Raw genomic sequence first — 72089 nt, 5'->3', positions numbered from 1 at the left:
TCAGTTAATATATTTTTAACCATTAATGCGAGCGCAAATTGCAAGCTAAAATTTTTGATAAACTGTCATGAAAAGGGGATTTTAAGTAGTTTGTTGTATAATCAATATTGAAACATTTATATAACTCGTCAATCAAAATGCGAACGTGCAGCGCACTAGCTGATACGTCTTGACAATCAGACCTGAAAAGGGATATTTTGAAAACTTTATGGAATACACGAAAAAAATAGGTACCTGATAAATCAAAATTTGAGAGCGCGCAGCGCAAGCAGCAAATGTTAACATTCAGACCATAAAACTGACATTTTTACAGAGCACTTTAAAAAAACTAATTTGTAAATTACACAAAATAATGAAAGTTCGATTTCCGAGGTGAAATATGTTTTGTATTTTGACTTCCAAACTTGATATTCGAACTCCATATTGAACAAGATATGTAAATCATCTAACAGACAATGCGAGCGCGAAGCGCGAGCGAAAATTTTATAGTGGCACGAAAGATTCTTTTTATTGTCCAAGTCTTCCCCTCATCTTATTTTATGCACTCATCGTCCTCTTCTTTTTTTCCTCTCTTTTCCCTTCTTTTTCCTTCATTCTTTCCCTTTTTTTCTTTTTTTGCTCCGCCAAGAGGGGGGGGGGGGGCGGGAGGGAAGACGGGCCCCTCGGCCCCCTGGATCTGCCTATGGGGACAAGGGGCGGGAACATTTGACAAGCAAAAGAAAAGGTTATCATCGCCAAAGTAAGGTCATCTCGTCCCAAAATGCATGTTTTATTTCGATTTAGAATGATGTATTTCTTACCATCATAAAATACCAAAAATAGTAGGGGGGACATTTGATATTGTGTCCCCCCTACTATTTTGAGTAGGGGGGACACGTCCCCTCTGTCCCCCCTGGGATTTCCGCCCATGCTCTTAATGCCTATGGACCCTGATCAATACGAAATGTTATTTATATCTCGCATACGCTCGGTAATTTTATCCCATCATAAGCCGGAAGATAAAAGAGAAAGTGTTGGGAATTCCCGTTAGGCGATGGTTTGACAACGTGTTATGATGATACTCAACGATGCGCCATCTTGTTTTGAAGGAGACTCAAATGATATATCTAGGTCATTTGATTTAAAAAAAATAAATAAAGATCCATAGATACAAACAGACGAGTAAATTGTATTAAAGGAGAATGAAACTCTTGGAGCAAGTTAGCTTTTGTGAAAGCAGAAAAATCAAAGAATAAGATCAATAAAAGTTTGAGTAAAATAGGACTAGCAATAGAAGAGTTATCAGCATTTGAATGTCGAGATCACTAATGCTATGGAGATCCTCCCATTGGCAATGCGACCAAGATCTATGATGTCACAGATGAACAACTCTCCCCTTTTGGACACTGAAAATATACCCCAAAACATCTCTTTTTGCTCATTCTAATCATATGACAAACGATTCATCAATGAAATAATGTTGTGGAACCTCTGTACTTGTCCTCTCATAAAGAGAACACCTCACCTTGTGATAGACTCTATAAAAGTGAGAATATAAGTGAAATAAGTACTAAAGTAATGAGGGAGTTGTACGTGTGTGACATCACAGATCTTGGTCGCATTGCCAATTGGAGGATCTACATGGCATTAGTGATCTCGACATTCAAATGCTCATAACTTTCTTATTATTCATTCAATCTTCCTCAAACTTTCAACAATATGTTTCTTTAATTTTTCTCTTTGATATGGATTCAGCTGATTTCAAGGGTTTCATTCTCCTTTAAGGGTTTCTATCAATCCGCATAGGGCAAAAAGGAACCAATAGTAAGGTGAGTGGATGTTTTGCTTCGTCCTATTACTTAGTCCGAATTTACAGCGAAATCGTATAGATCTATACAATTGTAATCTATGCCAGTATGGGCGGAAACATTTGGTATGTAACACACGTCATGCAGGGCGCTGGGAACAATTTCAAAAGGAAGTGCTGGTTTAAATTTGACGTGTCAAAAAGGGTATTAAAGGGAGGGGTGTTCACTATACCTTTCAGATTTCCAGGGGGTAATGGCTATGGTAAAAGGTTCACGCAGCACCCCCAGGTAACTTTGCAGCACCCCGCTTCCCATGGCCATGACATTACTGGTAGATATACAGCTCATATTTGCAATTCCTTATTCCTGTTCGAGTTTGATTTATAAAAAAAAAAAAGGCTCGAGCAGGGACAATGGTGGCGCTGGGGCATGTAGGATACCAAGGTTTCACACTAAAATGAAAATCTCAATTAGTAAGCTACTTCCATGGGCGGAAATCCCAGGGGGGACAGGGGGATGTGTCCCCCCCTACCAAAAATAGTAGGGGGACACTTGCCAAATTGTCCAGGCCCTGGTCCCCCTACCTTTGGGGACAGATTTCCGCCCACGGCTACTTCAGTGAAATTCTTATTAAAGGTCTGATCTTAAAAATCAGGACAAAACAATACCGAATCTTTCACGACTATTGGACCACGAATAAGAAATGAATGACACTTCAAAGTATTATTTCATTCTGGTGCATGAATTTATTTGTCCTCGTGAATATAAAATGTGCGATTTGATGATGCAGTTTTTTGGATTTTTTATTTGAATTTGTCTCCAAGAGTGTGATAATATACATTTGACTGTTGTTTTTACTGGTTATTAGGCCTATATGTGTTGGGTGATGTCTAAAGGTTTGCATAGTGGTATATGACCAATCACGATAGTGGTTTACGGTACACCATGTGTAACGTTCTGAAAATGAACTAGAAAAGATAACTGAGATACAAGTGAAACAGAAAGGTGAGAAAGTGAAGGTTAGAAAGTAGAGTATCTTCACTGTAAACATATTGGGTAAAATTTTTACCACCGCGAGGGTAATTATGTGTCCAACCAATTTTGGGCATTATTTTACCAAATGCGGGAAGCATATTGTCCAGTATAAGGTAAAAAATAAGCTGCAATTACTTTAGAATGGGCGAAATTTTCATCACACTGGATAAATAAAAGTGCCAAAAACATTCAGACCATAAAACTTACATTTTTACAGAGCACTTTTAAAAAACTAATTTGTAAATTACACAAAACAATGAAAGTTCGATTTCCGAGGTGAAATATGTTTTGTATTTTGACTTCCAAACTTGATATTCGAACTCCATATTGAACAAGATATGTAAATCATCTAACAGGCAATGCGAGCGCGAAGCGCGAGTGAAAATTTTATATAGTGGCACGAAAGATTCTTTTTATTGTCCAAGTCTTCCCCTCATCTTATTTTATGCATTCATCGTCCTCTTCTTTTTCTCCTCTCTTTTCCCTTCTTTTTCCTTCTTTCTTTCCCTTTTTTTCTTTTTTTGCTCCGCAAAGAGTGGGGGGGGGGAGGGTGGGCCCCTCGGCCCCCTAGATCTGCCTATGGGGACAAGGGGCGGGGAAATTTGACATGCAAAAAAGAAAGGTTATCATCGCCAAAGTAAGGTCATCTCGTCCCGAAATGCATGTTTTATTTCGATTTAGAATGATGTATTTCTTACCATCATAAAATACCAAAAATAATGCCTATGGACCCTGATCAATACGAAATGTTATTTATATCTCGCATACGCTCGGTAATTTTATCCCATCATAAGCCGGAAGATAAAAGAAAAAGTGTTGGGAATTCCCGTTAGGCGATGGTTTGACAACGTGTTATGATGATACTCAACGATGCACCATCTTGTTTTGAAGGAGACTCATATGATATCTCTAGGTCATTTGATAAAAAAAATAAAATAAAGATCCATAGATACAAACAGACGAGTAAGGGTTTCTATCAATCCGTATAGGACAAAAAGGAACCAATAATAAGGTGAGTGGATTGTTTTGCTTCGTCCTATTACTTAGTCCGAATTTACAGCGAAATCGTATAGATCTATACAATTGTAATCTATGCCTGTATGGGCGGAAACATTTGGTATGTAACACACGTCATGCAGGGCACTGGGAACAATTTCAAAAGGAAGTGCTGGTTTAAATTTGACGTGTCAAAAAGGGTATTAAAGGGAGGGGTGTTCACTATACCTTTCAGATTTCCAGGGGGTAATGGTTATGGTAAAAAGCTCACGCAGCACCCCCAGGTAACTTTGCAGCACCCCGCTTCCCATGGCCATGACATTACTAGTAGATATACAACTCATATTTGCAATTCCTTATTCCTGTTCGAGTTTGATTTATAAAAAAAAAGGCTCGAGCAGGGACATTGGTGCCGCTGGGGCATGTAGGATACCAAGGTTTCACACTAAAATGAAAATCTCAATTAGTAAGCTACTTCCATGGGCGGAAATCCCAGGGGGGACAGGGGGATGTGCCCCCCCCCCTACCAAAAATAGTAGGGGGACACTTGCCAAATTGTCCAGGCCCTGGTCCCCCTACCTTTGGGGGCAGATTTCCGCCCACGGCTACTTCAGTGACATTTTTATTAAAAGTCTGATCTTAAAAATCACGACAAAACAATAGCGAAACTCTCACGACTATTGGACCACGAATAAGTAATTAATGGCACTTCAAAGTATTATTTCATTCTGGTGCATGAATTTATTTGTCCTCGTGAATATAAAATGTGCGATTTGATGATGCAGTTTTTTGGATTTTTTATTTGAATTTGTCTCCAAGAGTGTGATAATATACATTTGACTGTTGTTTTTACTGGTTATTAGGCCTATATGTGTTGGGTGATGTCTAAAGGTTTGCATAGTGGTATATGACCAATCACGATAGTGGTTTACGTACACCATGTGTAACGTTCTGAAAATGAACTAGAAAAGATAACTGAGATACAAGTGAAACAGAAAGGTGAGAAAGTGAAGGTTAGAAAGTAGAGTATCTTCACTGTAAAACATATTGGGTAAAATTTTTACCACCGCGAGGGTAATTATGTGTCCAACCAATTTTGGGCATTATTTTACCAAATGCGGGAAGCATATTGTCCAGTATAAGGTAAAAAATAAGCTGCAATTACTTTAGAATGGGCGAAATTTTCATCACACTGGATAAATAAAAGTGCCAAAAAGAAATGCCCAATGTTGGTTGGACACATAATTACCCTCATGGAGCACTTTTATCCAATATATTTTTTTAAGTGTTTGGGAAATGTGTGTAAACCTTGATTGATTGATTGATTGAATTTATTCTTCATTTCAAAAAAATTTACAAAGTAAGTAAGAACAAATAAGAACCTTAAAAGGATTGTAGACCAGAAAAAAAAGGTACACAAGCTTGAGTAGTAGGCACAGGTGTGAGCAAATGAGAAAAGCTGGCTTGAGTCTACGAGTGAAGTTGTAAAGAAAGAGAGAAACACTCCTGAAGACGGACAGTACACCTACCCAAAACGTCGAATCTTCTTTTCCGTTGATGATTTACTATTGTGTTAAGTAGAATCATGGATCCCAGTACTATTTCTGAGGGGTCTAAGTAGGGTGACACGACATCTTCCCCTGCGACAATTGATCCGGATTTAATATCTCGGAACTCGTAATAAGTGTTTTTGATTCATAATATGTAAAGCTGAGGATTAGGTTTATTTACTTTTGGAGGATAGGTTTAAGGTTTGGCTTAGCGTTAGAATTTTATATCAGAGCAATTGTGTCCGGAGCAAATGTCATGGAACCCTTAGTAGTCTATACCGGCCAGGTGACATTGTAGTTTAACTGCGCTTTCTACAATATCGCAAACTGATGGGACATACAGAGTGAGTCAAAGAAATGACCAATCGGTTTGAATTTTTATTGTCTGAAGTATAACTTATAATTATTACTGTATTGATAGATCATGGTAGGGCTATCATTTCATGCGGTCCTTTGCTTGCATGACTGATTATGAGACAATATCGAGAAGATCGAGAAGTAATTGTGTGATCCCAGAAACACACCTAATCATTATTCCACACTTACACAACCCCCCACACTCACGCCCATAGCATCTCAACTTTCACACACGCACACACATACACACACACACCCAACGAACTTTCTCAACATATCCCAAAAGCATTATTTACCCATGATACCCATGATCTCACTTTTTAAAATGTTTTTTTATGGACAACTCTCCAGTTGTTAAACCTGACTTAGAAGTGGTTACTTAAAGGGATGGTCCGTGCTGAAAATATTTATAAATGATTAAATACAGTAAAAATTCACTTAGCAAAATTCTGCAAATTTCATCAAAATCGGACAACAAATAACGAAGTTATTGAATTCTAAAGTTTATCAATATTTTTTAATACAGTTATATGCACATTGTCATGAATATTCATTAGGTGGGCTGATGATGTCCTATCCCCACTTTCCTTTTTCTTATGTTATTACATGAAATAAAAAATGAATCATTTTTTTCATAAATGTGTAAATGACGTGTCTCCATTATGATGAAATAAGTTGCGGCAATATATAACTAATGCACTCAATCAGTTGTCAATCTAATTGGTTTAGTTCTTGGTAGAAATTTTTTAAATAAACCTAATTTCAATACAGCCTGGACCTTCCCTTTAAATATTGGACCCTTTGTGACTGTACTTGGGTATTAGTGGGTTTGTGGATGGAGGTTGTGTATTTGGGATTCGTTGTCTCTGTGTGGGTATGTACAATGTATGTTTGTGTGTGGATGCGTGTGAGGGTGTCGGGGTGTGTGTGTGCGAGGATTTTCAGAAGTACGTAGATAGGCATATGGTTGCTAATAGGTGTCTGTGTGTGTGTTATCTAGAGAACGTGTGTATATAATAGGATACTTTAGCAATCACTACGCAGACGTTTTCTACAACACAGAAATTCATTTAAAATTACAAGTTAAATAACAAAGGACAACTGAGGGGTTTTTGTCGAAAGAGATGGGATGAAGAAGAGACAGATGAATGATTCAGTAGAGAGAGAGAGAGAGTGTGTGTGGTGTGTGTGTGTGGGTGAGGGTGTGTGTGTCTGTGTGTGTGTGTGAATGGAGGATGGAGTACAAAAGAAGGAGTGATATAGATGGAGGACAGAGATGAGGGGTAGAGAATGGAAGAGAGTTAGTACGATAGAGAGATAAAAGAGTTTAATTGGATGTGTTCGCGCGTGCATGTGTGTGTATGATCGGGAGGGAGGGTGGTTGATGTCAAATTTCAATTTTGAAACAAATCGAGTCAACCTAAAACAAGATTGGCAATTAGTTCAAGAGGACAACGTTCTAAAGAGTAAAGGCTCGCTTACGGTCAAAATGTCCGCTATCCTTATCTTAATACATTTAATTCATTATGTCATTTGTTAGCCATAGAGAAGGTCAGAATTGAATTCTTATGAAAGTATTAAGCCTGGATAAAGGGTCTTACCATGATATGGTGAAATTCAACACTAAAGAATGTCACTTGAACAAGTGCAGGTCAACAGCAATTCAAAAGTTTTTGTTTTGGTCGCTGCTTCTTTACCCCAGTTAATTAATACAGATGCAATCAATAATTTTCCAACATGATGGGAAAGGGATCTTAGTTAAGATGAAGTCATCAATGTGGTTTTATTTTTTATCACCACGTAGCTCATGGATCACATCAATTTTCATTGCCATCAATTCTTAACCAGTTTAAACTGTAATCCGAAACGGTTATTCAGCACTGGTTATCGTATAAATGCACCTACATACATGCCATATGTGTTCATTATACACTCACTGTTCCTTTCTTACTTTATAGAGTTCCAAACGTTTCAAATGTTGTCTCACCTTCCTTATGTCTCTTGTTTCCCCCTTTAGATAAACATTAATTTGCTTTAAATCGTACTCTTATTGATATATACACAACAAAAAATTACCCCCCCCCCCCTTAAATCAAATTGCTGTAACGTTTGAACGGAATTATTTTGAGATATGATATTCCGTAGGTGGTTTGCTACACTCATTAAACAACTCCTGGTGAAAAATGATATTGATCAGTGAAGTCACGCATGAGTAATCAATGATTGAATTTAAAATAAAACATTTTTGAAAGTCACAAGAGTCGTTTTTCAGATTATGTAAATACAAAGTTTGGCAAATGTTCTTTTTAGGTGAATTTTATGGTGTTACCGCTGTTTTTCTATCCATCATTTAGCCACTCCACACACGATTTTGATAACGTATGTTTATGGTTGAGTGAGCACAGTTTTTTGTGACGTATCATCATAGGGGTTTAGAGTAGTATCTTCTACAACTTGTTAAACTTGTTAAAACATGTAAAAAAATGAAAATGCTGGAGGGTCCCCCAATTACTCGGCCTTCCCCTTTTTAGAATTCTGGATCCACCACTGTTTGTCCATAAATTCAATTGATCCTGAAAAATTAGTAGGAAAAGAATACATTTATGCCTAAAAAGAGTATTCTTTTCCAAGTTAATTAAGTCACATTTGAAACCGAATTTGCCCCAATCATTCACTTTATTACCCCTCAAAATGAGTCAGTAACATTAAAAATGCCCCGTTTTTCCACTTTGATGCGTGCTCACTCATCCATAAATAAACAAATCGATTTCATTTTTGCACAAAATTCTGCCCATAGGTTGATAAACATCAATGTCAAATGACATTGCTAAAGACAGCCTTGAAAAAAGTCCCACCATATTGAATAAGGGTGTAATTATTCGTAAACATATACACCCATAGTGTACACAATGTGTATGAGAGAGGAAGTCAATTTTTTAACAAAAATGAAATGAGGGTTTGTTTTTTGGACAATTTTTGTTACTTTTGCCAACAGTTTTTTCGTGAAACTTCGCACATGGCTTCAGAGTAACACTATCCAAAAGGTGCGCACACCAAAATTACCATTTGATACGGCACAGAGTGGGGCCAAGGCCTTGAATTTTAATCTCATTTGCAAAATTTTCGAATACTCACTGAAACATTAGACATCGGGATTTTCATAAAAATCGAATTAAATGAACTATGCAAGGAGTTTTGTGATATATATCCATGGTTGCCTATGATTTAGAAAATCGTAATTTTGTTTTCATTAAATGTTCATTGAACCGTTAAAATGATGAGAATTGTTGAAGATACTCTTTGCCAAAATAACCGTCATGATATTTGATCATTTTTATCGATAGCAATATGTAAAAATCAAATTATGGAAAATTTTAAACTGTGTTTATTCAACCGTAAAATTGAGCCAAAAAGTTGTATCGTCTTTAGAAAGCACATCTTACAAGCCTTCTGACTATTTTTTATGATGAGAATGTGGAATTCGTTCCAATAAAGTAAAATCAAAGTCATGATACTTGTGCCTTTTGAAAAGTGACAATTTTGCCCTCTAGCGGTGCTCACTGAAGCATGACATAAAATACGCCCATAACATTTACTCAGAGGGTAGCTTATAAAATTACCTACACACTCATGTAAAAATATATAAAAACTCCAATTGGTTTGGAATCTATGGATGTTTGTTTAAGGGGGACTTACTTTTTTTTATTGTGTATATTTTTTTTTAAATATATATTTGAATAAATATGTGAATATATTCACAAGAAGCACTAAAGCACGCCCTCATCGATACTCTCATTGTGAAGCTCATACCAGCTCCGATTATATGACCAGTGAAAAGGGTGTGATTGTGATGTTTCTCAAGGGGCCTTGAAACGATTGTTAAAGAATTTTTTTTTTTTATTTAACGAGCAAAAACTTATACAAAATTTAGGTCTTCGCTTTAAAAGAGATGATTTGGGTTAAATTTCTATATTTCGGCATGCCCGCCTGAATCCCAGTTGATGCTTGCTGCCAATAGGTAATAACACACACAACACACCCTGGAAAATCCTGAGGGAAGGGGGCACTAGCGTACCCACGGGGGGGGGGGGCGGCAGAGGGGCAGTCTGCCCCCCCCCCTGACGAGCCACCACCCATGCATGTATCCCCGCCCCCCTGACGAGCTTGAAAGACCTTTTTGCCACCCCCCCCCCTGACGAAAATCCTGGAAAATCCTAGGTACGCCACTAGAAGGGGGCGCTACAGAACCACCAGCGCCCCAGTTTTCCAGATTTAAATGCCCCTTATTGTCGTCCAAATAAGATAATAATAGTGATAGTAAATAATAATAATAGTGATATCTTATTGAGCGCACACACCATCCAGAGACGCTCATGGCGCCAGCGCAGCAACAGTTCCTTTGGATACAAAATTTTATACACGTACATTACAAACAGCTACTTAGATAAAAATAGAAATCTTAAATCACTACAAGATATTGCCATGTACCGATTTTACAACCATTTTCAGTTCCTACTTTGTTTGTAAAATTCCAAATATTTCATGAGTCTATTCTCTCACTCTCTGTCTCTCTTTCTTTGTTTCCCCCTCTGCTCCTGATTTTGTCAAATGTCTGTTTTCTGCAAGTTCCTTCTGTCTCCTATCTCTCTTTTTATAAACATTCCTATGCTTTGATTCAATTACTTACCATTTTATCTATGCCTCTCTTATTATGATACTGTTATGTAAATGACTTGTCATAATTGTTATGTTATGCTATGTACACTGTCACAGGGGACCATGGGAGACCAACAAATTGTTGAATGTGCTTCCCTGTTTTTCAAACAAATAATTACATAAAATAGAAATAAATTGTTATATTGATATATTAACAAGAAGCACCGAAGCACGTCCTTCGATCATCGATGTTCCCATCGTGGCTAACATCTGCACCACTCAGGGACGCTCCAGTCATGTGACCTCTAAAAAGAGTTAAATCGTGACGTAAGTTCCTTGCCGATTATATACGGTGTAAAAAGGACCTCGTCATAGACTAGAAATATACTTACCGTTCCTACTTTGTTTGCGAAATTGGTCCTCTCTCCCTATCTTTCATTCTCTCTTCTTCTCTCTTTCACTGCCACTGTCTCTTTCTCTCTTACCTCATCGCTTTGCTTTAATTCATATTCATATTAATCTATTCAGAAGAATCATTGAAGTTCATCACTTGTCGACGCTCCCACCATGAAGTTATTATTCTCACGTTCCATCCAATCATGTGACTACTGACAAATATTTGATTGTGACATTCCTCTTATTTCATATTTAACATTCATCCGACTCACAGTAGTACAGCCTAGCCATGTGTGAAAATTAACCCCGAAAATAAGGGAATTACCACTGCGTAATCCATAGACGTGTAACGACATTGATCATGTACATACGCCATCTTGTCTCGCAGCATAGATACTTATTATTCAACACATCGGTCTCTGAAGCTTATACAAAGTTTTAAAATAACATCAAAACGATCAATTCTTTTCAAGAGATCATCATAGAAGGTGACGTCATTATACTTCAGCGAGGATCAATAAAAACAAGGTGAGTTATAAAGGTCGATAGACCCTACAGTCTATTTCTGTCATTTGATATCGAGGAAATAAACAATATTTTATCTAAGAATTGAAAGCGATCAGTTTATCGTGGATATTTGTTTTTCCCCTACAGAAATCCAAACGTATTGCATGCTAGTAACTAGCTATAAAGCGAATAGCTGGTGGCTTGCTTTATTAGCGATTTTAAGCTAGCAAACGATACATGTTCGATAAAAGATCGATTTTTGTTTCCATGCCTATCACAAGCTTATCAAGCTATCCGCTAACAAGCTGCAAGCTAGCGACTAGCGAGCGACTAGCATGCGGCTAGCTTAAATTTGCTTGAGGGCTAGGTCCATTTCCATGTATTGTAATTTGTACTGTTTTTTATATAAATATGCAAGTTTGCATCTGATACATATAACTTCGTATTATGTTTGAATTGAAAGGAAATCAAGAATGAATATCATATCATCATGTTTGTGCCAAATTAATCAATCCCCAAATCCATGCGATAAGAATAGACGCTCCTACAATATCTACTTCGATTCTTTGTAAAATGTTAATACAGTTTTTTTCGTCTTTCACCCGCAATCAGATTTGATTGAACATCCTGAGTATTATCGAGCTGATTGGTAAATTCATTAAAACAAATTCTTTTCATAATAAATGATTTCGGACCTATACTGATGAGGACTACTATCTCCTGTAAGTAGTGGCTTCTCCACATTACGTCGTTGGCGGCGGTATGAAAATGATCATGAGAAAATGAAACTTTATAAATGCTCTTCTGAGAAACCGATATTGGCCGAGTTTCCATTCATAGTTTGTTTGAAACATTAACAGACTAAAAGTAAAGAATTTCCCATGGCATATGGGGAAACGCTCTTGTAATTTAGGTTTTCAGATGAGTATTTTGTTTCCTTTATCCATCTTGGTGATCTCTAGGAAGAATACGGCTCTTATATCATTACATTGAGTAGTTATAAGTACATGTATTGGTATAATTCCAATCTAGCTGATTTGTAAGTAATGTCTGCAGATGCATGTTTTTTTATCATTTGAAAGGGATATGACTAAGGTTTTGACTTCTTTTTCTTCTTGCTCATCTCTTCCTTTCCTCTACACTGCGTATAAAAAAGTTTGCACTTAAGAGAATTCTAAAAAAAAATATATAGGTCTATATATATTTATAATATCCTGAAGCTTTTTTTTCCACAATTAACAATTGGTACAGGTCTCTTTAATAGAATGACGATATAACTGCTAAAAAATATTTCCGCTTGAGTGAGCACCACTTACTTTTGAAAAGATCGTCGAAAACGATTTGCACAGAAATAAAAAATAGTTATATGGATAACGGTAAACATTAATCATGAAGAGTACATTGACTTTATAAAAATAGTGATTTAAAAATATATTTTACCTTTTTAATTTGTATCCTTTTCCGAAATACTGCATAGAGCGCCAATACGCCCCTGTCCCCCACACACCGAGGTCATTATGATTGCATCTTGATTTACACGGAGATGTGATTCAGATGAAATGGCTTGGTATGATTTTCTTTCTGTTAATCATTGTCATGCTCGGGAAAAGTGTCGAAAAACAAGAATTAAAATGAAAAATGAAATTAAAACTAATGCACTAAAAATGATAGCTTTGTAAAAATGCTGGAAATGTCTCAAAATATATATATTTTTTTTACATTCAGATATTTCATCATATCCAGCTGACACAAAAAGGATAATGGTTGTGCTTACCTCGGGTTAAAATGTTAGTTTGGGTTGCAAAATTGTTACAGAATGTTCAAATCTATCTTTTTATTCAAATGACTGAAAATGCAAAAAAAAATATGAGAAATGAACCGCACGGTGAATTTGTTTTCCCCGTTTTTCATTGACACAGCGTGAACAATAAACATTTCTGCGCAAACCGATTTCTGTGAGATTTACTAAAATAGACAGTGCTCACTCAAGTATAACATTCTGTTAATTTTTTTACATTCATTTGAAAGATGAGACCAAAACCCAAGAATACATGTGAACAGATTACCCCCACGCTGTTTCTTTTTCAATTCCAAGAACTTTATTAAAGTGTAAACTTTATTTGATTTTATTTTGATTGTGGAAGCGCCGTGGTGTAGCGGTTCTGACTCTCGCCTTGTAATCAGAGGGTCGTGTGTTCGAATCCAACCATGGCCTAGAGTCCTTTGGCAAAGCGTCAATCCACACTTTGCCACTCTCATCCAGGTGCTAATTGGGTACCGGTAGGAAACAACCATCATTGTGGTTGGTTTAGCAAGTGTGTGCCTAACAGGCTGCTTGAAATGCTATGAATCCAGTGACCGGAAAACAATAATTGTGAAGCATTTTGAACAGTCGTAGATTGATAAAGCGCTATATAAATGCCAATTATTATTATTTTATTTCATTCATTTTCCGTTCACAAAGCACAACTAAATCAAAGTAACAATACATAGTCCAATTCAAAGTACAATATCAATCGGAATAATGCATTAGGATTAGAAGGTATAAACAATGAAACAATGAAAGTAACTTTGACTAATAACTATATAAAACAGAACGGAGGGGCTTGCCAAGAAAAGCAAAGCTTGTATGAGAGGCAAGCCCCTGTAATTAGTTCCAAGACGTATATTGCAAAACTATAGTATAAAAGAGTGACGGAAGACAGTTTAAAAGGAGGCTATACAAAATATCTAAGGTAACAACGAAAGAGTGATACAAATTAGAATAAATGATAAGAGTAATAACAAAAAAAATATATATAATATGGTTACAATAATTGTGATAATGAGGGGGAAACAGAGAGGAAAATGAAGAGAGAGAGGAGGGGTGCAGGTACAATTGTTATCGATACGCACTGTATAAGTGAGAGAAAAACGAAGCTGCAAAACAGTTCGTGAGAACACTTCAGTTTGTGAGAACTGAAGTGAATGGAAATGAAATAAAAGAATTGAATTGAATTGAATTGAACAATGTTCGGGGAAGGGGGGGGGGGGTGTATGAAACATTCCACATCGACCCTTACGCACAGTCACATATCAAACTGATTATGCTTACTCGAAGCGTAAATAATATGATTGTATATATATATATATATATCTAAACAAAGAAAGCTTCAACGAGCACACACAAAAATCGACCAACATTATACTAGGTTAAAAAGTAACGGGGACATTGAATATTAAAATTTTACAACATTTTGTGCAAACGGGTAGGCCTATATATGTTGTTGTTGTTTTTTTTATATCCGTATATAAATTAAGAAAGCTTCAACGAGCACAACAACCAAAAAAAAGCCTCGATCAACATTATAGGTTAAAAAGTAACGGAGATATTGAATATTAAAATTTGACAATATTTTGTGAATACGGGTAGGCCTATATATATATGCAGTTGATGGTATATGCGTAAGTAATATGTCTCCCAGTAACAAATTAAGAAAATATGATCTTACATATTGAATCAAATGTCAATCCTATTTTCTCATTTTTTTTGGAAAAAAACGCCTTTAGACGGTTGGGAGATTCATATTAACAAAGCCAATATTGTATAGAAGGGTTCCTTAGAAATAGCAAAAAAAAATACCCAAAAAACATAACTTTACAATTCCCTATTTTCATTGTAATATTTGTCTGACATCATTCTGTCTATTCTTCAATTCATATCATTCATATCATGGAGTACACCTTCAACTTTCTGCACTAGAAACCACACCATCTTCGTGTAATGATCTCACCACCAGACAAGATAATTGCTTCTGATGGATATAGTATTTTCGTATTTGAAAAGCGACTCACATTCTAAACGATATGTCGGGATCAATTAATTATTGTATTCACTAGGGGTACTATGCGACCCATTGACTAGAATACCATAAATTTGTGAAAAAATAAATACCTGTTACAATCATGTAATAAAATAGTAGGCATACAGAGACCTAATAACTCTTACCCATTTTAAACATCACGGTTGAAAATGAAAATTTCTTTAAAATAACTATATACGCATCCAATAACGTATATCATTCAAATGGAAATAGATATCAATATCACCTGTTGAAGTTATTTTTTCCGAGGACATATTTCATAATGTCATATTTTCTAATTCCATATTTTCCCGTATCATTTTGAAAGTTAGATATCCATACACACCATGATATGGAGGGGGCAGATATTGATCAGATTCAACTGACCATGGTGACCGAAAAATTTAGTTCAGAATGGGCATGCGGGCTTACTTGGAAAAGTCTCCTAATATTTATCTTCACATTTAATGAAAACATATAAAACAAAATAAATTGGAATCATTTATCCTTAATTGGACTGGCAATTCGCATAAAGCGAGGAATATCCATTTTCTTCATGAAAAAAGTATAACCTACTTCCAAAAATATATCCCATGGGGCCTGTCGAACTCTTTTTCAAAATCATATGTTTCGTCTGTAATTCTAATAGCATTTATGTTTCTATCAGTGAACAAAAAAAGATGGAATTTCTCAATTTTCGGCCTTTATTCTGCAAACAATGAACGAGGTGGCTGCATGAAATATTATACTTTAACCCATATTTAATGAGCTCAACACGTTACAAAGTAAATAAAGTACTAAACATGGCAAGATAATAATAATAATAATAGCGGCATATTTACCCAGGGTAGCCACTTCAGTTTCGAAAACTGTTCTCCCAGCGGGCCCTGCTATTATTACCCCGGCTTTAGCACGGCTACCTTTATCGGGCGCTGGAGCATTCGAGGAATTTCTTCCTACCGGGTACCCATTCACCTCACCTGGGTCGAGTGCAGCACAATGTGGATAAATTTCTTGCTGAAGGAAATTACGCCATGGCTGGGATTCGAGATAAAGGGAAATTGGCGAGCCAAGTTCCAATACTTGGACAAATTGCAGTTGTCCGACGGTATGGATATTATGTAACGTAAACATTATGTGATACTAACATAATAGAGGTGGAAAACATATTGAATATTGATATTATGGTGCATGATAGGCTTAGAGGGGAGAGAGAGAAAGAGAGAAACGGAGGGTAGAAAAGTAAAGGGAGTGAGGAAGGTGAAACAGAAAGAGAGAGAGAGAGAGAGAGAGAGAGAGAAGGTAAGATATAGGGATATGACGGGCCATTGATGATGGGTAGATTCTGTTTCAGCTTGGACATCATTCCCCTTAACATAACACTGACGTAAATTCGATCCGAGCAATGGGGGAGGGGGGGGGGGGTGATAGCAATATACTGATCTGAAAAAAAAAAAAAATTGGGGACACCCACCACATGAAGAGCTATGTATACGACGTATAATGTACATAGTTCTACCATCTTTGAGTGAAAGGATGTAAAATAAGGATGTACAGTTCATATCAATATGCGAGCGAGTAATTGGAAGACAAAGTTATGTCCAAAAACGTCTTACAAGTGGTGTGTAATTATCACAACACGGGCAGTGTATACATATATTCAGTATATATATACTGTAAATGTGTATATTACTAAAGACCTATCATGAAATTGTTCGATGGCTATGTTGAAATGGATTTGTTAAGTTATAAGTACATGAAATAGAGCAAGTATCAATATGCGACCAAGCGAAGCGAAAGAGCATAATTTTTGATAGTTTAAGACAAAATGATGACCAAATCATCTTTCAAGGGGTATGTTAATATTGGAAAACGCACAGAGTGGGCGTATTTTGCCAGCCTTGACAGGTGCCAGCGTCTCGAAAATATGGGTGGTTTTAGACCGTTTACCATAGCAAGAGTTGTTAAGATATACACTTTCAAATGAACAGCGAGACGTAAATAGTGAAATGATTGCCCAATAATTGTATTAATATTTACATCAAATTAATGGTATTGGACAAAATGTTCACATTATTATCAATCTGGTGTGGGTCATTTAAAGCGTTGTGGCCCAGTGGATTAGTCTCCAGACTTTAAAACAAAGCAGAGGGTCGTTGGTTCATATCCCAACTATGGCGTAGTTTCCTTCAGCAAGCAGTTAATCCACACTGTGCTGCACTCAACCCAGGTGAGGTGAATGGGTACCTGGCAGGAATTTATTCCTTGAAATGCCGAGCGCGTTAAAGCTGCTTGACCTAACGCCAGGGTAATAATATCCAAGTCCTTTGGAAGCGCATAGAGACGTTATTCACTACGTCTTACGTGTTCTAAACAAGAACTGACTATTATCATAATTATTATTAAAATGATGGGCATATAATTACAGAGGATGATGAAGGTAAATAAGCAATAAATTACAAAACTACTGAAGGAAAGGAAAAGAGAAATAAAAAGAGCAAATAAGTATCAAACAGTCCATATTTTATTTATTCAATGAAAACTCATTTGCTGACTGGTTAAAGGTGAGATGAGAATAAAAAAATGGATCATTATTATCTGGATTAAGGGTGATTATAAAATGATTATAAGTCATCACATGACACAAAATTAACTTCCAGAAAGGTGATCAAATGAGATAATAAATATTGCAGAAAGGAAAGATTTTGAATACTCTTTAAGATTACATTGAGAGGTGATACAATTTTCAAAATTTGAAACAAAATCCATATTTGAACTATTCATCATTTTTTGGGTTGAATAAATGTGATTTAAAGTCTCATATAAACGGATGAAATTGAAGATTACAGGGAAAATATTGCTGTTCTAGCTTGCCTGTGCATTTAATTAACGGCAATGTCATTATTAACTCATGGTTCTCTTAACTCTCGAAGTGTAGAGTATACCTATGTTTTCCCCTCTTCCACAAAGATGCAAGGGTAGTATGACACCCCCCCCCCCCACACACACCCTTACCTACCAGTGTATGGTAAATGATATTTTGATTGGTTTATGATCAAAGTAATAATCATATTTAAAAGCCCATGGTATCATACACGTTAATTAAAAGGGGACGTATTACTCTTATGATGCAGGGGATATAACATTTACAATATGCTAAACGTAAGGATTTGTCATGGCCAGAATCTTGTAAGATTAGATTGAGCGCGGAAGTGGAGCGACTGCGCGAAAGGAAAAAAAATACATTTTTAGAATTCAAAATTGGGCAAAGTTAAGCATTTTCACTGCATTCAAAGGTGAGTCCACGCATTAACAGTAGTATTCATCATTTGATTATTTATTTCTGTCTTGAAAAAGGGGGATTTTTGTTATGTCATCCCTCCTCTCCACAGAGGGGCATGTATACCCCCATACCCCGTCATTTACGCCCGTGCCTCATGATATTTACTTATGTTGATGTGAAGTAGGTCAATAAAGTTTGCAAAACCTGGTATTGAGAGGGTGATTTAATTTATCTTTAATTTGAGAGACTTATCAATATGATTTTGACCATAATATATCCAAATAATTATGATGAGTTAATGATATTTTCGACATGACTGCCATGCCCTATGTTTCAAGAAAAAAAAAATATACGTTTTGGAGGATATGTGCGTGATCTACATATTACTATTCCTAGATATGATATAAGTTGTAATTAAAATGAGGTATATTTATTCATCATGAATCATAAATTAGGGAATTTATTCAAGCTTATAAAGGCGCGTTATTGAGTAGGTGGTAATTGAAGCCACAACATAATTATGAGTAGTTCTTTTACTTGATGTATCTCCGCCTCTTAAGTTGATATGTTTCATGTCAATCTTTGGTGTTGTGTAGGAGCAACATGACATCAGTGGGATCTTTCTCTTTTATTTGTTTTTTGTTAAATTTTCTATCGCACTTTGACTCGTTTGCGTGAAAAATATTGTTGTGGGGAATATTTGGCGTAAATCACAGTCTCTTCTCTTTTGTCAGTGTACATTTTTTTAGCAAGCTGATTTCGAACAATAATTGGAAGCAAAAAGGTTGTTATTGTTGAGCACGAGAATCGGATTGGGAATACCTAATTTAGTCATCTTTTCACAAAAGTTTACAGTCAATCGTAAAACTACAATGGCAAATAAAGATCATGGTTGAATGTACATAATTGTTCATAATAATCACAATGAACTAACCAGAATCAAAACTTACAATGAGAAATCGATCGTAAATCTGTGTGTGTAACGAGGCCCTGATCGTCGATGTTGTACATTGGACTCTGTTGTTAATCACTTCTTTATGATTGAATGCAGACACACATTAAATCTCGTTTAATTTGTTCAGTAATATATGAAGACTTGTGAACGCTTGTGAAAAATAAAACTACACTGATCGGATTCATATTAACATTTTGACTGAGGTATATGTTATATGTATTATGTGAAAGCAATCAATTTCACGCACAACATTTACTGCAATGTGATATGACTGATCGTAAGATTGATTTTATTTGATTTCTTTATGTTACAAGACACTACTAAAACAGAGCGAGTGAGAGTGCATTGATTAAACAGAGAGGAAATAGCTTGTGAGATAAGATGATTGATTTAAAGGAGAATGAAACCCTTGAAACCAGCTGAATGCATATCAAAGAGAAAAATCAAAGAAACATATTGTTGAAAGTTTGAGGAAGATTGAATTAATAATAAAAAAGTTATGAGCATTTGAATATTGAGATCACTAGTGCCATGTAGATCCACCCATCGGCAATGCGACCAAGATCTGTGATATCACACACGTACAACTACCTCATTAATTTAGTACTTATTTCACTTATATTCTCACTTTTATAGAGTCTATCACAAGGTGAGGTGTTCTCTTTATGATATGACAAGTACAGAGGTTTCACAACATTATATCATTGATGAATCGTTTGTCATATGATTAGAATGAGCAAAAATAAATGTTTTGGGGTATATTTTCAGTGTCCAAATGGGAGAGTTGTACGTGTGTGACATCACAGATCTTGGTCGCATTGCCAATGGGAGGATCTCCATAGCATTAGTGATCTCGACATTCAAATGCTCATAACTCTTTTATTGCTAGTCCTATTTTACTCAAAGTTTTGTTGATCTTATTCTTTGATTTTTCTGCTTTCACAAAAGCTAACTTGCTCCAAGAGTTTCATTCTCCTTTAAGAGAAAGTGTGCGTGTGTGCGTGGGGGGAGAAGGGAATAAAACAGAGGAAATAAATAGAGGACACAGATGAAGGACGGAGAATGGGAGAATGTTACTAGAGAATAGAGAGAGTGTGTGGGGTGTGGGTGTAAGGGAGCAGAGCGAGAGGGGAGAGTGCTTTGGTTATTCAGACAGAAAGAGATGATTGATTTGAGAGAGAGAGAGAGGGGGAGTGCGTGTGTGTGGGGGGGAGGGAGTATAAAAGAGGAAAAATAAAGATGAAGAATAGAGATGGCGAAGGGGAATGGAGGTGTATTAGAATGGAGAGAGAGAGAGGGATATATATTTTATATATATATATATGTGGGGGGGAGAAGGGAGAAGGGAGAACAAAAGAGGAAATATTTAAAGATGAAGAACAGAGATGGCGAAGGGGAATGGAGGTGTATTAGAATGGAGAGAGAGAGTGTGTGTGTATGTGTGTGCGAGGTACTTTATACGTACGTAGATGAGCATGTGGTTGCTAATAGGTGTCTGTGTGTGTGTGTTTTCTAGAGAACGGGTGTATACAAGAGGATACTTTAGCAATCGCTACGCAGACGTTTTCTACAACACAGAAATTCATTGAAAATTACAAGTTAAATGACAAAGGACAGCTGAGGGGTTTTTGTCGAAAGAGATGGGATGAAGAAGAGACATATGAATGATTTAGTAGAGAGAGAGAGGGTGTGTATGTGTGTGTGAAGGTGTGTGTGTGTGTGTGTGTGAATGAAGAATGGGTGGATTACAAAAGAAGGAGAGATATAGATGGAGGACAGAGAATGGGAGAGAGTTAGTACAATAGAGAGAGAAAAGTGTTTGAGTGGATGTGTTCGCACGTGCATGTGTGTGATAGAGAGGGAGGGTGGTTGATGACAAATTTCAGAGACGCTCATGGCGCTAGCGCAGCAACAGTTCCTTTGGATACAAAATTTTATACACGTACATTACAAACAGCTACTTAGATAAAAATAGAAATCTTAAATCACTACAAGATATTGCCATGTACCGATTTTACAACCATTTTCAGTTTCTACTTTGTTTGTAAAATTCCAAATATTTCATGAGTTTATTCTCTCACCCTCTGTCTCTCTTTCTTTTTTTCCCCGCTCTGCTCCTGTTTTTGTCAAATATCTGTTTTCTGCAAGTAACTTCTGTCTCTTTTCTCTCTTTTTAAAAACATTCCTATGCTTTGATTCTTGTACTTGTAAATCTTGTCATATGATTCATCATAAGCAATATCATGTTCGAATGTAAATCTTATCATATGATTCATCATAAGCAATATTATGTTTGAATGTAAATCTTGTCATATGATTCATCATAAGCAATATCATGTTCGAATGTAAATCTTGTCATATGATTCATCATAAGCAATATCATGTTCGAATGTAAATCTTGTCATATGATTCATCATAAGCAATATCATGTTCGAATGTAAATCTTGTCATATGATTCATCATAAGCAATATCATGTTCGAATGTAAATCTTGTCATATGATTCATCAGAAGCAATATCATGTTCGAATGTAAATCTTGTCATATGATTCATCATAAGCAATATCATGTTCGAACGTAAATCTTGTCATATGATTCATCAGAAGCAATATCATGTTCGAATGTAAATCTTCTCATATGATTTATCATAAGCAATATCATGTTCGAATGTAAATCTTGTCATATGATTCATCATAAGCAATATCATGTCCGAACGTAAATTATTTGGGGATGATAACACAGGCCACACCCACCTGAAATATTGGGGGATATATCTCTCCCCAACTCCCCCCCCCCAAGTGATCTGGCACCCATGATCAGAATATATGAATAAATCAACAAATCAATTATTAGATGTTCAATTCAAGTTACAAAAAAACTTTCACCTGATTGGAAAAGATGTTTCTGACTTAAGTGCGTCCCACAAAGACAAAAGCGATAATCATCTTTGACTTATCCTGTCCTACTCATAATTCACAGATGACCTGTCATTGTAAAGCCTACTACCTCATCTTTTTTTGGTATAACCAAGATGATTCCTCATCCAAGTATTATCATTATGATTATTACTATTATTATTATTATTATCATTATTATTATCATTTTATTATCATAATTATCATTATTATTATAATACAATTATTATAATTATTATTATTATTATCATTATTATAATTATTGTTATTATTATTATTATTATTACTATTATCATTGACTATTATTACTATTACCAATAAATATGTCAAATATTATAAACATATTCTAAATAATTACATGTGAACCTGCAATGTTACTCTTTTTATTTTCATCTTTATTTGCACCATCCTTCTCTCCATCCTCTTTCCTTTGCCTCTTTTTTTTCTCCTTATTAAATTGTTATAATTCGAATTTATCATTATTGTCATCATTTAAATCAATTCCTTTATCCTTTATTTTGATTTGTTTTTATAGATTACTTGTTTTTACCGTCTCCATTATTGTATATAGATTTGTCGATTAGTATTGAAACTAAGTTAGGGACGTGCCTTTTATACAAGCATTGCTTTTCTTAGCAAATCCCTCCGTTCAGTTAATTCATCTTCTATAAAATAAAAATAAAATGTCATTAAACTGTCTATATTGTTTTGAATAATTACTATTACTTCGATTATATTTGTTAGTTTTATTGAAATAAATAAATCTAAATCTAATCTAAATGTAATCATTATTATTATTATTATTGTTAATATTATTATCATTATTATTATTATTGTCATTATTCAGTCATCCAAATACCACCAATAAGTCAGAAGAATTCATTCGTTGGGTGAACAAGGCTAGAATTAAGATATTAATTTCTCTCCAGCAATCCCACAAGGGTAACTCATCAACTACTGTGTGAAATCTGACTGTGAAAACAAAAATCACCTGCAAATCGGACTGGATTCGAATCGAGGGAAATGATAAATAAAAATAATTTGGTAGATTCAAATTCAAATTCAAATTTATTTATTTCACTTCCATCAAACAAAAACAAATTGTTTACCATTTATAAACATAAATACATGTATCCGTTGCAAAAAAAAAATTATAATTCGTATGTTTTGAAAAAAAAAACACTTAGACAATTTGGGCAACACATTGTAGGTTTTAAATATGTATACTATTGTTTCAATAGAAATTAAATTAAGATGGAAATGGAGGGACCCACTAAAAAGCAATGCTTGTACAACGTGGGCCCCTCAAAAAATAGATAACACAACAAATAACAAAATAACAAAGTACAAATACAGATATATGTAATCAAATGAGAAATAAAATAAATGAGAGAGAAAAAATACTCACAAAATAAATACGAAGTTATGAAAAATATAGTTTGATATAGGACAAAACAACCCGTCCTAAAATATATCCACCCTTCCCCACCCCCCCCCCCCTCCTCCAGAAAAAGAGAAGAAAAAAGGGGAGAATGCCCTGAGAAGATGGATGGGTGCTGCTGAACGTCGGTAGAACACATGCCATCGTAGACTCAAGCAAACTGGATTCAATGATGTGTACAAAAGGAGGAAAAAATATATAAAATACCTGGAAAGAATATAATGCACGAAAAATGTGATTGATGCCGTAAACAAATAACCAGGAGGAAGGCGGATAAGCGGACAGGAAAGAAAAAGAAAATAGAGGAGAGGATGGACACAAAAATGTATAACGAGCACATCTGAGAAGGACTTGTGTCAGATTTTTTTTTCAATGAAAAAAAGGATAATGATTATTTTATGTTTTAATTATAGTCTTTATAGAAATAATGATGACTTGACAGAGATGATGAATTAGACTTAACTTGGGAGTATATTATAAGATTTTAATAGTGATAATTTGAATTTAGTCTTAAAAGAGTTCAAAGATTTTGCAGTTCTTATATCATTATGAAGTGAGTTCCATAACTTCGGTCCATAAAATGCATTAAAAATGCAAAAGCAAATCTTAAAGGAAAACTCTTTGAGTGACCCCCGAACTTTAAACCTTATTTCTACTTAATTTTTCTTTAAACCTCTCGCTGGAATTCTTCTACATTTCAAACAAGTACTTCTTGTTGATGGATTTCGACAAGTTACATATCATTTCCAAAGTTAATGATGTGCTTTATCAAGCTTTAATAATCAAACTTTTTGTTATTTATTGTTGGTTTGGAGGTGGCAAGTAACATTGTATTTAGGAAAACTTATTACTTACAGCTTAGAATGTGATAGTATGGTAACCATCCCGCCTGTACACCACAGTATGGCGACCAATATTTTGCCATAACCTCTGTTACGATTTAGGGTTCTTACTTACGCTTGCTCTGGATGCCATATTAATAACTTCAATTTATCTATATAGTTTACTGTTTTAATCGAAGTAAATGCCTATGTATGTGTTAGAAATTAAGTTTGGTTATTATAGTGATGTGCCTGACGTCATAGGCAAAAACTAATTACGAGAATGTTTAGATTGTTTTCAAAGAGGGCAGCATCTTTAGTTTGCCTTGAAATCGCAATGGTGATCGAAGAAGATAGTTTTCAGCGTTAAATTAAGAAAAACAAATTGAAAAAAATGCCCGACATTGTATTGTATTTAATCATGTTACAACTGTAAAGATTGCTGTATATGATTTATGGTGCAAGCATATTTTCATATTTCTTCATGTAATGGTGTGTCTACGAAAATTATCAATACTACCAGTGTGAACATGCAAGTTGTTGTGACAAATAATACCATAAAGCTTGTATGAGTTGAACTACATGTCGCCTATTTTGGAGCGTTAATTGCTATCAGACAAGAATGTTGTAAAAAAGACAAAAAGACAAGACGACACAATACAGGTTCGTTTGTGCTTATGACATTTTATTGACAACTTAAAGTAAAGGTCTCATGTGCGTTTTTTTTTTTAATAGACATTTACGATATGCATCAGATACATCGAAGTCCAAGTACCAAAAAGTTTCAAGAATTCCATTAAAAATGGAAATGAAATTTACGTTTTCATGCGAAAGGGACTAAATCGTCTTTTGCTTATTCTTCATACCTTCACAAATCTATGTTTCCATAGATTAGAAGTTCTTCCACGATGTTTAAGAATCTTAGGTAACAAAAATTACAGTTAAAAAGATCCTGAAAATGTAATATATTTTATAGGTTTTTATAAGTATATTGAATTCAGTCCGATGTTTTACATGAAAAGTCCCGATTGGTAACAAATAAATACCAGGTATAACGTTAACATGATGGTACTTCTCTCTTCCCTTACGTAGTTATATTTAGAAAAATTTGGCTGATAAAGCAACAACTTTAAATCAATTTTATTACAAAAGGGATTAGATGAAAATGATATTAATGAATATCAAAAGCTCGTATAAAATTGAATAAATCTAGAGGTAAATTTTATTTTGATTTCTGGTACATTTACTGATGACGCTAAAACATAGAACCTCGTGAATGGAAACGTTTTTTTTTAAATAAAAACGTCGTTTTCAAATACACACACCAAATAGGCCTCGCTAGCTTCTTGAAGGAACATCACCTAAAGTGGGAATCTGGAAGTGGTGCTCTAATTTGAAGTTCTGGGATATCGCCCTCACTAGAAAGGAAGTTTGCAATTGACTTGATTTGTGAAAAATGAGCAAAAGTGGGCTTAGTCCATTTTTGCATTTAAACTCTTCATATTTTGACTTCATAAATCTTGAAGTATTATGATTTGACAAACAATCATGTAGTGTCATGACTGGATATGCTCTTCTGAGTTTTTGTTGTGTTAATGTTAATACTTTATCTTGCAGATCGAATGGGTATTTGGAATGGAAAGATCTTTTTGAAGAAATAATAATAGTAATAAACAATAATAGGCATTGATATAGCACCATCTATCTGGAAATAATCTATTCTGAGGTGCATTGTTTATTATAATTATAATCACCCGGCTTTAGTTCGAGCTTCCTTTCAGCGCTCAGTGCATTCAAGGAATTAATCCTTCCGGGTACCCATTCACCCCACCTGGGCTGAGTGCAGCACAATGTGGATAGATTTCTTGCTGAAGTAAATTACGCCATGGGTGGGATTCGAACCCATGACCCTCTGTTTCAAAGACAGAAGACTAATCCACTGGGCCACGGCGCTCCACAATGGTAGAGTCAGTTGCTTGATACTGATCGATTTAATCAGTCAGATAAATGTTCACCAACTGGTTATTTTGACCGGCTCCATGACATTTACTCAAGCGGCAATTACTCCGCTGTGAATGATACACACTAATGGAATTGCCAACTTAAACCCTGGATATAACACTTTACCCTATCATAAACCTTCGTCTAAACCTAACATAAAACCCATTGCGACACTAACCCTATATAAGACAAAATAAAGCCAAGAGAAATTGTCACAGGAGCAATCTGAATCGGGTGTATTTGATAAGTGAAAATAATACTTACATCAGTACATGTAAGATTCGTGTGATCTGTAGCTATGAAAATAAAATAGGATCACGGGAAATCACATAATGTAATGGGGTCTTTGAAAATCTATCTAAAAGGTTTATCTGATATCTGATGTATCGCTTTTTCTTAGTTCTAAAAATATTCTTAAGTTTCTTATAATAGTCTTTATTGTACTGACGCCTGGCTTTCCTATTTCATTATAAAGGAGACAAATCATTTATACATTTGTGAAATAATGAAAAAAAAATATAATTTCATGTAATAACATGAAATAAATGAAAGTGGGGGTGTGACATCAACTGCCCACCTAATGAATATTCATTCCTGGAACTGTTTCACCGGAATAACGCAAATCTTTAGAATTCAATAACTTTAATATTTGTTTCCGATTTGATCAAATTTTCATCATTTTGCTCTTTGAATTTTACTCCATTTATTTAAGATATAAATACTTTCAGCCCGGATCATCCCTTTAAAACGACATTCAAACCACATTCAAAAGGCCATTCTCATGTAGATTCAGAATGTATAGGTATGACTAACCAATTATTTTCTTTTTCAGTTTGCTTCCCAGGGCCATGGTCTATAAAACTCTATTTAAAGGTTTATCTGATATCTGATGTATCGTTTTTGTTGAGCTCTAAGCATGTCTTTCAGTTTCTTATAATCGTCTTCACTATACTGACGTCCGGCCTTCATCTGTGAAAAAAAAAACATAAACAAGTTTACGATTACAATCATCACCAACTTTTCTAAGTTATTCAGAATGAAAATTAAAATATACTATATACAATTCAAATTTTATACTTTTACAAATTTATGAACATTGTCAAAAATTCCATTTATGTTTATATCAATTACGGTGTTAACGGCTATTTTCACGTAGATTCAGAAACTTTATGTGTGACTAGCGCATTACTTGTTTTTTTTTTTTCCTCAAATAGGTAAACAGAAACCTCTCGCAGTCCGAGGTCGAAAGACGTAAACATTTCTAAACCAGCATTTTTATCTGTTTCGATGAATTATCCGTTGATCAGGGTTGTCACCTTGGTATGAGGGAGGGGGAAAATACGACCTAATTTAAGAAAGAGGTTATCAATCTTACCTTTTTGACTGCACCAAACTGACGATATATAAGATCCAACGCAGAGGGCGCTGTTTCTCTGACATTTTGCTCCTCTTTAGCTATCTCATAGAACGTCTTGGGTTTTGTTGAACTTTTTTGTTTGATAGAAGGAAGCTTAGTGAGTTCCGAGGATCTGCAAGAAATACGAAGCATTAAAATCAGTACCAGACTCGGCATGTATAATATGAAAGTAATTGAATTATTTTCTTTATGCAAACCGACTTAACCGACTCGTCAAAAATAACAATGAAATAGTAAGAGCACTATTGTCATTGAAAAATATATCAAGGAAAGGTAGATCCACCAAAATACGCAATTGGAGATGCCGCAAGAGAGGACAAAAATACATTACAATAAATTAAGAATATGAGATAACGGCAAAGAAGAAACAACACTAAACGAGGTTATGAAGTGTGAAACCTGTCAATTCAAGAGGCGAAAGACAAGAAGGTCCATCTTTATACATCTTGACTGCTCCGGTAATCAGATCTTTTTATAAGATAAAATAATATGTTAATCAGACAGCTGATTCACTTCCATGAAATGCTGGATATCGTTCCTGCCGCAAACATTTGTTTCATACTTAAAGATAAATGAATCTATGAACTGTATTTATACCTCAGCTCAGTATCACCTTCACTCTTTGATCGCTGTCTCCCTTGTCCTCTGATAGTCTTTGTTGTTGATTCATGATGTCGCTTCTGTCGTTCCTTTGGATTCTTCCGTTGACTTGAAGAGGATTGAATGCCTCTATGGCCTCTAGCTGGTGATACTGACGTGTCATCTCGACCGATACCTTCCCGTTGTTCATCTAAAAATCGTGGCAGCTTTGAATTAATAGGCCTTAGTCGAGATACTACACCTGCTGGGTGACTACTTTCATATCTCTTGGCATCCGCAATGACCTGAATAATACCAAAAAAATCATGTCAAAACTTATCATGTGTACTTTGAGCGAAGAAGAAATCAGGGATTCCTTTGGGATGGGGCTGTTGCAGCCACCTTACATTTTTAATTACTGAAAATGGAGAAGCGGTATGGAGAAGCCTAGAACGTATAGGCCTACGCCTACGGACAATGTATTTAATAAAAAATGACATCATCTGTAGGTTGTCTGTAGGTTGTCTTACTATCCTAGAAACAATTGCAAAAGGAATGTTTACATCCTGACAAAATACAGTTTGAAACAGTTTAGAAACAAATAGTAAATCTGAAAAAAAAATGGCTTCGAATGTACACCATCATCATTCTAAACAATATTAAAATCGCCGTTGACCATTTCTTACCAACGTAATGTTCTTCATATGGTCATTTAAATTTGATATATCAAGAACATTTACAGAAAGTATGTGGGTTATCATTGTGGCATATCATGATTAATTTCTTAATGAATTTCATACCTTAACAAGAAACTTTTTGATTTCGCTGCTCACTGAAACATAGGTTTCATAAGCAATTTGAAGTAACTCCTCTTGGTCCAGATCGCTGCAGGAATCTGAAGACATCCGGGTACTCGAACACCTTTTGGTCTTTGGTGAAGAGGTTCTGACATCATTCCTCAACTGAACTGCGCCTTCCTCCGTGACGTCACCGATATGGTCGTTGTCAGTACTTTCCAATCCACTCTCCTCAAATACATCCCTTGCGTTCTCGTTGTCAGACAGTTCTGAATGATAATCGCGTTCTTTTTCGTTATTATCGTTGTCAGATTGTGGTATACGAGAAGAAGCATTATCCCAAGCTAGTTCTGACTCTTGTTCGACACTTTGTTGAGAAGAAGTTGCTATCTCTTTTGCATTGTGGATCCGCTCTGTAACAAACACATTTCTGTCACTCTCTGTTCATTCTTTACCATGTTCCAGTGCAGGTAACTTTACACCCTCTCTTTCATGTGACATCCGACTCGATCCTGACATCAATATACAATCTGCACCTTGCTCCATTTCAGTCATTGTAAGATTGGACCTAGAACCTAACCTTGAGGAACCCTCTTTATCCATGTTATCTTTGATATGTATGGATCCATCATCTGGTAAGATCCACTTTATCTTACTATTACTGTCATTTTCTTCGACGGTCTTAGAGTTGTCTTTCCCTTGACTAGTGATGTTTACCATCGTGTGTCCACCATGATGATAATGTCCTACAGAGAGGCTTGGCAATGCACCAGAGTCCGGTCGTTTGTGAGATGTATATTTAGCGGAATGGCCCCGATCACCCCTGCGTGTCGAGGATCTCGATGACATGACTGCTCCACTTCTATGCGCATCCCCAAGCCCGGGAAGTTGCAGCTGTGAATGCCGACGCGACAGAACAAGATGTCTTTCTCGTTTTTCTTTGAGTTTACGGTAAAGAGAACCGGGTCCTTGTGAGTTGATCGCTAGTCTTTTTTGTGCTACCGAAAGTGGCGCTCTACTTCCAGGAGTGACCTTGACGTCATTTTGCTGAAGATCGTTGAGCAGTAACTTCTCAAGTATTGTCCGATAGATAGGTACCTGCAAAGACATATAATTGGTTTATGAATAAACAGAAATCTATCCAAAATGGTGTAAAATTATTGAGGATGATTCACTGCCACTGCACTTTGAATTGGCTAATGGTTATTTTTTTTTTTGAAAAGAATTTGCTCAGCCAACAAAAAGAGCTTTTTGGCAATCTTATTTTTACGTTAAGTTCTTACATGCTCTCAAAGTAAGGATAATAGAAAGTAAATACTACAAACCTACATGATTTTAACGGCTGCTTGTAATAATATATACAGATAAAGAGACTATGGAATAGTCTTAAAAACTAACAGACCATCTAATATTGCTCTTACATTGTTTTCATCCTCTTTTTTAATGTTCAAGTTTTATTAAATAAAATACAAGAAAAGCAAATCAATGCAAGTACGCGGTCATTACTTCCTAAAGCGAAACCTCGGTGTATTTTAGCAATTGTTAATCCATACCTTTATTAATATCGATAGAACCATCTTTTGATGGCCAAATTGGATTTAACGTGGTTATACATGGGTCCATTGTCTGTGTCATTAAATATCCTGGAATTCCATCCAAACGCTGTGCTAAAAATAAATGATAAACTGACCAAATTCTTATCAGAAGCAAAGCAACAATAATTATTTTTTTTCTTGATTTTCACTTGAAATGAGCTATCATGGACTTGGATCATTTTTATATCAATGTAATCAGTTTCATTCAGTTTCATACCTTTTCATTTCTAATGCGTTCCCATCTATTTTGTATCTTGAAAGCCACCATTGCTCTGATCATCTTTACAGTTTGGGGGTGTCTGCGCATGACGAGCTTGTGAAAACTGCGCATTTCCATTTCATATGCGTGTACAGGTTCAATACACGTGATAGTATGGGTGTGTTTACACAGGCCGCATACAGCTTCGATATCACCTAAAAAATAAATGAATAAGAATAATAATAATAATAATAATAATCCGTTTTTTATATAGCGCTTAATACATCGGAACGACGTGTCTAAGCGCTTTACAGATATATTATTACCCCGGTCATCGGATTCACTCAGTCATTCCCGCACACAATGTGTGCACATCCTCCACTCCCTGGGGAGTATTCCAGTCAGTCGCCGGTGAGGCGCACACAGTACTGGACAAGCTACAATGACTTTCACATCCTACCGGGTACCCATTTAGCACCTGGGTCGAGAGTGGCAAAGTGTGGATTAACGCCTTGCCAAAGGACGCCTGACCGCGGTGGGATTCGAACACACGACCCTCTGTTTACAAGGCGAGAGTCAGAACCACTACACCACGGCTCCTCCACGAATGATAGATAATATAAATAATGTATCCAGGGTAACTGCTTTAGGTCTAAAAACATGAAAAGGCATGGCCCTGGGAAGCGTGGGGTGGGGGTAATCTACATAGGAAGCACCCCCGAGACTTCTGGAAGATATTGTGATAAAATGGAGAAATGTAACACAATTACCGATATTTTGAAAAGAAACCCTTCTTTCTTTTTTTCTTTTTTTTTTGCTTGTCAATTTTTTTCTGGATAAAATAACCTTAATTTTGGATTGAAAATTTTAAAAAAATTAAAAATCACATTAGCACCCAAAGTCAAAAAATCATTCCCAAGGCCCTATGATAAGGGTGTTATTACCTCCATGGATAATGAAGGTATGATGGAAATATATTCTCCTAAGATCTCCTAAGCAATTTTTAGGAAGGTATGAAATTACGCGACCATGATGGAACCAAAATACAAGGTCTTAAAACATGTATATTGATAATACGAATGAGCAAAGTATTTCTAATTATCATATTCATAATGTTGAATACAATCAATGACGTAATGAACAAAAAGAACTGAGGGCAAACTTTAATGATAACAATAGTAATAATAACAATCATAATAATAAAGTTAGGATATTCAGCATTTTCATGAATAACTACAGAGCATTTTTACGAATATTACTATCTCACATATGATAGCCCGTTGACCAATCAGACAGATCTCAACCATAGAATCAAACTTGAATGGAATATCTCACCTATGATAGCCCGTTGACCAATCAGACAGATCTCAACCATAGAATCAAACTTGAATGGAATTTCTCACCTATGATAGCCCGTTGACAAATAATATACGGATCTCAACCATAGAATCAAACTTGAATGGAATATCTCACCTATGATAGCCCGTTGACCAATCAGACAGATCTCAACCATAGAATCAAACTTGAATGGAATTTCTCACCTATGATAGCCCGTTGACCAATCAGACAGATCTCAACCATAGAATCAAACTTGAATGGAATATCTCACCTATGATAGCTCGTTGACCAATCAGACAGATCTCAACCAAAGAATCAAACTTGAATGGAATATCTCACCTATGATAGCCTGTTGACCAATCAGACAGATCTCAACCATAGAATCAAACTTGAATGGTTTATTACCATTTCTGAAGGACAAAAAGAAATGAATCAGACCAATAAGGATAACGCTTTAATTTGCCAATCATACATAAAACGTAAAAAACGGCAAACAGGCATTTATCATCATGGAAGTTTCATTTTTTAGATTGCAGTATAAATAAGAACCAAGTACTTTGATCTTTTTTAAACAGCTGAAATTTAACTTAGTTAAATAAAATTGTTTCCTTGATATTCCACATACAGTTCTCAAAAGATGAATTACTAATATTCAATTATCCATGTATCGTAATACAGATCAGTTGCGTACCTAGGATTTTCCAAAGGGGGGGGGGGGCAAATTCGTCCGCCCAAATATTTGACAAAAAAAATACAGAAAATAATAAAAAGATCTTCAACCACAAGGACATTTCGCACCAGGAACAAAATTGACAAGCAAAAAAAAGTACAAAGGAGGGGGTCACCCCCCCCCCCTTAGGTACGCTAATGCCTAAGATTCATAATACTATCACATAGACATGCAATCAATGAATAAACTACAATGGCCAATGAAATCAATGTTGTATATGATAACATGCATATCGTTCAGTACATTACATTCACCTAGAACCAATCTAAAATATGTTCTCAAGACCTGAAGGACAAAACATCATTTTGACAGGCGGGGATTGCTCATTGAGTAAAGAAAAACCAAGACTGAATTAATAGTCCTATATGTGTTAGAATACCCAAACTGAAATCAAAAGTTAACACATGAAAAGAATACCCTAGGTAAATAAAACAGAATTAACAAATAAATAATAAATAAATAAATGAATAAAGAAATAAAGAAATATATAAATGAATAAATCAATTAATTAATACATGTGTCAGGAAAGAAAGATAGTTCCCGATTTCGAGTAATGAAAACAGAATCCAGATCTTACAAAATAACGAAGGATGATAGAATCGCGAATGAGAATTGGACTAAGAGAAATATACAATTATTTTATTTTATAATAGAAAAAATCCAAAAGAGAAGCATTATTTTAGAGACGAAGAAAAGAGAGATGGAAATGAAATGGTGATGGATAGATGCTAGTTTCATAGATGAAAAGATTTATATAAAAAAAATTAATAGAAAACACATACTCCTCACCTACTCTTGTGTGATCTCGTGACAACTGGACAACTCTCTAACTGCGCATGCTCAGTTTCACCTTTTATCGTTGTATCAACAGTGATCAATGCAGTACCCGAAATAATGAAATTAACCTTCTTAATGACGTCACCTTGTTGGGCGATGTGGTTACCATAGCGATATATCTTTCAATTCAATTCAATTCAATTCTTTTTTATTTCATTTCCATTTAAAAAAAAAACATAATACAAAGTAATATAAAGTAATACAAATCAAGTACAATTTTACAGAAGGGCATTCTTACTTCGTAAAAAAAAACAAAACACAAAAAACAGTATAATATAGAGCATAAATGGAAATGGAAATGAGGGGGATCCACTAAAAAGCAAAGCTTGTAAAGTGTGGATCCCCCTTGGAAATGAAAAAAGTATAGTAGACTTATTCTGATATGCGTACATAATTATATGTATTACAGGAAAGAAAAAGAGAACAAAAGAAATCATACGGATGCAAATATAATTACTGAACTAATGCAAAGCTTTTCACACAAAGAGGTCTTCGTAGTAAAGGATGTGTTGCGCAAGACAGAAGAAAGGAAAGAAAGAAAGAAAAAAAAAAAAAAAAAAAAAAGAGAGAGAGGGGATGACAAGACATAGAAGACAAGACAAAACAAAAGACAGGACAGTACAAGACAAGATAATTACTTTATAAAAGGAGGAATACTAAGAATGGGAAAGGGCTGACCACGAACCAGCTTGATCTGGTGAAATGACAAAAGATGATATAACTGGACAATATCAGATGAAAAAAGATAAAACAATAAAAGTGAAAAATGTAATGATTAAAATCAAGATAATGAAGTGTTAGTTCCGTTGCGTAGAATTATAGGAATTAAGCAGGATAAGTTTGAGTTTATGTTTGAATGAATTTAAGGAGACACTGTCTTTAATATTATTAGCTAGTGAGTTCCAGAATTTAGGACCGTTGAAAAGGAATGTATTTTTGGCCAGTAAAGTTCTGTAAAGTGGAATGTGAAGTTCGTCAGAGTGTCTCGAGGGGTAGTTATGATAAAATTGATTTTTAGGGAACATGGCATCAAAAATATGGGGAAGTGCATTATTATTATAACTATACATGAAGTGCCCTAACTGTAGTAAATACAGGTATCCCCATTGCATGTAATTCTTGTATTTTTGGTTTCCACTTCCTAAATGTTTAAATCAAGGTTATCAAATTGGTGTAATCTTGCTGATGACACAGATTTATTTTTTTCTCACAAGAATCCGCTTACCCTTGCTGAAATAATAAATTGTGAATTAACTAAAGTTTTGAGTTGGATTAGAGCTAACAAATTATCAAAATCTTCAAAAAAGCAAATACATGGTATTCAGTAATACTATAGATTCGTTGCCTCTTGATATATGTATTGAAGATATTCAGCTGGAAAGTGTCTCGTCAATCAAATTCCTGGGTGTCCATGTAAATAACAAACTCTCCTGGAAATGTTACATTGACAATATTTGCAAAACCATCTCTCGTAATATAGGCATCATAAATAGGTTAAAAACGTTTATTCCTGTTACTTCTCTACTAACTCTGTATTCTTCTCTTATATTACCATATCTCAACTACGGAATCCTGGTTTGGGGCAATACACACCAACATTTACTAAACAAAATATTACTAATACAAAAGAAAGCTCTTCGTATATTTCATTTTCACATCCCGTTCTCACACTGACCCGCTATTCCTCGAATATAATTTGTTTAAAATCCAAGACTTGTACTTATTTCAACTAGGACAGTTTATGTACAACTATAAAAACGGCATGGTTCCCTCCGTTTTCCACGATATGTTTCTTCAAAATAACAGTTATCATACATATCCTACCAGACATCGCGATCACTTTCATCTGCCAATGCTAAGAATTATTTTTGCTCAAAGTACTTTCATTTTTACATCCCCCAAATTTTGGAACTCTCTCCACAATGATATTCAACAGGCCCCCTCCATCAACTCCTTCAAGAGAAAATTAAAAGTATTTTTGTTACTATCCTACAAACGTAGTTGATTTGTTTGTAGGTCCTGATTATCTTGTATCTAACACTAAATTTTCCTTTATCACCCGGGTATCAATCCCAAATATGTGCTTTCATGCTAGCGCTCTCGTTGATCCATGTTCGAACCTTGTTCTCTCTCTCCCCCCCTCTCTCTCCCTCTCTATCGGTCAGCCTAATTCTTCTCTCTCTCTCTCCTCCATCCTCTAATATGTCACTGTATTTGTTTTCTTTGTTTCGTGTGTGTGTGTCTTTGATATTGCATGTCGTCCCGGATTTCTGTCACCTTATTTCCATATTTTGCTATCATTTCCTTTCTTTTCTCTAAAATAGTTTTCCTATTATATTTATCACATTTTACTTTCCCATTTTATGAAATTGTTTTTTTTTTTTTACAATCGAATGAATTTCCATATTTACTTAATTTTTATTGCTTTGCTTTTTCTCAATTGCTTAATATAAATTATCTATTCAACTTGCTATAGGGGATCCACGCTCTACAAGCAATGTTTTTTAGTGGATCCCCTCATTTCCATATACGTTTTTATTTTGCTATTTATACAAGCTTTTGTTATATAATTATGCCAAGTTAAAATGATTTTGTACTCGTACTTTGATTTGTATCTGTATTTGATTTATATTTGTTATGGAAATGAAATAAACTTCTTGAATCTTGAATCTTGAATCTTGAATCTTTCAGTTATCAATTTTCAAATCCCTATGGTACATTGTATGTAGTCTTAGTGGTAAAATTGTGCACCGATAGTTTGATTTGAACAACCAAATTCAATTGATCTATTTTGCATGAAACAAACTAAGGGCCCGTCTTATAAAGACTTAGATTCAAATTAAATAGCAATTGGTGTAGATTTACATGAGTTATGTGGTAAACAGATCGAAGATTTAAATTAATCGAAATCTAAAGTTTGATCTAAATTCATAATAACTCTTTGTAAACTCTATACAAATTAAATAAAACAATTATTGCCCCACCCCAACCTTAGTTGGTTGTTATAATTGTAATATTCATAATAATCACGTATGCCTGGAATTTTAAAATAGATATTGTATATAAAGTGAAATTGAAATAGCAATGTTAGATTAATTTACAAAGACATCTTTTAAATGGATAAATATATCTGAATTATAAATTAACTCGAAAATGCCTTACACAATTTATAATAATAACATCACCACCTCAATTTCTTAACTACTCAAACCTGACCAGGGAACCGTTTCATAAAGCTTGTTCGTAAGTTAAAAGCGACAGGTGAACCTTTCTTATGCGCTAAACCATCGCCAATTCAATATATTATTTACCACACGAAAGGATCACCACTCGTTCTTACAGTCGCTCTTAACTTACGAACAGCTTTATGAAGCTGGGGCCCGTTTCTCAACACCGCCATAAGTCTAACTTCTTGACTAAATCGGAGAGAGTGAGCTACTTGTCCGCTCATCGTTTCACGAAGCCCTCTTTACCAAGATCGGGTACAACAACCTCACTAAATATTTATGACACCTCCGAACCTGTCTTAACTTCTTTCTTAATGACGTAGTGGCATTACGTGGGTAGACTATGACATGCGAAAGTGCCTAGAAATTTTGAAATTATAATCTTACGTAATCAATTATAGTGGTTGAAATTACATCACAAAACAAGTGGGTTAATGCATTCAATGATAATTGTAATACAAAGAAACTATAACAACTGTTGGTAAACGCCACGAAACCATTCATTTTGAAATAGTAAAATGATTTAATCAATAAAGATTCTACCACGTCAGGCCATCCATAACTGAACTCGTATTTGTTGTTTTCAGACCCATATTAACAGTTGGATGAATTCTATCTCTAATTTATGCATATAATTTGTCCAATATCGTATATTTCGGTATCAATGTTTCGTTAAACTATATTTTGATGACGTTTGGAATCGTAAAATTCCGTATAATTATCACCATTTTACAAAGAAAACCGTTATGGTTTACTTTCGTAAACTATTGAAATTGGGTCTGCCGGGGGTACCCATCTCAACGTCCACAAGTGATTATTTAGTCATGAAATGAATTATTCATAATTTAATTTTCTCTGCAATTGAATGCTCCAGTCTTCATGGTCTAAGTATGTATGATGCATAATTCACCTGTGCTATTTTTTTGAAAAGATTTATTTCCCAATTCATCATAATATTTGCAATTTTGTCATAATTTTTCTTTTTGAAAGTTATGCTATTTTGTGACTAAGGCTACGTCTCATCTGCTCTTTTTACCGATAGTATCGATATCAAGGTATTCTAGTTAGGAAACCTTTCGAGAAACAGGTTTAGTAAGATTGGAACTAACTCCGTGGTTGGTGGATAAAGATATGACTAACTTGTCCATGTGTTGAGAAACGGGCCACTGGTGGGTACACCCATCGGTTACACTTCGTAATTCCGAAGGTTCTTTATTCCGAAGGTTCGTAATTCCTAAACACGTAAATTGCCTATACCTCGATGTTCGCTAATCCGAAAACGTAAAAAGGTTTGTTAATCCGAACATTTGTGGCGTTATTCCGGAGGTTCGTTATTCCGAAGGTTCGATAATCCGAAAACGAAATAAGGTTCGATGTTCCGAAGGTTCGTTAATCCAAAAACGAAATAAGGTTCGTTGTTCCGAAGGTTAGTTAATCCGAAAACGAAATAAGGTTCGTTGTTCCAAAGGTTCGTTAGTCCGAAAACAAAATAAGGTACGTTAATTATTTCGTTTTCGGACTATCGAACCTTCGGAACTACGAACCTCATTTTGTTTTCGGATTAACGAACCTTCGGGATTACGAACCTCATTTCGTTTTCGGAATAACGAACCTTCGGAATTACGAACCTCACTTTGTTTTCGGACTAACGAACCTTCGGAATTACGAACCTCATTTCGTTTTCGGACTAACGAACCTTCGGAATTACGAACATTCGGAAATACGAACCTCCGGAATAACGAACCTTCGGAACAACGAAGCTTCAGAATTACGAACATTCGGAAATACGAACCTTCGGAATAACGAACCTTCGGAATATCCGAACCTTCGGAATAACGAACCTTCGGAATAACGAAGCTTCAGAATTACAAATGCATGCGACCCTCATCAGGTACCAACCCCAGGGCCGTAGCTAGAGGGGGGGTATGGGGGTGTGACACCCCCCCCCCCCCCAACATTCGTGGCAGTCGGCAAAATCATGTACCAGTTGGCAAAATGGAGGATAGGGGAGAAAAAGAAAGAAAGAAAGAGAGAAAGAAAGAAAGAAAGAAAGAAAGAAAGAAAGAAAGAAAGAAAGAAAGAAAGAAAGAAAGAAAGAAAGAAAGAAAGAAAGAAAGAAAGAAAGAAAGAAAGAAAGAAAAAAAAAAAGAAAGAAAGAAAGAAAGAAAGAAAATGAAAGAAAAATAGGGGTACTAACTTCGAAGAAGGTTACGACTTTTAGAGTAAAGACGACCAATTGGCAAATCCAAGTCCATGTAGCCAGGCTTAGAGCCCTACTAGTCAGCAAAAATAAGTACAAAACAGATGGAGCTATAATAACACAGGAAGTAAGCCCCCGGTCCTCCCCCAATATGAACAAGCTTGTTAGTTTGCAAATTATACCACAATTATTGACGATTTAACAAACACATTAGTTTTGTAAAATTAGAGGCAAGACTAGGTACATAAATATTGGGTGGGATGAATTTCCAAGGTTTAAGTTGAATAATCAAAGCCAAAGTATAGTTGGCAAATTATAAAGTGGGCCTATTAAAGTGGCAGAACACTATACGCTTTACCAGTCAGCAAAGTGATGTACAAGTACTGCCCCGTTTCAGATCTAAGAACAGAACACAAGGCTTAAAAAACTGGTAACTCTGCAGTTGGCAAATTCATGAAGACAAGTCTACAACTTGTAGACTTGTCTACAAGTTAGCAGTTGGCAAAAAACACAAAAATGTTCTAAGTTATTTTTACTAAACTTTTTTTTTAATTTATGGTGTCAGAAGGTGCTTAGGGTGGGGATGGGGGCAGGTTGGGGTTGCATCATTCCTGGTGCTCGCATTGTCTGACTAATGAGATATATAGTCCTGTTGTATTTTAAGTCCATAAAGATTATGCACCAAACTATCTCCTCGCACTTCAAGTTATCATTGTTTTATGTAGTGACATATGTTTTTTTCATGACTATATACTTAAAGTGATTGCCCCCTTTTAAGGCCTTAATAAAACATTTCCAGTCTGTGCTTACGTTCGCATTGGTGTGGACCGATATAGATACCGGGCTGGTGTTAAATCAACACCAGAGTTTTGGCAGTGCACGAATTCCTAAAGACAGTCCTTAAAATGTCCCTTTTCTGATCTAATTATAACAAATTTTCAGCTCGCGCTTCGCGCTCGCATCACTTAATTAGTGAAATAGTAAATTCCTACAAAGAAGCCATAGAATGCCCCTCTTCAGGTCTGAATTTCAAAAATTGTCGGCTCGCGCTTCTCGCCTGCACTATTTTATTAGTGAAATACGTATCATGTTCATGATTACAATGACCACAAAAAGTGCTTCATGTGCCAGTGTAATTCTAACAAAATCAGCAAGCGCTTGGCGTTCGCGTTAAATGACTATGATGATATACGTACGCACTTCATGAATTCCAAAAGAAAGTCCTGAAAATGTCCCTTTTAAGGGTTAAGTTAAGCAAAAAAATTTCAGCTCGCGCTTCGCGCTCGCATTGTCTGTTTTGTAAGATATCATGATTATAAAACTTTGCTTATAATGTCCCTTTTTAGGACTGAATATAGAACATTTTCAGCTCGCACTTCGCGCTCGCATTATTTGATCACTAAGATACATATCCGTTTAATGGCACAGTCCTTAAAATGTCTCTATCAGGTCAGTATACCTGGCAATTGAGCGCGCTTCGCACGCCCACTTAATGACTCTAAATTTTTGCTGGTGCCCGCCCCCATGCCGTGACCCACGGTACGCCACTGTTAGCAGTAGCACTCTTGAAATTTTAGTTGAGACATCTTGCACAGAAGGTCAATTAAAAATTAACAAATCTTTGATTTTGATATTATTAATGCATAGGGCATATCATTATACTGCAAGTTAGCAACTACGGCACACTAGCCTTTCTATTTTGATCCAAAATGTTCATTTTTAAAGCGCAAATATCTTTGTATATATTTGTATAATTTACCTTAAAGTATTCACCAAATGCCACTAATTCAATTTTAAAAATTCAAAATCTTTTAGCATGTGATTATTGTGGGGGGGGGGGCACATCCCCCATCGGACTCCCCCTGTGCTCACGTTGGCGCGGTCACGCCAAATTTAGTTGGCAAATTTAGCTGGTACACCCCCCTGTCAGGAAAGAAATTTAATTATAGAGTATTTCAGTTGAGTTCAGACATGTGTTTAAAATATTTACTTGGTCCAGCTTATGGTAGGCCTATAGACAATTGTATATGTACATATGTTTTGAATGTTTCAAAAGCAAGCGTTGGGAACGTTTGATACCCCCCCCCCCCCCCTAGAGTCCAAGATCAGGTGGATGTCATATTTTGTTCAAGTGTTAGACATATTTCGTACTAGCTAAGCATCTTCATACAGGTGTCATAAATAGTTAATACTGTGCTTTACCATTGAAGAATGTAGATGTACAGATGCACAGGAAGTCTTTTTGTTATTAAGAATGTGTTGCTTTATGCACTCATCTGCTATAAAAATTCTTTGAATTACGTTATAGAAATTTTACAGTTATTCCTAGTAACGGTAGGGTATATTAGGAGGTTAGTTTCAATAATTCAAGGAGAACCACCTAAGCTAGAATAGACTACAGACGTTCGTATAGGCAGTCTAAGTTATAACTGAAGGGACTACGTCGGTGACGAGATAACGACCCCAGCTGCCACCGGTTCTCCACCGACATGTTTTCGTCAAAACTCGTGTCATCATTGGGGGCTCGATCTCGTCCACTAATTCGTTGAAGCCACATCTCTGATCTGGGGGTTACTCATCAAAGGGGCAACACAGTCTGCGGAGGCCGAGGCCGAGTGGAAGAGACATCGCTAGCTGCGGAGGCCAGGAACTGGACCGACCACCAGGGCCGAGTGGGGCATGTCAGGCCAGATGAGACGATGGGGGCTAGAGTCAACGATTACCGTTAAGTTAAGTTGTATTTTGTTTTATCCATGTACATTTTCATGTACAAATTATTGTAAAACCATCAAAAGAGAACATCAGAAAGATTGAAGAGATATGATTAAATCTTTTTAATAACTGTATTTATCAGTTTCACGTATTCTTTTTTGGTGTCAAGCAGCAGTAAGTAAATAATTAAAAAAAAGTCACTTCCCACGTGACAATTTGGAGGTCCCACCGAGACACTGCTGCTTGAAATAATTCAAAATTATTTAGGAAAGAAATTAATCTGTGGTCATCTTTCCAAATGGATACTTTATTGATGGTCTATTGGTAATAGCTCTTAAAAGTATTTCTCCCCAAGGTGTGCATTGAAGCCTTGGTACTAATCATACTTGCTATGCTTGAATTTACATTTGGATAGTACGATGAATTATTGTGGGAAATTTTCAGTGAGAAAATATACTTCATACCTTTTTTCGGCCGGGTAAACAGCATTTAGGGAAAGCAGGCCCTGTTTTAATGCTATGGTATATAGTGGGCTGTTGGTCGTTAGGATAAAGGATATGTCGGGAAGAACTGTTTGTTCTTAATTCACATAATTACTGTCTATTCTTACGGGTAACTCGTTGGCAGGGTAGCAAGTATTGTATGTTACAGACTGTGAATTTGTATGTGTGAAGTGGGCTTTGTTGTTCGCATGGTTGAATAATTGTATGCTCGTGGAGATACGATTTCTAGTGCGGTGCTTGTACTAGGGTTCGGCATTTGGTTGCCAGGTTAAAGCTATTGTTGCTTTGTTTTGCGGACGCCTTTCACAATTCAAGTCTGGTTGCTAGGTTTTTGGAATTCATTCAATATGGCTAGCATAGAGAAAATGAAGGAGTTTTCTACTTTAGGTAGGGAGATGGGACTTAGTGGTGGCGAATTGAGTAGTTTTGTCACAGATTCGATGGAACGTGAACGAGAACGTGAAAAGGAAGTTCATGAATTGCGCTTGGCCCAAATTAAAATTGAACAGGCAAAATTAGAGGAACGCCCTCTTGAGTTCAGTGGGATTAAGTTGAAGGTAGGAAAGTTTGACGAATCAACTGACAGTTTTGATTCTTACATAACAAAGTTTGAATTGTTAATGGATAGTCAGAACGTACCAAAACAAGTTAGGTGCTTGCATTTAATTTCAAATCTGACTGGAAAATCGCTGGATGTAGTGAATAGAATGAATAGCACTGATCGCACCGATTATGATAGGGTAAAGCGTGAGCTTATGGAATATTTCCATCTTACTGAGAATGGTTATAGAAAGAAATTCAGGTCGGTAAGACCAAATAGGGAAGAGCGCCCAAAACAGTTTGCTGTTCGGATGAAAGGATACTTTGATAAGTGGTTGGATTTGTCTGGTGTTGGTGATTACGATTCCCTGGTCGATTTGGTTGTTAGGGAGCAATTTTTGGATTGTTGCCCCAGAGAGGTAGTTGGATTCTTGAAGGAGAGGAATTGTGGGAAGTTACATGAGATGGTTGAATGTGCTGAGATATATGTGCATGCGCATGGATTGCATACTTTCATTGGTCATAGAAATGATAAATTCAATCCTAAGAATCAGAACCAAAGACAGAATCAAAATCAGAAACAGAAATTAAGTCAGATCCATAACACTAAATCAGTATTAGGTCCACAGGCAGATAGGAAGCCCAAGTATGCTAGTTCAACGAAAAATAGCACAAAACCTAGCTATGGTAATAGCGGTACAAAGAATGGATGTTATATGTGTGGTAGTCCGAATCATTTGAAATGGAATTGTCCAATGAAGCCCATAGTTCATTCAGCTCAGGCTATGAGTGTGGAGGACACTCTACTGGATAGTGTTAGGTCAGAAAATTCGGGTTTACATTTGAATAGGAATGAGAATTTTATGTCAATAGGAACTTTGCGTTCAGACGATAGGGCTAGTAGTCAGTCAAAATCCACTGGATTTGTTGAAAGTTCAGCTGGATGTGTTCTCATAGGCAATCCAATGATTACAGTTCCGTCAGAAAGTGAGAGTGTTGAAACGCTTGGTATGGCATACGATGAGGTTGGTGCAATGATTGATGATATGCCAGTTGTTTCGGGTAGGTTGTTACCCAAGAACAAGCCTGTTTCCGTGCTGAAGGATTCTGGGAGTAGTACAAGTGTAGTGAGAACGAGTTTAGTATTAGACAATCAGTTCACGGGAGTGATTCAGTTAGTTAGGCTGATAGATGGTACTCTGAGACGTTTTCCTAGGGCAAATATCATGCTAGATAGTCCCTATTTCATTGGAGAAATCAATGCCTTGTGTATGCCCAATTGTTTGTGTGACGTCATTATTGGCAATGATGTGAAGGGGGCACGTGAGCCCAAGGATCCTGACCTGCAATGGGTGCCTAGTATAGTTCAAAAGGCGAATAGTTCCGATGTTGATGATCGGGTATCCGAAGTTGATATGCAAAGTTCGGAAGTTGTGTCGAGTTCGGAAGATAATGTTCGGGTTTCCAAAATGGATGAGTCTGTTACGAAAGTGGATGAGGTTTTGGATGATGTGCCTTCATGTGTGGATGAGGCGATGGCTGTTGAAACTAGAGCACAAAAGCAAAGTCAATCTAAACCTAAACAAGATTTGAAAGTAAGAGACTCGGGAGTAAAAGTGAAGTCGGAGGACTTTTTGCGAGAGCAAAAGGATGATTTGTCACTTAAGCCTTTGTGGAACAAGGTGAATGATATCGAGACTAAATCGAGATTCTTGTTCATGTCAGAGAAGAATTGTCTTTATCGACAAGAAAGGGATATGAGAAATCCAAGTGTTGGTGTTGGTCCCAAGTTAGTGGTTGTTCCAAAGACACACAGGTCTGAGATTATGCGAATTGCCCATGATTCATTGTTTGGTGGACATCTCGGCATTAACAATACATTGTCAAAGGTTAAAGCCCAGTTTTATTGGCCAAGTATGTATGAGGATGTTGCCAATTTCTGCCGATCATGTGACGTGTGTCAGAAGACTGTTAGTAAAGGGAGAGTCCCCAAAACGACTCTCGGTAAGTTACCGATAGTTGGCGTCCCATTTCAACGAATTGCGATAGATTTAATGGGTCCATTCATTCCATCTGCAAGAGGACATACTCACATCTTAACGATAGTAGATTATGCGACTAGATATGTAGAAGCTATACCATTGAAATCAATATCGACTGTAGATGTAGCTGAGGCATTAGTCACTGTGTATAGTAGGGTAGGTGTTCCTTGTGAAGTAATGTCAGACTTAGGTACACAATTTGTATCTGATTTAATGAGGAAGGTGTCACAGTTGTTATCAGTCAAACAAATAACAAGCTCTAGATACCATCCGATGTGTAATGGCCTTGTAGAGAGGTACAATGGAGTAATTAAGACAGCTTTGAGGCGTCTTTGTTCTGAGGAGCCACGTCAGTGGGACAGGTACTTACCTGCTTTGTTGTTTGCTCTGCGAGAAGCACCCAGTTCGAGCCTGGGGTTTTCTCCATTTGAATTACTCTATGGTAGACATGTGAGAGGTCCAATGGATATTTTGAGAGAATTATGGACGAATGAGAGTATTGACGCAGAGTTAGGTAACGAGTATGAATACGTAATTGACTTAAGGAAGCGGTTGGTCGAGTCTTGGCAATTGGCGCAAGACACTTTGAAATCCTCCGCAAAGAGGTACAAAGGTTATTATGATCGAAATGCGAAGAAAAGGAAGTTGATTGTTGGTGATGAGGTCTTGATACTTTTACCTACTGTTCATAACAAGTTACTAGTGGAATGGCAAGGACCATTTAAGGTTGTTGGTACCAAGTTTGACTATGATTATGTTGTCGACGTCAATGGTGTGAGGAAGACATATCATATCAATCTTCTCAGGCGATATGTTCGTAGGGAAGAAGAGGTGGCTGCTAGCTGTTTTGATGTTGGTACTTTCAATGTTAAGGATAAAGAAGAGGGAGAGATGATAGATGAGTGTATTGGAGATGCGCCTGATATGCCATGCTCATTACAAAAGGAGTTTGTGAGTCATGTTCATGTTGATGAAAGACTAGATAAGGATTGTAAGGATGAAGTTCGAGATTTGTTGTGTGAATACCAGGATGTATTCACGGATGTTCCCAAGAAAACTTCAGTGGCTGAATGTAAAATTCATTTGACAAGTAATGAACCTGTTCGTTCTCCCCCTTATAGGGTACCCCAAGCTGTAGAGGGTGAAATAAGGAAGGAGGTTGAGTCGATGTTGAAGTTAGGGGTTATTGAGCCTTCGGATTCGCCTTATGCGCATCCGATTGTGATGGTGAGGAAACCGGATGGTTCAAACCGGTTTTGCATAGATTTCCGGCGCCTTAATAAGATAACCGTGTTCGATCCCGAACCGATGCCTAATCAGCAAGGTCTATTCGCTTCTCTTGCGAAAAGCAAATATTTCAGTAAAATAGATCTCACTAAAGGGTATTGGCAGATTCCCATGAAAGAGTCAGATAAGGCTAAGACTGCATTTCTCACCCCCATCGGTCAATATCAGTTTAAATACATGCCTTTTGGGTTAGTCACTGCTGGAGCTCAGTTTACTAGGATGATGAGGATAGTTCTGAAAGACATTCCCAATGTAGTTAACTACATAGATGACATATTAGTATATACAGAGACCTGGGAAGAGCATGTCGAAACAGTAGAGAAAGTCTTGTGTAAGTTAAGAGAAGCCAATCTGGCTGCACGTCCCTCTAAGTGTTTTATAGGGTTTAGTTCGATAGACTTCCTAGGACACGAGTTAGGAGATGGGGCGATTCATACTAGTAGTAGGCTTACACAGAAAGTGATCGAAACCCCAAGACCAGAAAATAAGAAACAAGTCCGTTCGTTTCTTGGTCTGACCGGATACTATAGGGATTATATTCCCGGGTATGCCGATTTAGCATTGCCTCTTACTAACCTAACACGTAAGGGTAGCCCAGGGAAGGTTAAGTGGGGTATGGAAGAGGAAGAAGCTTTCCATAAGCTTAAGGATTGTCTAACAAAACCCCCTGTATTGAAACTCCCAGACTTTGACAAGATGTTTATCTTAAAGGTAGACGCGTCAGACACAGGGTTAGGGGCGGTGCTCATGCAGGAAAGTGACGGGGAAGAATTCCCAATTGCTTATGGTAGTAAGAAATTATTGCCAAGGGAAACAAGGTACTCCACGATAGAAAAGGAGTGCTTGGCCATTGTGTGGGCCATTCGTAAATTCGAATATTTCTTGTATGGTAGGGAATTCGAAGTTCATACAGATCACAAACCTTTGCTTTACATTCAAAGTAATAAAATGGCAAATAAACGCATAATGAGATGGAGCTTATTACTCCAAGAGCATAGGTTTCGGCTAGTCTCTGTTAAGGGAAATGAAAACCAAGCCGCTGATCTTATGAGCAGACTTGTGTAAACAAAGTCTTTTATTATGGCTTATGTTTGATATTTATTCTAGAAATATGGTTCAGAATTTACTTAATTATATATATACTCATGTAAATATATTTACATACACTGTATGTTTATATACACTAAATAATATTTGAGAAAGAAAAATGAGAAATTCATTAATCATAACTGAATGTTTATATATATTCCTGTCATGTAAAAGAAGCCATAAGGCCATTTTTTTTTTTTCATATATATACAATGCTTTGTTTGATGCATAAGTATTTTGCAGATATTCATGATCTTTTTATCATTTATTCCAGGTATCCTTGGATCTTCGAAGCTAATCACAATCGCAACTCAATTACAATTCGCGATTAGAAATTAGAATAGGGATTTACGTTAGTAGGGCTTACCTGTGAATTTAGTTAGAATAGGGAAACTTATAGGTCATTTAGTTTAGGAAGTTAGGAAATAAGATTGTAAAATTATATTTTTGTTGTACTTTATATAAAATATGTATGCAATGAAAACAAAACGGAAAGAGTCGCTTGTTCGTAAGAAGTCTTAAACAAAAAAAATCTTAAAGAGTTATTGATATTCTAAAACAGGCACTTTCATTGTACAAAATACATATTTATGTGTTAGAATATGCTGTATTCGTACAAGTGCTATTCAAATTCGTTTAATGAAAATATTGCGAATCAGTAACTGTGTTTGAAATATAAAATTTGTTTCTTTAATCGATTATTTAAAAAAAAATAAAATTAAGCAAGAACATAACGTTGAATTCAAATATGTTAAACATGAAACGGTTGAAACTTTGTAACCATTTTTGAAGTAATTTATGTACACAAAAATATGGATTTTTGAAAACTGAATGGCATTGCAATAATTTTAATTTACTTGAATGTTTAAAAAAAAAAAATGCTGATTTTGAGAAGAATACTGATTTTACATACATAAAGCAATGTTTTAAGGATTATGAAGTACTTTCATTTATTGAAATATACAATGCTATGAAAGTGGTAACAAACACTGCACTTTGTTTTAAAAGAAGTTGTGTTCGGAAAGATTACTGAATTTAAACAGTTATTTGACAAAGCAAAGTAAGAAAGGATTGTAAATTCTAATGCGCTTTGCAGAATTTAAATGATATTTTGAAACTGAAAGTGAAATTGATCTTTTACAAAACTAAAAAGCTTAGATGATTTGATATGAAATGGTTTTGTATAATGCATTTGGCATATATGTTATGCTGGTATAAAAATCGATTATTACTTGTGTTTTTGGAAATAGTGTTATGAAAGCTTAGTCAATGCTTTGAAAGTAAATTTCTTTAACGGATGTAATTCAGGTTCCCTTAATTTCATCTTAAGGTGGGGGATATTGTCAGGAAAGAAATTTAATTATAGAGTATTTCAGTTGAGTTCAGACATGTGTTTAAAATATTTACTTGGTCCAGCTTATGGTAGGCCTATAGACAATTGTATATGTACATATGTTTTGAATGTTTCAAAAGCAAGCGTTGGGAACGTTTGATACCCCCCCCCCCCTAGAGTCCAAGATCAGGTGGATGTCATATTTTGTTCAAGTGTTAGACATATTTCGTACTAGCTAAGCATCTTCATACAGGTGTCATAAATAGTTAATACTGTGCTTTACCATTGAAGAATGTAGATGTACAGATGCACAGGAAGTCTTTTTGTTATTAAGAATGTGTTGCTTTATGCACTCATCTGCTATAAAAATTCTTTGAATTACGTTATAGAAATTTTACAGTTATTCCTAGTAACGGTAGGGTATATTAGGAGGTTAGTTTCAATAATTCAAGGAGAACCACCTAAGCTAGAATAGACTACAGACGTTCGTATAGGCAGTCTAAGTTATAACTGAAGGGACTACGTCGGTGACGAGATAACGACCCCAGCTGCCACCGGTTCTCCACCGACATGTTTTCGTCAAAACTCATGTCATCATTGGGGGCTCGATCTCGTCCACTAATTCGTTGAAGCCACATCTCTGATCTGGGGGTTACTCATCAAAGGGGCAACACAGTCTGCGGAGGCCGAGGCCGAGTGGAAGAGACATCGCTAGCTGCGGAGGCCAGGAACTGGACCGACCACCAGGGCCGAGTGGGGCATGTCAGGCCAGATGAGACGATGGGGGCTAGAGTCAACGATTACCGTTAAGTTAAGTTGTATTTTGTTTTATCCATGTACATTTTCATGTACAAATTATTGTAAAACCATCAAAAGAGAACATCAGAAAGATTGAAGAGATATGATTAAATCTTTTTAATAACTGTATTTATCAGTTTCACGTATTCTTTTTTGGTGTCAAGCAGCAGTAAGTAAATAATTAAAAAAAAGTCACTTCCCACGTGACACCCCCCCCCCCCCCAACAAAATGCTTTTGGCTACGGCCCTGACCAACCCGTGATTGATAATAATAATCCGCTTTTTATATAGCGCTTAATCCATCGGAACGACGTGTCTAAGCGATTTACAAATATATTATTACCCCATTCAACATTATAAGTAGTGTAGTATTGTAATAAAGGCCCACTTACATGATAACACACATATTTGAAAATAACATTAATGGATAATTTATTTTCGGGCATCTTATTTCAATACAAATAATATCAAAATGTAAATTTAAAGACTATTTATTCATCAAATTTGAATGCTTTATTACCCTTTCTGAAAAATGAATCATACAAAAGGACAACGATTCCATTACATCTCACCTTTCACGTTTGAGCTAATCATAACGTGTTAAAAATATTTCAGTCTCTCTGTTGGGAAATTTGTAGGGCATTACATATAGACTGTAATCTAATTAGATGGTCAATGCTTACTAGGCTAATGAAAAAAATACCCTAGGTTGCCAAGCTGGCAATCGACCTAAATTTGAATCAAAGCCCATCTAGAACACAAATCAACAACAAAACCCTTGTACTTAACATTTTTTCTAGGACATGTTACATGGCCTATGAGTCTACACTGTTAAAAAACCCTGATTTTACAGGGAAAAAAGACTTTGCAGAAAGCAATAAGAGAATCATTCTGTAAATTCATAAAACAGGAATTTTCTGCAATTTAACAGAACATGTCTGTTTAAAAAGGGGAAAAGGGTCTTTTTTAAAGGAAATGTGTAAGGTTCCATACACCAAATCAACGTTCTCGCCAGGTTCACTCTGACGCTTGGCGGCGCGAAGCGACGCAAGCCGCGCAGCGGCCTCGGTGCGTGCGAAGCACGCACGGGGGGAGGGTTCGGGAGGGGGGTGTCCCCCCTCCCGCGCAAAGCGCGGTAGCTATCGAAAATATCAATATCGACGAGCTTAGATTGCTGCTAAATGCACCACATTTTATGTCTATTTAATGCTTCTCCGGCCACACAGCCGTAACGGTTGCGCGAATTGCGATTAAAGCAGAAAGGCAATTACTGATAACTTAAAAATTGAAGTCAATCTCATTTTATACTTAGTTTATAGACTAGATACATCGATGAATTAACTCCATACTTTCCAATGTTCAGATCGATATCGCTACATCCTTAGAAAGTGCGATTAATTTTGTGAATGCGTGTTGTTTCTTATGTCAATGACCGACTGCATCTACGGACCGCATGCGTAGCCCTTTGAGCTTGCGCTGCGTCACGCCCTTACTAAATCCAAAGATTGTACCGACTTTATACCTCGGTCACATTTGTTCTACGGCGGCCGTACGGCGAGTCGAAAACAGCCGTTTTAACATTTTTTGTACCAGCTGAATATAGGTGGTTACCGTGGTTTGAATAAAAATGAATAAAACGGCTGTTTTCGACTCGCCGTAGAGCAAATGTGACCGAGGTATTATTTGGAAATCCGAGGCTTCCAAATAATGGGCATCGGTATTCATGAGACGGGGTCCCCAACTTATATAATTTGCATGGTTTTTTGTTTGGTTTATTCGATACTCACTGAAACTATAACTCTCATAAGACTTCTGTTGATGATGTTTATACTAATAATTTCTAATCGAGATTCTTTTATCACAGTCAATTATTGCTGTGTTCCTTTGTATTGTTCGTTACTCACCTATAAAATAATGAATGTGCTGTGCTCATCACGAGCGTGAGAAATATTTTTAGTCATTCATTATACTCTAATATTACGAATTTGTTTTCCTTAACTGCGATTTAAAATGTTTTGAAAGTATAGGTTAATTGACAGGAAATAAGATTTCTATTTTTACATAATACATTATGTAGGCCTACAAATACAGCGTGTGTGAAAGAGAGGAAGAGGGGTGGGGTTGTAGGATGGTCGAAGGGAGAGAGCGATAGGGGAGGGGTCGTGGCGTGGACAATGACAAGGGGATGTTGAGATCGTGTGTGTGGGATTGGTGAATTAATTTAATAATTTAATAACGTTTTATTTACCCAGGGTAGCCACTTCAATCATAAGACTGCTCTTCCAGCGGGCCCTGCATAACATAATGGCCCGAATTCACAAAAACCTAGCTCCTGGTTTTTGGTGGTTTAAACCCCCTCCTGGTTTAAACCCCGAGCTGGGTTTTTCATTTGCGTTTCACAAAGGAGGTTTAAACCCCGAGGGGGTTTAAATGCGTCATAAAACGTCATGAAACGTCATATTTTTTAGTCAGCTCCGAGATGTGGTTTAAAAAAATTAAACCATGGTTTATCTTTACGAGCATGCGCACTTGGGAAATTTCTGAAAAATCCGCGAAGTGAAGAGAATTTTCTTTGCCGTCTGGGATGTGTCAAGTGGTCTTCTTGATCAGAAATTCGTAAGTATTCTTCTTTGAATTCGTAAAATAAATTCCCGCTGTACTTCTCTGGAATATATTGATTCGTTTTATGCAGTTTTATGAAATTGATAGTGTTGTTTTTCATGATTGCGAACGAGGTTTTGGTATTGACAAGTCCAGACGATGCACTTTATCGTCGCGTGTGTATTGCCACAGTCCCATCGGTGCATTTAAGTGTTGGGATATTTTGACGCTGTGGTTGTTGAACGAATTTGAAGGTGCGCAGCTCAGCCGCGGGCCGGGCTTAATATTTGTTTTTAAGAGCTTCACAAGGATATTATATTATGGTGCCTTCTATATCTTCATTTGTAAATGTCAAGATGAAAATATAACCCTAGATCAATATAATTTTGTACTATTTGGTGCATTTTAGAGAGAAAGAATTTTGTTTTCAATTTGCCTGGCTAAATTGCATTTCAAAATTCTGGATCTGGATGTGTACACTGCTGGACCAATTGGTATGAATGCAGCGGGTGAGAGAGGGCACGGTGATATTTAGTCGTATCGTAGGTAGCTCTTTTCGATCTTTGACTTGAACACCTCTAGTGATGTGCTGTTCACTGTGTCAGGCATGTCAGGTGGGAGATGGTTCCAAGGCCAAGCCAGAGGGGTACTCACAAAAAAAAAAAAAAAAGTGGAGCCAACGCAGTTCAGCGGAACAACCAAAATACAGAGACTGAAATGAAGCTTTTGGTCTATTTCTAGACCTACCTTTCGGCACAGGCCAATTTTTGAGGCTGTAGGAATTTCTCAGATTTTGGTCTAAAATCTTTTCACTTGCAAAATTCAAATGGAGAAAATATAGCCCCCCCCCAATTTTTTTTTTAAAAAACCCATTAATTGTGAAAGGTATATTCGCACAAATTATTACAATATTTTTGTTTTTTTTATTATTCACCATGTTCACTATGAACGAGTTGCGTTTAAACGCAAGCCAATAAATCAATCGCAAGTCACAAATACGCGCTGTTGCGCATGATTTTAAGAGTTACGATTGATTGCAACTCTGTCTGCAACAGGCTCCTGTATTAAGTGATAAACCAATGACTGTTTTTTTTATATATGAAAAATTTACGTTTGTTTAAAACTTTGACCATTGTTTCACAGAATTACATCGACATCAGAGGAACCGTAGATCTATATCCATGGATTATCTCCATCTTCACAACCTTGAATTACTAAGAGGTATGATTAATTTGATTTACATTGTTTTAATTTGTTCAAAAGTGTTATTGAAATGATTTGATGAGACAACGAAAATGAAATCTTCAGACTGAAGAAATGAAATAACAACTCGAATGTAGTTTTTGTTAATCTCGGGAAGAAAATTAAGATTGCAGTAATTATGTTGGTAGATCAAATCTACATGCTCATGTCCAGTTTGGATTTGGAACGATTATAAAGATCACAAAATAAAAGAATTTAAAATAATATTCAACTCTTCTGCATACAGCTACCTTTGCCAAGACGTGGGCTACTTGATGCTAAAAATCCATCAGAATCTTACGAGGATGGGCCACTTCGAGATCGGTATCGACTGTCAAAAGAAACCGACATGTACGTCATCAATATGCTGGAAGTTGAATTGAAGAGGGACACACAGAAGAATGATCCACTTCCTGTTTATTTGCAGGCGTTGACAACTCTCCGTTTTTATGCAGTGGGTGAGTAATTGAATTTTTCATAAACAATTATTGAATGTTTCTTGGCACTGTTAAATCTATTTGACTGAGGTTGTTTCTATTAATTTTAGGACTCCAGATAAAGTTAATGACAATATCTAGAAATCAGAGAGGTAGCACATAAACAAATGTATCATTTAAGCAAACAGTCAAGTACCTATGAATTGCATACTTTAAAAATTCCAAAAGTACCACAGCAGGAGTGAGGCTCTGCTATTACAACTGTTATGTCAGGTTAGAGTTATAAATGTTGCCATTAACCCATGGTAGAGCTTCATGAGGTTCACCAAATTTGTACACAAAATTTTTGAAATTTTGAGTAGAAAATTATTTATGCTAATTTATGCAAAATTTATTCATGCTAATTTATGCGAAATTCATAATCACAAAAAATGCTTCTGTATTTGTTGACCAATTTTGATTTTTTTTTCATCCATCTGGTAGAGCTACATGATAAGGGTCCCCAAATTTCCACACAGACTTGAAATTTTGACTAGAAAATTATTTGTTAATTTATGCAAAATTTATTCATAAATCACAAAAAATGCTTCTTCTATGTAATTTCTCTATTAATTTCAATTCTGTTTCCTCAATTTATGTCACAAATATAATTCACTAGTGTCAGCTTGGCTGAAATTAAAAATTAATGGTACGTTGTTCGGGTACTGTACAACCCAATTATTTTTTTAACTTTTAATCAAAAGATGTGCAAAACTTCAAGGTAAAAAGTCATAAAAGCATTGGGCAAAAAAAATTATTCAATACTAGTTGTTTTTGAAGTCAGCACTGCTGCTATATTGAATCGCATAATGATGGCGAGACTGCCAGAGGCGTTCCACTTGTTAAAATAAATTGGAGAAAATTGTCTGATATTTGTACAAGATTGTTTAAAATCTATATGTGCTTCAATGAAATGTTTTAAAATTACCTCGAAACAATCACCTCACCCATCAACCATATGGTTTGTTTGATTTTACAGGATCATTTCAAAAGATGCATGATGATGAGGCAGCAATATCGCAGTCATCAATGTGTCGGATCATCAAAGATGTGTCGGAAGCTATACAATTCCTTTGACAAGAGAAGAAGTTGAAGCAACTCAGCGACAGTTCTACCAGTATTGTTAGATTTCCAGGAGTGAAAGGTGCAATTGATGGGACACATGTCTACATCAAGAGCCCAGGGGGGGGGGGAGGGGGATTGGGCCATATGCTTCCTATATACCCCATTCCAAATTCATGTGGAGAGGAATGCCTATAACAATGGCAAAAGTATTAAGAACATAGAAAAGCAGAGTTCATTCAAATTTATGAAGAATACTTTACTTCTTTATTTGTTAATAAATTGATTGGTATAACCCTGTGATTCCAGCAGCTTAGCTTCAGCAACCTCTCTTTCTTTATTCAAAACGTCAATTCATAGTTCATGCTCCTTCAAGCTCATATCGTGCTCTTTCAATCTCATATTGTGTTCTTTCACTCTCATCTTGTACTCTTTTAAGTCGAGATCATGCTTCTTCCATTGAACTTCAATTCTAACGGCATGCACTTCTACCAGCTCAAACACTTCTGACAGATGATTCTTTTTTCCTTGAGATGGGTAATTCAAATTCCATTTTGCAGAAGAAGGAAGGTTTGTAGTATTGCTGCAGGGTTAAAATTCAATATTGAAGTACCAGTACATAACATATAGTAACAGTGCAGTTTGTAAGAAACATACTATAAATCACGTTGTCAAAGATGTGTTGTTTAACGTACTAGTAACTCTCTACTTGATTGGTTCAGCTTCTGACACCAATGACATTGGGGAGTTCTCTGATTGTTCTCAGAACCATAAATTGAATTTTGGAAAACATTAAAGACTTACCCGGTAATTATAAAATTTCTTTAAAAACAGAAAATAATGCAATGCTTTCTTTTCAGAAGCATACAATATTCAGTGCACAGTTCATTGAATCGCTTGAATCTGGTAACATACATATATTGAAGCCCTTTTCATACTTCAAATGATTCACCCTCCCAGTTCAGTTATATAAATCCCTCTTCACCTCTAAATATCGTACTACATATCTGTAGTATATTCAGATTATTTTGTGTGTACCAGTGTATTGTGCATCCAATTAACATGATCTTGTAATTAAATGTACATGTACTTGATTTGGGGATCATGTTTAATTTGTTAAAGTATTTAACATCTATTTCAACTACATCTGATTTATGAGTCTGGTCAAAGAGATATTCTGGCAGAAAGGGTTAATGGAAAAAAAGGCATTGTAATTTTAATGGTACTAAATTACCTTGAAGAGGAATGTGATTTTGAAGAAGGTCCATCAGTCTGGGAACGTTTCCTTGATAACTCGGACAGAAATGAATTTGTAGAATTTGTCCTCGTGGTGAAAAAAATAGATGAACTTCTGTTCTTATGCTGGTTTATAAATTTCAACAATGTGTCTCATTCATCTCAGTTGGGAGGGTTTTATTATTTTGTTTCAAGGAAAGTGATGAATACTCTTGATCATGTAATTATATTATGATTTGGGATTTTTTTTTTTTGAGAGGTCCACTTTGTGAGATAGCTTTTATTCAAAATTAGCTTAAACTGGACATGGAGTTTTCATATTTGCAATCATTATTTGTGTATTAATTGCAACAAGCATAAAAAAGAAGAAAGAATGACCTTTCATTTTGTGAGGATGCAGTTCTTAATTTAAGAAATCTTTATTTCAATAGGTTATTAAATGTATTTTTGTTTCATAATATATTTAAAAGATAAATGTTCTTTATACGGTTGATTTATTCAGATATGTCTTCAGTCAATGATGGATTTGAAGTTGGGGAGACAGGATGTTTGATTAGGTTTTATTTAAATTTCTTATACGCAAGAGTAGTTTTATTTATAATTATGTATTGCAATAAGGATTAAGAATGCAATTTTATAGTGCTTGCTTAAAAGGATTTTCACTAGTAGGAAAATTGTATTCTGCACTTTTATGATTTGTGATAAGTACCCCCTTTTATATATATATATATTTTATGGGGGGAGGATGTCAGATATATTGTCAGAAATATTCACCTAGAATGGGGAAATGAAATCGGAGTACATGCATTTGGTTGATTGGGTGGTGTAACTTGAGGCAGTGCTGGATTTGAAGTTGCCGTATTTCATGGTTGAGGGAAATAAGAAAGATGACTGTTTAATTATGTGGAATACTTGATATTTATATAGATTTTTAAAGAAATGCATAATTGATCTGAACAAACTTATTAACATAATTTGGTATGTATGAAAATGAATTCATTGGAGAATTACAAATTAATTTTAAAAAATCAATTTAAAAAATAAAATCTTTTTTTTTATTAATGTCAACACAGTTACAAAAAAAGGCGTGAAGGGAGTGAAGTCATAGTAGATGCACTGGCTTTGCTAGGTGTTATTGGAACTTGATCTGTACATGACCTGCAATGTTTTTTTTTTTTTGGGGGGGGGAGAAGCATTATTGTTTATTGGATTAATACATTACATGTACTGAGAATATTATATGCCTATAGAATATACACTCTAATGAATTTGACATTTGAAAATATTTCCATTATAAATTTATGCCAAGGTATTCTGTTGTACAATCATTAAAACAGGAAATAATTTTATGATTGAATATTGCAATTTTCATGATTTCTCTATGTACACCACCTTGAAATATTGAAATAAAAAAATAGATAACTTTCAAATATTTAAACTGCTTCGATGTAAGATAGATTTTATAGAGAAATGTGTGGGGGGAAGAGTTGGTTAAGAATGGTTGTGACCAAGAGCTCAATAACTTTTATTTTAGTTAGAATGCCAATTTGTAATGCCTATATTTCCATTTAAAAACATGTATTTCCAAAAGAGCAAGGGGGAGGAGGGGGCGACAGAGAGAAAAAGGTAGTAGGATGGTGTATGTGTTTGAGAGAAAGAAAGAAAATGAGCGGGAACAAGAGAAAGATTATGAGAACGTGAAAGAACACTTCATCAATTTATTTTCACTTCAATATTGTTTAACTATTGAAACAATTTTTGAATTGAAATGAGAAATAGAAATTCAAATTATTTATTTTAATAAAAATTATTTAGGAAATATATATGCTAAACCTTTAAAATATTTTGGGAATTAAATCAAATAATTCTACAACTACCCCATCCCAAAAAAAGGTTATCTTCCCAAAAAAGACCTAAACTATTTTAAGTAGGGATTTCCGCCCATGTTTCAGTGATCCACAAATATTTATTTCTATGCGTGCTAGACTTATGGGATGCACTTTTGATTACCATTAAAAAAATAAAGTCAAGATTTAGGGAATAAATCAGGGCGGTCTCAAGTTTAGGAAAGGAACATAAACAAATTGGAGGATAAAGTTTACTTCAGAAAAGAATTATGGGTAAATTTGGGGACGTGTTCTTTCTAGAATTTACATTTGAATGGAAATATTATATTTTTGACGATGGAACTAGATTCAAAGATTGTTTCGCAAGTTTGATTATGACGTAAAAATAGCTGATCGACAATCTTTGTTATGATTGTTGTTTTTATACTGAAAAAGCATTAGAAGATCCATGCCTTTAGATTGGTTGCCGGACGACTGTACGGGCATGCGCGTTGTTAACTCTCAGCTCAGCGATCGAGATCGTAGACATGCAAAATCAACAGCTGATTTTCGTATTAAATGCCGCTTACCACCAAAATGTAAGTATTATGAGGAAGTTATCTGATAAGATACTACTTATTTTTTAAACTGATGAAGTAATTATATTCATACTTCAAGTTTCATCGGGTAATCTTGATATTACATCTGGTTGTTGTCATTTCATTTTCAGCCGAATTAAATGTATTCAATGATTAAAAACTTGACATCGATGTCTATGGATGGGACTTAAATGAGATTATCGTCGACGCGCAGACGACCGCAGTGGTTGAGACAAATTTTCAATTTCTTGCATTTTGTGATATATCTAAAAATAGTGGATGTACAATACGATTCGACTCATCCAACAATGAATAAGTTTTTAATGTAATTTCATTTCATATAATCGATTAAGATAGCGAAAATCGGTAGTTTAAACCCCATACTTTGGATTTTCGAACCCCGTTTGCCATCGTCAACAAGGACCGTAGCAGACAACATATGCTCTACTGAGCATGCTCAGAACCGTGGTTTAAAATAAAACCATGGTTTAAACCATGGTTTAATTTTAAACCATGGACTAAAGAAACCATCGTTGGTGAAACAGAGAGGGGGTTTAAACCCCCTCGGGGTTTAAACCGTGGACTAAAAAACCTAGGAGGGGGTTTAAACCCCCTCGGGGTTTAAACCTCCTTTGTGAATTCGGGCCAATATGTTATTATTACCCTTCTCAAGTCTAAATGCTGAACGTCAAGCAAGAAGGCAGAAGGTCCCATTTTTATAAGTCTTTGGTATGACTCGGCCGGGGATCGAACCCACGACCTCCCGTTCATGAGGCGGACGCTCTACCACTGAGCCACCATGCCCGGTTGAAGAAGTCAATATTCGAAGCGAATACATTTTTATAGACGTGTCTATACTTCTACCGATGATGACGGCCGAATAATCTTTCTTACATGTATATTTTGGTGAATTTAAAAAATATTTTCTTGCACCATGAGTGGGATGATCGAGGTACGTGATTCAATAAATTGCATCACAATATCACCATAGGTGTAGTTTGAAAATCACGAACAGTTTATTAAAAATGAATAAAAGAGAAAGATCTTCTTAATTTTATAGCCCCCATCCAGCGTAAACACCATGAAGAGTTTTTGATGTCACGAAATCAGCTGATTCGCACTCAAACAACAGGTTAACAGGTCACACACGTGGGACATATTCCAAGGGCGGGAATTCGGGGAAACCCGTTTTCAAGCACAATGATTGGCTCAACCCAGAAAGTGAATACTAATTAGATCACGTGCCATCGGCTTTGGGGCGTCTCGTTCACATTCCAACTCATTTCATAAATATCATCCACTCGCAGTATAATTAGGCTAACGACGTTGCCAAGATATAACTCATGTATTAAAAGCACAATTCCGATATAAAACATAAAGACATAAGTAAACTTGAAAAATTCATCCAACGATATTAAAATTATACTAGCAACTCATTGTGGGCGTGAAAAAACGATATACATATCCGATATCCTTTAAAACGTTCACACATATCAACTTCAATAATTCGTACTTGAAACGAATATCTGTGAATGAATTGCCAATTCCACTTTGTTGAATGTGTACTTCTATCGAAATCTATTGAATCACGTACCTCTCCCGACCCAAGGTGGATTTTCCAATCGCCATAAAGATTATGCAGCCACAATCACAGTAGACACATCCATAAATGAATATTAATTTAATTCGCTACGAACTTAATCCCCTCCCCACAAAGTCACAAACATCCCATCATTTTCATCTACATTGCCCACGGCCACCCCCTATTCTCCTTTTTTCCTTTACACAAATTAATTTCAAATGATATTTTGTTTTAAATCGTAGTTAAGCAATTGTACAACAAATTCATAAAGCATTCACTGTGATGACTAAAAACATTTCTCAGGCCCGCGACAGGTGCGCTCATTATTTAATTGGCAGGCAAAGAGTAATAAAGAACAATACAAATGAAAATACACTGTACGTATAACTCACATAAAAAAAATGAGTCGTAATGATAAAAAATGTGAATAATATTAATAAAGATTATTAATTATGAAAATTATAACAGATTCAATGAATATATGAAAAAAATCTAATTAAATTAGTTTTGGATCCCATCTAATCTTGGAAGACTATCGGATCCCCGGATCAAGGATTTTGATGCCATGTGCGATTTGTATTATGAATGTGACCGTCGCGAGCGCGAGTGCAGTGGCACAGAACTTGGTAGACACGCCGTCGCGAAATTAATCAACAGTTTCAAAAGATCGACGTAGAGATCAAGACTTTGGAAATAATGGAATAAAATCGGAATTTAAATGTGAATAAATCATTTTGATGTAAGTAAATGAGTTGGACATTTTATCAATCCATTCCATTGGCTTTGTCATTATTAACGTGATCTTTGAATAGTTTTTCTCAATTCGCTCTACGGCAGTGTCATCAGAAATGCATTCAATGAATTCATGTAGATGTAGCTATAAAGGCTGGGGCCTGGGACGAGATGAAACTATATTTCGATCGAATTTTGATAGTAATTTTGACACACTTTATTTTTGACATAATAAGTGACAATATCAATTGAAATTCGTATTAATCTAAATCACATTGCCCAAGCCAGTAACCCACGATACCCCTCTCCCCTCATTTGTTTTTGAGCGTATTTACTACCATTTTAAAGACGTAAATAATGTGAGCAATGCGATACGCAAATGCGAGGTAAACATCTTCGCGCTTCCCACAAAAGAGATTGGGCCTCGAGTCGAGGTCGTATCGTATATAGCGCACTAGTAGTGAGTGAGTCAAAGAAATCCCGGGAAGAAATCGTGGACGAAATACTCGACAAGTTTATTTTAGGATCTGAAAAGCAGATTATTTATTTTTATATATTATTCAGTTTTTGTGTAGATCTAGGCCTGCTTTACAGTTGTCGGCCACGGTTGTCGGGGAAGTTCAGGGTTGGCGGATTTGCCCTGCAAATTTTCAGGCTTGGCGGCGCCCGCCAACCGTGACGCGTGGTAACATTACACGTGTTCTCGAGACTCTGCTGCAGGAACTTCTTTTATTTTAAGGATAAATTTTCTAACATTGCACTTGGTTGATTAAAACTTTTCAAAACCTGATGTAAAGATCATTTGTCCACTCATTCAGCCTTCAGAAGGCTGTTCCACACTATGGGAGGGCCTACCTGAGAACAATAAAAAATTGGCTTGGATACCAACGTCATATCTCCCAGTACAGGCGAACTCTATGAATAGAATTATGTCCGGGTTTAAACTTAATCGGCATCGATTTAGACTCAATTTTTGAAGCCATCTTGGACTTTTTGAATATTTTTTTAAACACACATCTCTTCATTTTATTTATTCATGGTTGAATGAACAATTATCTGAGGAAATGCAACAATAATAGGTCATTTTTATGTTATATCTGCGTTACATCAATAATTTTTTATCCGGGATTTTGTGTTTGTTTGTATAGCGCTTTTTTTACACGCCTTCGCTTTCGGATGATCTGTGCATTCTTTAAATCATGAACTCTTTATGAAAATATAACATTGATATCTCTGATAATGTGTAAAGATTAAATTACACATAAATAAATTACGTGGTTTGCCAAAACTTATATCAGCACAAGCCAAAGAGACCATGAATGCCGGGAGAACTCTTAACGGTGTATTGGTACCTTTATCGAGCCTCTAAGGATATTTCAATGAATGTCCAACTATTTCGATTTCAATTATGATGGTAGTGTTAGCTAAGTTATTGATTTAGTTTTCTTAGTCCAGACATATTTTTCAATTGACAATCAAGCTTTATTCATTATGATTCAAACGTTAGCATGCAAGCCTATTTGTGTTTACTAAATTCGTAACAGAATAATGATCGAAGAAAAACACTAGTTACTATATTACACAAATTTAGCTTTCAGGGTATACAGTGTGGTCTACGTGCATTTTCTAGCAGAGATACATTGTTCGAAGAAAGTTATTTATGGAACTGAAGATAATATTATGTACACAGTGACCCTTTTGCTCTATAATATGAACTCGTAATTTTATCACATATTATCATATTTATCATCAATGACGCCGGCTTGAAGTTCATTAAGTAATACAAATCTACACGGAATGGAATAATATATCACTAATATTACAAGCGTTATCAGAGAAATCAAATATATTTGATTTAAAGCGAGTTCGATATTAAAGAATACACATAAACGCAAAGGAAAGTCGTTTATATAGCGTAGATGGACTTCATAAGTCCATGTAGGTAACATACTACAAATGACTACTTGAGAGTATACCTGTAATCCCATCGACATTCAGCATTTTGTTTTTTTTAACCCTTTAGTTTTGTTTACTTTTAACAAACCCTTTAGTATTGTTTACTTTTAACAAAAATAATATAATACCTGTTTTAATAATGTGTGTTTTTGCACAAACTGTAAACAGGCAGGCAGAGCAAAGTCAGTCTGTGCTGCTTGCCCCCCCCCCCCCCATCTATTTAGTTTTATTGCGTGTTTTATTGAATCAACAAAAATCATGATATGTACATAGTCAACTATCTCATTCAATAAAAATATATTCGGTTTATTTTCTATTCATACTCATTAATTTCCATAGTATAAACATGATAAATGAGGGCCACCACGGGGTGTGGGTGCCAAACGGTTCCTTTGAAAGTTCGAGTGATACAAAAATAAAATTAAAAAGGGGGAAAGGAAACGGATCATAAAAGGAAAAAAAACATCATTAAATGATTTTAAGGTGACTTAAAGGCGTTAGTATATAATAAATGAATATTTTCATGAGGTAATCTCCTTCGATCTCTTTTAAAAAATATTCATTTCATGTCCCATAGACTTTGTAAACAATGTATAAAAATGAGCCATTTTCGGCTTAACATTATCGAGGAAGGGGGGGGGGCATCATGATTCAATCATTTTAGGGTCAAAGCACAGCCTCGACGATACCTATCATGTGACTACTTGAAGATTGTTTGCTTGTGACATTTCTTGTCTCTACGGATTCTCAATGGGGTGTCTATAATCAAGCCAGGAAACGCCCCTTCAGTTTTAGAAAATTGGTTCGCACTGTGCATTGTAGCGAGGTATGATCGTATTAAAAGTTTCCGTTTTGGACACGATTTCATTTCCTTGAGGTGAAATATTAAAAAAAAAACATCAAAAAACATCTCGACGACCGTTTCTTGGTCAAACATCATTATAGAGGGTGACGTCATAACATACCAGCTGGAAACACTGTAATTACAGTAAGTAGCCAACATCAAAGATATAGCAATGTGATCTCCGTGTTAACTGCAATGAGTATCAATTCGCTGAATCTAAGTCTCCAATTTGATGAGAACGTTGTTTGCCTAAAAATCTGTTTTAAATTCAAGCAATCCTGTGATTTCGTCACAATATCTTAGAGGATATAATGAAACACATTTATTGAAAGGTACGAAGTATATTTTAATAATACCAGTTTAATTGTTTCGAGTTATTGTAAATATTGATTGAAGGTGTGTGATCCTTACATTAATTTCGATACGAGATCAAATTAATAGTGGAAATAATATTAATATAGCAATGTAACCAACGTTAATACCAATATCCGTTGCAAAAAATAGGACTAACAGATTCGTGGAAAATTCAGTGATAGTATTATGTGTGTGCCACCCCCTATTCGCCATGTGACATAATTTCCATACATAATTTGTTTCATTAAATATGAAAAGAAAATACCTTGGCATTCAATATATCACCAGAAATAATATATGATTCACACTAAAGGATCTTAAACCATTTCAAACTGGGGATCTAATGAATTATTTTATGACATTGCATACAGACAGTTGCTCGAATGTGATTACACTAAAAAAAAAGAAATTCCAATGATTGTTGTATTTCTCATTTAATTCAGACATTATTCCAACCATTATTTTAAAGGACTTTATCAAACACTTTGTGAAGACATTGATATCCAAGTGTAAACTTTTTTTCGATACGCACTGTATAAGTGAGAGAACAAAGTATCCGTTAAAAACGGAGTTGCAAAACTTCAGTTCGTAAGAACAATGTTCGGGGAAGGGGGGGGGGGGTATGAAACATTCCACATCGAGGCTTACGCACAGTCACATATCAAACTGCTTATGCTTACTCGAAGCGTAAATAATATGATTGTATAATTATATACATGTATATAAACCATGAAAGCTTCAACGAGCACCATAAAAAAGACACGATCAACATTATAGGTTAAAAAGTAACGGAGATATTGAATATTAAAATTTGACAATATTTTGTGAAAACGGGTAGGCCTATATATATGCAGTTGATGGTATATGCGTGAGCAATATGTCTCCCAGTAACAATTTAAGAAAATATGATCTTACATATTGAATCAAATGTCAATCCTATTTTCTCATTTTTTAATTAGGGGTCGGGAGATTTATATTTACAAAGCCATGAACAGAGGGTTCCATAGAAATAGCCAAAAAAAATCCTAACTTTATAATTCCCAATTTTCATTGTCATATTTGTCTGACATTATTATTTCTATTTTATTCAATTCATATCATTTTCAGCCTGAGTACACTTTCAACTTTCTGGTGCATCAGCAAGCACGCCATCTTTGGCAAATATTTGGTGAATAAGGTATCTTGGAGAGCGCTTACTACAACAGGTAATATGTAAAATTGTGAAAACCCAACATTTTTTTCATTTTATCACAACAATCGGAAATATTTTTTTTGTGTGATTTATGTCATCGTTAATGCAAAGATCTTTTTTAAGAATAAGAAAGAGAATTGTTCATAATAGGGCATTTGCCAACATAAAGAAAAAAGTCGTTTCTTTGACTTATTATTTCTCTTTGTCTCTCTCTCCCTCTCTATAACTTTTTTTTATCCTACTCTCCCTTTCTCTCTCTATCTCCTATTCCTACTCTTATTCTCATTGATTCTTTCTTTTTTATTTTTTTAACCGCTACTCTGTCTCCCTCCCTCCACCTCCATCCCAGCCCCCCCCCCTATTTAAATCACCCCTATTTATCTGTTTACAAATAAACGTATTCTCTAAATATTTACCACCCCATCTGCTCTCTCTCTCTCTTCCCTATTTTTATACAGTGCGTATCAAAGAAAAGTTTACGCTTTAAAAAATATACAACATGTGGGTAAATTTTTCACATGTAATGTTGAGTTTGGATCTCATCTATCCAATAAAATTAAAATTTTTGACAGAATGTTACACTTGAGTGAGCACTGTCCATTTTTTTAAAACTTGCAGAAATCTGTTTGCGCAAAAATGCTCGTTTTCACGCCTTGTCAAGGGAAAATGGCAAAATCAAACTTACCCTGCGAAACATTTCTCATACATTCGATTGCACTTTTAGTCAATTGAAATAAAGTGGATACATTCAAGCATTTTGTTACAATTTTGCCACTCAAATTGAAATTTCAACACTTTATCGTCATTTGTTTAAATGGACCCGTTAAAATGTGGAAAAATCATCAGGATATTATGTATAATTTTACAGGATTTTTTCTAAGTGTAACCTTTTTTTTTATACGCACTGTATATTTGTTTTGTTTTCTTTTTTTCATCAGATCACTACTCTGATCACCATGGCAGCTAATTTCTCCACAGACCAACAATGTGAAGGAAAGGATTGTCAATCAATCACAGATGTGACGTACTACGTGGAGGAGAAGAAGAGACTCTGTGATGACTGCGCCTCTGAGGAAAGATGCATCAAAAGAGTTAAAAGAGGTGAAACAAATATTTATTGTGAAGAACATGATGAAAAGGTAAAATTATACTGTAAAACTCATGGTGTACCATTGTGTTATTCATGCGCTATGATCAAACATCCACAGCCTTGTGTGCAACAAGATATTAATGATGCAATAAAAGAAAGTGGGGCGAGGCTAACTGTTCTTAGAGAAAAGGCTACCGGCAAATCTAAAAAAAGTCGTGTGTGTTTAGATAAAATTAAACAATGCACGAAAGACACAGACACCCATCTACAAGCCTTGAAATATGAAGTTAATTCGACAATAAAGGAGGGGATCAACATAGATAAAGCAAAGGAGAAGGTGGAGGCTGACAAAATCAACCAAGAATTTGATGATCAGAATCAAGTACTTCAAGAAGAGATTATGAAGATCAATGAGAAGATTCGAAAGAACAATGAAGAGAGAGAGAAACAACTTGAATTAATCCATACAAATGCACAGATTAGACAAAGACATATTGACAATAAGAAGATTGGTCTTCATAGAGACATTGATAACATTGTTAAAGAGAAGGATGGGAAGATAAGAGAGTTGATGGAATCATTGCAGGATGACACAAAAACAATAGAGAATGCTATACAGACCATAGATACAGTACTAGAAGACGATAAAAACATTGTTAAAGACGGTCATAGTGTGAACATGTCAGTGATTGATAAACTAAAGAAACCACTTTATAAGAATGATGTGAAACAAATCACTGATAGAATATCATGTGTGAGGTTTATGAAGGGTGTTGGGAGAGAGAAGTATGATGGTAGGATTGGTGGGTATGATGGCGAGTGGATACTTAGTGATACAATCAGTGTCAAAGATAAATTCACATCCCCAATTATTGTGGGTTGCATAGATGAATGTAATGTGATCATCACTGACAGAGTCTCGGGTAGCAGGCATACATACATGTTAGATATTAACACTAAACACATCCAGAGAGTGATAACGGGTACTGATACATCATGTGTTATCTCCTGTGCATTACTGAATGATGACAAGATAGTGTGTGGTAGACGCTGTGAAGGTTGTACAGGGGACAGTTTGACTGGAAGCATCAGTGTGTATGACAGACAATGGATGCGCATCAATGACGTCACAATACCAAGAAACACAACGCGCGATACCTCATGTGTGGATGTAGCTGTTGACCGTGATGGGATGATCATCGCTGCTGAGTGGGGTCAGTCTAAGATATACGTCATCAACCCAGCTGATAGTAAGATCGTGAATACCATCACATGTAAACAGGATGTAAATATGCGAGGTGTGCTATCATCAGGTCACATCATCGCTCAACCTAACCCTCTTGGTAAGAGAGTACTAATCATAGACAGACAGGGTGGTCAAAGGGAAATCCCCCACAGTGATTTCATCTTGGGTGTCTGTGTTGATCCTATAACAGACGACCTCTACGTCGTGACATCAGATGATGAGTACAAGACGTGTGTGATTGATCAGGTGATGAGTGGGAATGAAGTGAAGAAGAGAAGAGTGACGTCATTCCCACTATCAATTAGACTGACTGATCGGGATGATAGGTTGGGTTACCTTTTATCCTCTCGTGTAATGATCTCATCATCATGCAAGATAAGTGCTTGTGATAGAGATAGTATTCTCGTCTTCGAAAAGCGACTCACATTCTAAACGATGATATGTCGGGATCATTCACTATGATGAATATAAGACACACTGACCAGAATAATACCCTCTTTGGATAATTGAAATATCTATAGCAGTGAGACCTAATAAGACCTAATAACTCTGCCCAATTTTAAACATCACGGTTAACAATAGGCATTTATAAAAAAATAAAATAATAATAAAAATAAAACTCCCGCATCCAAGAACATGTATCATGCATGTGGAAATAGGTTTCTATATCATTGGTTGAAATATTATTGGCGAGGTCATATTGCACAAAATATGACGAGCCGTCATCATCATCATCAAACCTACACGCCACGATGGATTTCCTTTAGAAAGTATTGCTTTGCAAAATGTATAATACATCTTGTAATACTTATTTTCACAAATTATATTACGACTAATACTACAGTTTTGTTATATAATACCTTTGTATATTTTGACATTCTGATACCGATGTAAATGTAGAAATAAAAGGAAATAAAAACAAATAAAGTCATAATGGCATAATGTCATATTTTATATTTCCATATTTTCCAGTATTTGAAAGATAGATAACCAAACACACTCATGATATGAAGGTGCAGACATTGATCAGATTCTAATGGGTGCAGTGGCTGAATAAATTTAGTCAAGAATTTACAATAATCCAGATATTTTTCGTAAAATTGAACAAAGATATATAACACAAAATAGATTAGAATCATTCACCCTCAATTGGACTGGCAATCCTCACGGAGCGAATGAAATATTCATTCTTTTCATGGAAAATGTATAACTTAACTTCCTTAACAATATGGCATGAGCCTGCCAGAATTTTAATTTAAACATTGGTGCCACATCTCTGTTTTAATTAGATTTCTATCCGCGAACATGAAGAACATGACACTGACAAGATTGATTAGAAAACGATTTAATGTAGATTTCTTAATTTTGACCTTTTCAGTGCAAACATATGGGAGGGCGTCGCATGAAATATTCCAATTTTAATAAGCCTTTATACTGGCCGAGTGTGTTTTCCTTAAATATATTTTCCGTTGGCATCATTCTTTATTTAAAACAAAGGAAGAAATATATGCAAGGTTTAATCATTTCAACGGTGTATAATATATGAAGTAATTAACGTAGTAAGATTAAGGGAACTTAATTGGCGTGCCAAGTCGACACCCGATACTTATTAAAGGGGGACACATGGATATCACTCATGTTTCTGTTATGTTGCATGGTCGACTGGTATGGAGAGAGAGAGCGGGGGGTGAAGGAAGGTAAAGGGAAGAAGATCGGACAAAAAGGAGAGAGAGAGAGAGAGAAAGGAAAAAAAACGGATAAGATTGTTGGCCAGGGATGATGAGTAGAATCTGTTTCAACAATAGACATTAATCCCTTATACTCTATAGTCATGTTGATGTGCATTATTATGGAGTTTGTAAAACCCGTTACTGAGAGGGTTAAAAGATTGTAAATTATTATTTCAATATGATGTATATTCGAGAAGAAAATTATATATTTTGGCATATTCTTATACTGAGAAACCAGTGATCTGACACTTGATAGAGTAATGAGAAAATCATTGTATTTACACGAAATATATTCAGCCATTTTTTAAACAACCTTTAAGAAAGGCATACCCACTATAGAGTATTACTGAAAATAGTAAATTTCAAAATAAGAGTTTGCTTTTGAATATTTGTTTTCAATAAGACCATTACCAATGCAGTGTTTTGGGGCCCTATTACATGTACATATAGGATGTAAGCATTGCTTGATAAATATTTTGTTTTAAAATGTAATATTGTAAATAATTCAGTTTTCTGAGATGGTTATGAAACTAGTATATTATGTAATAGGAATTCGATTGATGGTTTCATAGCTAAATCAAACTGCAAATTTCTTCATTCTTTTATGCACAGTAGAAAAATACATTTTTTGGAATTATGTGTATTTCGTTGATACATGGGACTTAAGTGATTGTTGTGTGAACATTAGGCATATATACCTTATTCTTTATATTCATGATACCGCACTGCTCAAGATGGTGACAATTATGATGATGATGATGATGATGATGGTGATGATGATGATGATGATGATAATGATGCTGCTGATGATGATGATGGTGATGATGATGATGATGGTGATGATGATGATGATGATGATAATGATGCTGCTGATGATGATGATGATGATGATTATGATGATTATGATGATTATGATGACGATGGTGATAATATTAATGATAATGGTGTAGATGATGGCCCAGAATACAGTGACTAGTATAACAATTATAATCTGTTATTAAAATATAAAAGATAATTGTACAAAGGATGTTATTATCGATTGCATTTTATTAACTTTGGGTGAACGGTACTGAACAATATGCGCGTAGAAATGTTGAATTCATTCATTCTTGATTCTGTTAATAATATTGAAGCTATTTTATGTCGGTGAGATTATTATACTTCGCAAGTGGTTTTAGTTTGTACGCATTTAATTATATGATATTATGGAAATCATGTTACATGACCTCATAATCTATCAATTTGTTACAAATCACAATGCTTGTTTTTTTTTATTGTGAGTTTAATTGAAAATCAATTCAATAATAAGGATAACGTTCTTATCCTAAGCAAATTTGAAGCTCTTTCATCTTCACCATAGTGCTGAGATCACTTGGTAAGAATTACGTCGAACCTTATTGGTCAGTAAAGTGTCGTGCAGAAAAGTACTGAAAAAAATGATAAAAATACTTTTAGTTTTTAGCAAAAATAGATTTCTATAATATCAGTTTTATGTGTTGCTTTTCAGAATAATGATTTTAGCTTTTGAAATAATGACATAATTGTCCTTTTTTATGTTGGTACCTCTGGTTGTGCTTCAAAAATATCTCAAGTGATAAGATATTCAGCAACTGTATCTGCAATAGGTTGGAATTAATTTTGTTGCATTATATATTTGATGAAATAGGCAAATAAACGACAGTAATGATGCCCATATAGAAAATTGCTTTAAAGTCATCATACCGTATGTTCCTATTAACTATGAAAAAGAATTGTCAAAATAATTTTGGTTAAAATATATCAAATGATTATACAATGTGTTAATGTTATGTCCAACGTTTAGCGCATGATGTAAATATTACTATTCCTTAATGCGATATATTATCTAATAAAAGGAAGTACAGTGGTGCCAAGAAGTTAGTGAACCCACCAGAAAATGAACATATATATTTGAAAGTGTTCAAATTCTGTCATCGTTTAAAATATTTTATTGTGCAGTCAGGTGGCAAAATATAACGTAATATAGTTTGATTAACAATCCATATGACGTGCATCAGTGTATTTCTGGTGGGATTCACTTACCATTGCTTATACCTTGGTCACATTTGCTCTACGGCGGCCGTACGGCGAGTCGAGAACAGCCGTTTTAACATTTTTTGTCCAACTACATATAGGTGGTTTGAATCAAAATTAATAAAACGGCTGTTTTCGACTCGCCGTACGGCCGCCGTAGAGCAAGCACCACTGTATATGTAATCGTTATGAATCGTAAATTAGAAAATTCATTTCAGTTTATTGATGAGGCAGGTTTTTGAGTAGCTGGCCATTTAAGACACAAACTAGGAGAAATTGTTTTATTCAATGTATTTCCGCCCAACATTTAATGATATATTTCTCGTTTGTTTCTAGCCTTTCAGAGAACCTACATGGCTTCAAAAGAATTTTAACTTCAATAACTTCTTTTGTTTTCTTTCTCACTTTGATTCGTTTGCGCGTAATCCTTTGGGAAATTTTGGCTTTAAATCACAGTTTTTTGCCTTTTTAGTCAATGTGTAATTTGAGCAAACTGATTTCAAACA

At 35.6% G+C, this 72089-nt stretch overlaps 3 protein-coding genes and 2 long non-coding RNA genes across 6 annotated transcripts; 3 read left to right on the top strand and 2 right to left on the bottom strand.

Annotated features, from left to right (window-relative positions):
• Window positions 1-27144: 27144 nt before the first annotated feature.
• On the bottom strand, window positions 27145-29607 carry LOC129263067 (uncharacterized). The gene is made up of 4 exons (XM_064100521.1): window positions 29337-29607; window positions 28555-28841; window positions 27916-28069; window positions 27145-27509 (listed from the first exon to the last, which is right to left on the bottom strand). The coding sequence occupies exons 1-4, from the start codon at window positions 29439-29441 to the stop codon at window positions 27408-27410; spliced, it is 648 nt and encodes a 215-aa protein (XP_063956591.1). The 5' UTR covers window positions 29442-29607; the 3' UTR covers window positions 27145-27407.
• Window positions 29608-30131: 524 nt separating this feature from the next.
• On the bottom strand, window positions 30132-32515 carry LOC129263602 (uncharacterized). The gene is made up of 3 exons (XR_010293779.1): window positions 32463-32515; window positions 31146-31342; window positions 30132-30431 (listed from the first exon to the last, which is right to left on the bottom strand). It is a non-coding gene; the product is annotated as an uncharacterized LOC129263602 (long non-coding RNA).
• Window positions 32516-42888: 10373 nt separating this feature from the next.
• Window positions 42889-49892, top strand: LOC135154476 (uncharacterized). 2 transcript variants are annotated; one of them, XR_010293844.1, is made up of 2 exons: window positions 42889-43231; window positions 47907-49892. XR_010293844.1 is itself a non-coding variant. In XM_064100657.1 (2 exons), the coding sequence occupies exons 1-2, from the start codon at window positions 44078-44080 to the stop codon at window positions 47969-47971; spliced, it is 1758 nt and encodes a 585-aa protein (XP_063956727.1). In that variant the 5' UTR covers window positions 44036-44077; the 3' UTR covers window positions 47972-49892. The 2 variants fall into 2 exon arrangements, 1 of the variants encoding a protein (XP_063956727.1); XM_064100657.1 differs by lacking the exon at window positions 42889-43231 and adding an exon at window positions 44036-45770.
• A 2410-nt stretch (window positions 49893-52302) lies between these two features.
• Window positions 52303-56738, top strand: LOC129254226 (uncharacterized). The gene is made up of 4 exons (XR_010293843.1): window positions 52303-52379; window positions 53508-53585; window positions 53854-54064; window positions 55062-56738. It is a non-coding gene; the product is annotated as an uncharacterized LOC129254226 (long non-coding RNA).
• A 7118-nt stretch (window positions 56739-63856) lies between these two features.
• LOC135154475 (uncharacterized) lies at window positions 63857-69534 on the top strand. Its single transcript, XM_064100656.1, has 3 exons — window positions 63857-64063; window positions 65381-65478; window positions 66404-69534. Exon 3 carries the CDS (start codon window positions 66422-66424, stop codon window positions 68231-68233), a length of 1812 nt encoding a protein of 603 aa, XP_063956726.1. The 5' UTR covers window positions 63857-64063; window positions 65381-65478; window positions 66404-66421; the 3' UTR covers window positions 68234-69534.
• The last annotated feature ends 2555 nt before the right edge of the window (window positions 69535-72089 follow it).

The sequence above is a fragment of the Lytechinus pictus genome, chromosome 6 (genome assembly GCF_037042905.1).
Source record: "Lytechinus pictus isolate F3 Inbred chromosome 6, Lp3.0, whole genome shotgun sequence".
Classification (NCBI taxonomy): Eukaryota; Metazoa; Echinodermata; class Echinoidea; order Temnopleuroida; family Toxopneustidae; genus Lytechinus; species Lytechinus pictus.
This window is presented reverse-complemented; position numbering and strand designations above follow the sequence as displayed.

Excerpts from the sequence above, each read along its gene's own strand:
- LOC129263067 (XM_064100521.1), bottom strand. The coding sequence starts at position 29,441 with ATGTCTTCAGATTCCTGCAGCGATCTGGACCAAGAGGAGTTACTTCAA. Across the intron at positions 28,842-29,336 it reads TCAAAAAGTTTCTTGTTAAG|GTCATTGCGGATGCCAAGAG; the intron begins GTATGAAATTCA and ends GGTATTATTCAG. Across the intron at positions 27,510-27,915 it reads AGTTTGGTGCAGTCAAAAAG|ATGAAGGCCGGACGTCAGTA; the intron begins GTAAGATTGATA and ends TTTTTTTCACAG.
- LOC135154476 (XM_064100657.1), top strand. The coding sequence starts at position 44,078 with ATGTCAATAGGAACTTTGCGTTCAGACGATAGGGCTAGTAGTCAGTCA. Across the intron at positions 45,771-47,906 it reads GAGTATTGACGCAGAGTTAG|GTATCCTTGGATCTTCGAAG; the intron begins GTAACGAGTATG and ends CATTTATTCCAG.
- LOC135154475 (XM_064100656.1), top strand. The coding sequence starts at position 66,422 with ATGGCAGCTAATTTCTCCACAGACCAACAATGTGAAGGAAAGGATTGT.